Source organism: Neltuma alba, unplaced genomic scaffold (assembly GCF_004799145.2).
Source record: "Neltuma alba isolate B1F8T4 unplaced genomic scaffold, ASM479914v2 tig00010326_pilon, whole genome shotgun sequence".
Classification (NCBI taxonomy): Eukaryota; Viridiplantae; Streptophyta; class Magnoliopsida; order Fabales; family Fabaceae; genus Neltuma; species Neltuma alba.
In genome coordinates this window covers 16,042-88,130 of record NW_021635237.1, presented here as the reverse complement: position 1 = coordinate 88,130, position 72,089 = coordinate 16,042, and the positions used below count along the sequence as shown (strand labels likewise).

Here is a 72,089-nt window from a genome sequence, read left to right as displayed (position 1 = left end):
CTATACAATTTTTCATGTAGAATCCAAATATCAAATCAGATTTTACAAAATCACATTCCTTCTCCTTCAATTCACTTTGGCCGAAGAGGGTAGTATAATTTTCAAAATTTTTATTTTTGATTACAATGATTTTAAACACTTTCCCTTAGTGTTTCCCTACAAAAAAACATATTTTAAACTTATTAGAATCATCAAATCATATTGAAATAAACTCCCACTCCAAGAAACCATAGTGGCTGAATAGGGCTATATAAACCCTAACTTTGATTTATTCCAAAATTCCAGTCAAACACTCTTTAAACATGTTAATTCAAGCTTATATTCAAGGCTTCTATCCTTCCCTAACCCATAATCAATTCAGCCCAAATGGACAGCATAACAACCTTAGGTTACAACTTGAATTTCTAACCATGACAAGCTTTAAACTCAACCAAAATCAAGCTTAAAATTACCTCAATTAATCCTTGATCAAAGCTTGATATTTCTTCTGCCAATTGCACAATTCAGGACTCTCTCTTAAGGCCAAGTTTTTAGTTTAGTAGCACCTCCCCTAAACTCTCTAATTTTTGATTGAATTATTCAGAATAAAGGGGTATTTATAGAAATTTTTTAGTATTTTAGGGGGTATTTATAAAGAAAATTTCTGACCTCTCTCTCCTCACCTGTGGTACTAAATCTGGCCACCTAAGGGGCCATACAGCCTTCATCAAATGCTGCAAATTTTTTGATCTTGCCAAGTGTCTTGTTTTATGATTTTTCCATTGATATTTTAACTTATTTTGGGCTTAAGACTCCTTACTTGTTGGGCCACCATATTTATAGGCCCTATTGGCCCAATATAAAGCCTAAATATGATTTAAAAAAGGAAGAAAAAGTGGGGCCTACTCATGATATCAATTTTTGACTAAAACTCACTATTTTTGTTACTATTTTCAAAATATCTCTGGGCCTCCAAAAATTTATTTCTCTCCATCAAAAAATCCTTTCTAATATAGGAAAGCATTATAAAAAATTTGGAAATTTATCTCCACCTCTAATTATTTATTTTGAATTTTCTCCGAAATAGGACTTTGTTGAAAAGATTTCGGTAATAAATATTCTATAATTAATCCTTTTACCTCTAGGGCCTGGTAACAATTTTATGAAGTCATATAAATCCTTAAATAATTTTTTTTTATTTTTTTCAAAATTATTGAGGCCTCTATATATTTAAAATAATTATTTCAAGCTAATTTTGTACTGCTATTTCCAAAAAATCTCTGTTTACAGAAAATTCTGTAATAATTTATTTCTATGCCATTTCCACCTCTAAGGCCTCAAATAAGGTTTCAAAACCTCTAAGTTACTTTTTTACCATTTTCAAGGAATTTTTTGAAATTTTTCTCTAATTTTTCCATTTTGCTCTTCCTAGACCGATAATTTCAAAAATATCAATTCAGACAAGAGTCAGAGCTTAACTCAAAAGTGTTGCCCCTTTGATCTACTTTACTTCATATTCTCAAGGTTAAATTTGGCAGAATGTGACACATTGCTATTGAGATTTTTATGAAATCTCATTCCTTTATGTTCAAATATTCACCAACTAGGAGTTGGACTAAGTAAGGACAAAGGGAAGGAGATTATCTTGAGAGATAATTAAGCTTAATGCTTCTTTGTGAATAGTTTGTAATTTAATATGAATTATGTTGGATTAATGTATTTATAACCAAATTTGATATGCATATGATTATATCATCAAGAAATCATGTTTTAGTATGGTTTATGTGATTGGAATGGTCATATAGAAAGAAAAGGAAAGAATAATCAAGAATTGAATAAAAAGGGGATAAAAGTTGACTTTTTAAAGATAAAGGTTTGCCATATGAAATTCTGTGCAAATGGATGAGAATTTGGCTGGAATTTGCACACTTATAGATCATATTTTTAGCTTTAAAACAAGTAGTAATTCATTAAATTTTGATTCTTGTACAAAGAGTTATACCCTTTCAAAGTTGGGCATAAATTCTGAAAAATTAAAAATGACCACGTGAACAGTGCTACTTTGCATAAAATTTGGGACTGAATGGTAAAGTCTAGACACTAGTGAGTATTGTTCCTGTAAAGATCATTTAAGAGTTTTAGATAGAACTTAGAACCACCTCATTTTAATTTTTCTAGAATTAGTTATAAATTTTCAAAGTTGGGTCCTTGTTAGGGTTACAATAAATAGTAAATCGAATTTATGAAATTTTTAAAGTTTAAATTTTTCCAACTTAAGGCTATAAGAAATGGTTCCAATTGAGATAAAATGTAATCTAAAAGTAAAGTGTGGCATTTTTTATACTAGAGCACAAGTTCTGGCAAGTGTGTAGCATGTTTTGATTGTGTTAAAGTTGTTATAAACAAAAGTTTTAAGTTGTTGTTTAATGATTGTTGTGTTAGTATTGCATTGTGTTGCACTATATAATGATGTACTATACTATGTACCTGGTATTATATTTGTTTGTTGATTTGCTGCGTTACGAGAAAAGTGCAAAAAATGAAAGTCTGGCATGTTGTGAGGGTGATCTCTCCATGAAAACCATTAACCAGAGGATGCCTAGGAAGCCATACCCAGAGTGGTATCAACCGCTAGTAGAGGATCTTGATGATCTTGCTCCTCTATCAGGGTATTACCAACTACTTTGTGAGATTAAGGATATACACTCAAAAGTGAACTCCCTTCAGATTATAGAGTTACAGGAGGACAAGGCTATATCCAGTACACGACCAGTGCCAAGTACATAGCTGACACTAGATTCGCAGCTAGTACCTAGACCAAGAAATTATGATGATGAGGTAGGCCCTAGTAGAATGCTGCCTCTAAAAAAGCGATCACTATTAGTGCCTGAAGAATTTAATTCAATTGATGATCTAATTAAGGAATTGAAGCATCTGTGTAGGCACATCAAGAGGAATAAAAATCAGTATGCTACAGTCTACCTTGATTTCTTTCATCAAGTCAGGCCATTGTACATGGCAGTCAACAAGGAAAGCCAAACCTTGGATGAAGACATATGAGCCGCATCATTGTTATCCACTCTTCCAAATACATGGATCTGGGAAGAATCCATACTGTCCATCTGTGACAGTGTAGACAAATATACTTTTGAGTGAATGCTGGATGTCTTGGAAGACTTTATTATTTCTACTTTTCCTTTTCCAGGATAGTTTTAAATAGTTGTATTAACTATGACTGGTTGTGACTGGTTGAACTATATATGTGCTATTTTATATGTATATAAAGGTTATATAAAAGTGAAAGGTTATATCATGATGATGTTCTTTTTGTAGTTAAGAAGAAATAACAAGTATGGTGAGGACAAGACATAATGCATAAGCAAGGGAAGAACATAATAGGCCCTATGTTGACCCCATTCAAATAATAATAGATCGATTAAAGAAACAACAGAAAACGATGCAAGAGTTACAAGCAACCCAAGCTCGTCAGAAACAAGAAAGGGATATTACAATAGTAGCAACAGTAACAGCAGCCATAACATATTTACAACAACCTGGACAAAGAGTAGCCGAGATAGCCCAACTAGCCTAACCCCAACCACAAGAGCCAGTGGTAGAGCAAGCAAGGCTTGCAGGGAAAATAGATAATTTGCAACAGTGGATTACATGATTTTGCAAGCATAATCCACCAACCTTTGAAGGAACATTAGATGTGCAGATAGCTGAGGAATGGATTACTCGACTAGAGAAAATCCTTAGAGTAATGGATTGCTCATTTGAGACCAAAGCGCAGATGGCAATCTACAAGTTAGAAGGAGAAGCTAATAGGTGGTAGAAGAACTCGGAGATGGTCCTCCAAGTTGATGAGACATTGATCACTTAGGAATTATTCAAGGAGCAATTCTTCTAGAAGTATTTCCTGAGATCAGTAAGGGATGACAAGAAAGTTGAATTCCTTACTGCAAAGCAAGCGTAAGATTAATCTTTTGATGAGTATTTGACGAGATACATTAAGTTATCTTGATACCCTACCTATCTGCAACATATGAATGATGAATGGTGGTTCACCGAGAAAATGATTAGGGGCCTAAAACTAGAGCTAAGAAAAAGGTAGCCCCAAGGCAGATTGAAAATTTCAATAAAGCAGTGGAAGCTTGTCGAATCACTGAGAGTAGTTAGAATCATTATGGCTGTACTAGGATGATACTGAGGGCTAACAAACCTCAGGCAAGGGCAATGATTGAGGGAGATTCCTATAGTAATAGGAAGAAGAGAAAATTCATTTTTTAATAAATAGCCCAAGAGAGGCATGCGTTGAGGAGGATCGGACACTTTTATATAAGCCCTGATTTGTGAAACTTATAGCAGAAATCACTGAGACTGGCCATACAGCAACAGATTAGAACTTCTGCTTTTGTTGTGGAAAACCCAAACATTTTGTGAGGGAGTGTTCACAAAATATCAACAGGTCCCGGCCATAGGCTCAAAGCGAGTGTTCGCCCTGACACAGGAGGAGGCTTATAAGTCGCTCGAAATGATTTGAGATATGATTAATATAAATAATTGCACAGGGTGCAATATTTAATTCGAGCACAAGCCATTCATTTATATCACATGATTATGCTAGGAAATTGGGCTTATTGTTGATACAATGCCATGTGATTGATGAGTTTTTGCTCCTATTGGTACCAGAATAGTAACCTCTAGTGTGTTTGAATTATATTGTCTAGTGTGCATGTTACTGTACTATTCTTGATCTGATACGTATGTCATTCCATGATATTGATTTGATAATTAGCCTAAATTGGTTTATATTTAATAGTGTTCTCCTTGACTGCAATAATAAAACTTTAATCCTTACTCCCAAGGGAATGTCCCTTACCCAGAAGTAAAATTGAATTTTATTAGTAAGGCCAACCACTGAAGGGAATTGAAAGACGACGCGCAGCGGAAAAACAACTCAAATTTAAGACTTTCAACCTTGAACGATGCAACCTTTCATACAACCATATTACGTCCCTTTTGTCACACGACATTTTGGTCATGGATGAGGCATGGAGAACGTCATCCTCCTATTCATGACCGTTACTTTCTCGATCCTGAGTAGTTTGAGTATAGAAACGGAACTACCTTTCCATTATAGTATGGCCATACATTTCTCAGACTCACTCATCGAGGGGCCCAGTAATGTCTCTCTACGAATGTGAGGGACAAATTCCATCTTGACCATTCACATTCCTCCGCATGAAAAACCACTAAGCCTGAACATAGTCTTTATGATCACTCAGTCAAAAGTGACTTTTGACTAGGTCAAAGCTAAGCATTTCTCATGTAGGAATCCATGATGATCTTAGGTCAAAGGGCATAGTGACGTGGTTTGTATATGAGAGAAGCTTATGACTTAACCCATGCAGCTCTCTCATAGCGGGTCAGTCCAACACCTTGTACTCTTACATGTGCCTATGACTTTAATTTATATCTCTATATATCTTTAAAGTCATACTGGTCTTATTTCATCTTTGCTCCCACATAGATGACCGACCAGGGACATTTAGGATAAATCATGAGTTATCCAAGGATAGTCATCACAGTAAACATGCAAATAATATGATAACTTAATTAATAAATTCATAAATTAACAATGTTCAAAACAGAATGATTGGCCCCTAGGGCACAATTTCCAATAACCACTACTACAAAAAACAACATAATTGATAGTTATTTTGGCTTATATTTGATAGTTAAAAACCGTCAAGTATGCATGCGTCATATATTTAGATGGATACTATTTGACAGTTATTAATTGTCAAATATTTTGGGTAATATTTGATAGTTCTGAAGTTAAAACTATCAAGTATTAATTACCAAGTTTACAATTACTGGCCCTAATTACTTGGTGGTTACTCACACAACCGTCAGGTATTCTTATAATACGTGACATTTACTCCAAAAACCGTCAAGTATACTTGATGTTTACTGGAGTAACCGTCAGTATACTTGATGGTTTTTGGAGTAATAGTCAAGTATTATAAGAATACTTAACAGTTTTAGACTAATAACCGTTAAGTATTTTAGATTTTTTTTAATACGTGTGATAAAACCCAATATTTACATGGTTTTCTTAAGTGTTTCCTGATGTTTTGCAACACTTTTGATTACATTAATCCATGCATTGCATTCTGCTGGCTAAGGGTAAAAGGGGGTCATTTTTCTCATCCAAACTGAAATTGCCTTGATCTTTAATCAGTTTAATCTTTACAAAGCTCTTTACTGCTGTTTTCAGGCATTTGGAGGAAGATTTAAGACCCAAGATAGAGAATTAATGAAGCCACAAATTCATAAGAGTCAAGACGCAAGACTGGGGTGTTTCTGTGTCCCCAGGTCACGACTTGGACTTTTAAGGTCACGATCTAGATGCTCTTTAAGTGAAGATGCGCGTTTTAGAGCTAGGCTAAGACTAATTATACCTCTATGTTCTCAAGTCGTGCTATGGCTTCATGAGGTGGCAACTTGACTTTCTGAGGTCACGACCTGAATGTGTTTAGTAAAGTTGTGCATCTTAGAATAGGTTATTCTACAATCAGAGTTAAGGGAAGCAGCCACCATAAACCAGGGAGCCTCTATTCTGTAGATTTGTAAGGATAGAAGCCTCAACCATTTTCTCTCAAGTCTCCATTGATCCCACACCTTAAACCTCTATTTTTCCTCACTTCTTCACTATTTTCTGCGATTCTGAACCAATTAAATCACTTCTACCACCTTCTTCTCCATTTTTCCAACCCTGTTTTAGTATTTCTCATGGCTGAACACACCTGGAGCGATTGTGACATGTTTGAAGACATGAGAGGCTAAACCATTAGCATCTTGGTGATGGAGGATGAAGCTTGAGTTCAAGGACTTGATAAGGGAGTTTCTTAGTCTAAATTTGAGCTTAAACTTGTATTAAACATTTCTATATTAGAAATTTCTGCACTTATGTAAGACTTGATTTATGATTTGTAAATATTGTGTTTAGACTACTGCAATGTAATTGGATTGGATGTTGTTTAACATTGAATTATCTAAATGAATATATCAATTTTGAATCATTGTGGTCATTTGATTGTCAGGGATATCTAATAATTTATTTGTTTACTTGGTATTCTGTGGTTGTTAATTGGCAATTTGAGGGCATTTGTATCATCCATCCATTTACACTCTAAGAAGCTCTTAATGAAATTTTAATATGTGTTAATTAACTTTAATTAAAGTGAGTTTTCATTAATTAAAACTTCGGACCCAAGTGATTGCTTAGGGTTTTTCATCAGACTTTGAGATTTCTAAACTCCCATATCAATTTAAGAGCAAGGATAGCTAACTCTTCATCATTAAGAGTCTATTTCATTATACTTTCCCCCTTAATCCAAATCATTCCTTTATTTATTTAAAATACCAAAAAGATCTACTGCTTTGTATTCTATCTATTTTTGCACCGTTGTTTTATAATTTAAATCTCATTTTGCTTACCCCAAATTAACATGTTTTTTTTATAATCAATCTAGACTAGGATTACCAACAAAATGCTCCTCAAGAAGAATGACTAGTTACATCTTATACTGCATAATCTGGTGCAATCACTTTCTTGACGACCTGGAAGGCAATAATCCAGTCCGATCAACGGGTACTACTTTTCCAACAACCCCCCTGCATTATGAAATTTCATACAAAACAGCATTATTCGATAAACAGAACTAGGCCAGCATTCAAACCAATATACAACGATCAATAATTCAGTCATATAAATGTAATTAACCATGTACCAGACAAAAATTTACATTATATACATCATATTAACAAACCAAATGTCATATAATATGTTATCTTAAGCCAAATCAAAATTGTGGACAAATACAAAAGGTAAAAGCAAAAAACCAACCAAAACCAAAATTGACCAATTGCTAAAAACCACAACAAAATTGGTCAATACCAAAACTAATAGCATAATATTGAAACCAAAATAGTCTTGTACTTCCCTATCTATTTTGTGCCCACTGATAGTACAAAGCCATTACCAACTTTTCAACAATTCCTTCCATCTGAGAGGATGAATAGACTTTGCAATATGTGTTGGCAAAATACTGTATGCAAGAGCAAATTGAAGTTAGATATAAATGTAAAGCTACACTAAGTATAATTCTAAAATATATAAATTGAACTTTAACAAATGCATATTACCTTCACAGAGATTGTGTCGGAATTATGCATAATTATCTCCTTCATGAATTTCATCATGTAATACCCATAATCGAAGCTTTTGTTTGGCTAACGTGGGCATTATAAAGGATGGGAAAGGAAATTATATTAGTCAATCATATAAATAAACCATATTTAGTGGAATAGTAAGTAATGGTAATGAATACATTCACTTTCTTCCACGAGAAGGCTTCGTCGAATTGGCTATTTTTGACCAAGGACAGGGTAAGACTTGATCTATGCAGTATAGCCACAAAGCCCTAAGAAAACAATAAAACTGAATATTAATTATTGTCAAAAATTATATTAAAGCAAGAAATTAAATTAATATGAATAATAGATGTAAATGTTACTTATTAAACAATGAAACCATAAACAGTCGATCGGTCAGATCCCTATGAAGAGAATCGAGATACCAAATCCTTGGCTTTGTGGGAATGACCACAATCAGCATACAATATCCCCCTTAAGTATAAGAAAGATAATTAGAACACTTACAAAATATTTGAAAATAAAAGAATTGAAGGAAGTTTAGTATACTACCCTTGAAAGTAAGACGCCAAAAACAAAGTCTCCCTCATCTTTGCTACCCTAGAAATAAAGATATTTGCCAAATCTCTGGATAGGTCTTTCTTCTTCATTTCAGGGTTGTGGCAAGCAAAAGTATGGGGGCTGATAATCTTGAACTTGTCATCAAGGCCACTAGGGATTATAAAATTCTTCTATAGATACCTAAATCAACCAAAAAAAAAAGATCAATAGAATAAATGTTCAAGTAGTTAAGTATTTAATTAAAGTTTTAAGAAATACCTGATATAAAAGTTACAGGCATTCGTGCTGGCCATTCCATGCGTTAGAATTTCCTTTAATATGTTATTTGTGACATAGTCAGATGAGGGTCTACCATAGATCTCTGGCTTAAAATCTAGGGGAATCATTAAGGAATTTCTATATTTTAATTTGGCCCTAATTGCATACTCCTCAAGACATATTTGGAATCTTGATGATATCGCTTGAACAGGCTTAGAGGGCTATTTTTTGGCGATGATAATAAGTGATTGCCTAATAAGCTTTTATTCCTCTTAGATTGATAAACACACAGTTACTAATTAAAATAGAGTTTATTTTAAATCAACTGAAGGTTTTAACCTATACATACATACCTTTGTAAGCTGTCCTAAGCAACAAAGCTACCCACAGCTTGAGCCACTATCTCTGCATCTTGGGTAGGCATAGGAAGGGCATAATTAAGATCAATGGCAGTGTTCAAGTGGCCATCACATGATTAGCAGAGAGAGGCATATTATGAATCATGGTCTCCCCCGATAAATTGAACATGCATCCTGTTACAACTGTGTGACGTTTAAGGTTATCTCCCATACACTGAACATCCACTTTACCCTGAATAAACATATGATCAAGTTAGTGTGATATGAAAATAATTCAATGTAATCATATAATCACAAGAAGCATTACACCTCAGGTAGTAAGGGGACTGTGCAGCTATCTTTCCCACTTGGGCTAAAATTCAGAGCTAGCTATAGTACTTAATATTAATCAATTGATCAATCAGGAGTACCTGAGCTTTAACTTGCTCATTTAACCAATGTGTTTCTTCTTGTATCTCTATAAACTCTACAGAAGAAGGCATGTATGATGAAGAGGGCTTTTATCTAAACTCAAAGTAATACTTCTTGGTGACTTTATAACCAACGCCTCTGAGAAGACCAAGATGGTCAAGAGTCCCCAACGCCATCCTTAATATATTTTGCTCATCTGCAGAATATGTCCCTTGCAAAATTTCTTGGGACAAACTCTCTTGTGCAACAAACATTTTTAGTATTGATACTTTAAGATATTTATTAAGAACGCGAGGATTATTTAATTTAGAATAAAACTCACCATCCTGTCCACAACCTGCTTGATGCAAGGATTATCAATTTGGCCATCTTTATTTTGCCTGGCTAATGCCACAGCATCTAACAAGATACAATGATATCTGATCCCTCCTTCTCAATCACCTCTTGTTCGAGCCTTGCATAACCCAAGCGCCTTTTTCGATAGGGATATTCATTCTTCTTTACCCTTTTCTTATTTTGGGCGATTAATTCCTGTAAAGCCAAGTAGATTCCAGTTAAATAGTACATAGATTAAACAAAATGGACTATCTAATTTAGAATTATGCATAAATCTTACTTGAAATTTACTATCGCAACGTGATGTAACAAAAGCAGCCCAATCCTCTGGTTTGACCAATTTCTGTATCAAGCTCGAAACCTCAAACTCATCAACTGTGGAAGGATCCTTCAAGTACTTAGTTGTCACAAAATATTAGAAAGAGCGTAGTGCCCTCCTAGTCTTCCTGAAAACAAACTTCTTCTTGCTCTCATCAATATCAAATCCAGACTACAAAACACATAAAATAACACATTAGTGTGAGGTAGCTTGTAAGAAAATGAAAGTTGAATTATTATAATATCTTACTGATACATCTGTCCAAATAGCATCCCACACTGAGCAATCAAACTTCCTCCAATCTACACAGTGATGGGCATGGTGCTTTGTGCCACTGCCCCAATATAGCTAATAAGCTTATTTGACCATACAGCTTGTCCTTTCTTATTCCATTGTACATAAAATTTCTTTTCTTTTGTCCTTGCTTTCACCGCTTCTTGCATGACATAAAGCCCCCTATGTATGCATATTGCCTCTTCCTATAGCTATCTTTCCTGGTCGAAGGCATCCCTGGGCTGAGATCTATTATCAATACTAGATCCATTATCGTTTATCATCTGTAATGAAATTAAATTAGATAAAATGAATCAGAACCCATTAAATGAAAATAAAGTCATTAATGACAAAACTAACTTGAACAAAATTAAAACAAATAAAAATTAACTCAAACAATAATAAAGAGAATTTACATGTTTAACTAGATCTTTTCCTTTTTCTACTCTTAGCTTTTTGTATATTCTTTTTTGTTTGAATTGTTTCAATCTTCTTGTGAAGAACTTCCCTCTTTTTGAAATCCATATTCCGTCATTGTGATCACGCCTGAAAAACATAGATTCATTTTCATTTAAAAGAGATTCAAGTGATGTCCCTTAAAATAGATCATCTTCAATTGCATTGTCTTCATACCCCATCTCCCGTTTATTTTATTGGTCAACAAAACAATAGACCATCCTTTAGTAGTCGAATCTAGGACATAGAGAACTTGTCTAGCCTAAGAAGCCAAAATGAAAGGCTCTTCTTTCTATCCTTCCTTATTCAAATTCAATTATATGAACCCTAAGTCATCAATCCTCAATGCATTACTATTGTCCACCCATTTGCAACCGAATACTGGAACTCTAAATTCAATGCAAGCTAACTTCGAAATATCCTTAATCACTACAAAGTATGACATACTTGCATAGATAGGATTTTTATTTTTGGCACTTAATATATACATGGTATTAGCTACAAGAGTTGCTCCAATCATCTTACTCTTTAATATAGAAAGTGAACCCATTGATGAGGCAGTTTGTGAAAGAAATCACATATTTACTCAATCCATCTGCCAAAAACTTTAATTTCTTAAAAACTGAATTAGGATCAACATTATACTTACCATGCACGTGCTCTTTCAACCATACTGTAAATTATTTATTGTGTGTTTTGGCATACCAACTTTCAAGTTTATTAGGATTATCCCTCTTAAGCTCATCAATATGCTTGTTTGTTCATATATTCCTCAATCTCTTCAGAGTTGTGTCATACATGTAGGTGTGTTTGCTCCCACTGTTGGTTTAAAATAGTTACAACTTTCCTTCTCATAATCCCTTCTCCATCTGTCCTTCCCTTACGATGAGACACTAGAACCCCAATATTAGTTGCATTTTTTAAGTATTGGGTGCAAAATTCAGTAGCCTCTTCACAAATATGTTATTCTAAGGTACAACCACTTGGTCGACTCTGATTTTTCATGTACCCTTTCAATATTTTCATGTAATGCTCAACTGGGTACATCCATCTTAAATACGCTAAGCCACATAGTTGGATCCCTCTAACTAAGTGGACAGTTAAGTGGACCATGATGTCAAAAAAGGCTGGAGAAAAATACATTTCAAGTTCATATAACGTGACTATGATTCAGGTTTGCAATCTTAGCAATTTATTGGGATTAATCACTTTACTGCAAAGAGATTTAAAGAAGAAACATAACTTCATGATCATAACTCACACCTTATCAGGTAAAATAGCTCGTATTTCCACTGAAATAAAGTTTTCCATCAAGACATAGCAATAATGAGATTTTAAACCTTTTAACTTTAAATCCTTCATTGAAACAAGTTTACTAATGTTAGAAGAGTAGCCTTCCAACACTTTTACTACAGTAAGAAGCTCACAAAAGCTAATTTTCTCTTTTTTAGATAGCATGTGAGCTGTCGAATGAAGAAATGTACGAGTTCCCTTATTCTCTAGTGCCAATTCCTCCATTATCCCCATCTCAACCATGTCTAGACTCGCATTTATGCCATCTTTAGTCTTTCCTGGAATGTAGAGTAATGTGCCAAATAGAGTTTCACATATGTTTTTCTCAATATGCATAACATCAAGAAAATGCCTCACGTTCAAGGTCATCCAATACAGCAACATAAAGAAAATAGACCTCTCCTTCTACCCACTTGTCTCAACATGCCTCGCAAAAGGTCTTCCAAATTCATAATCTATATCTTTTACCTTTTGAAATACATCCTCTCTAGTCAACAGCATAGGTGCCTTACCTTCTTCTAAATTCTCATTAAAATATGTTTTAAATCACTCAGAAGGATGATCATGATGCAACCATCTACGATGCCCCAGATATGAATTTTTCATACCATGCTTCAACCTTATGGAATCTGTGCTCTCTTCACAAATGACACAACCAAGTTGTCCTTTAATACTATACCTTGAGAGATTACCATATGTAGGGGAGTCATTAATTGTGCCAAATAACATGGCTCTCAACTTGAATGTTTTTTTCCTTATACGCATCATATACATCGGCCCCACTCTTCCATAATAGTTTCAAGTCTTCAATTAATGGAGCTAGATATATATCTATATCATTTTCTGGTTGCTTGGGCCCAGAGATTATCATAGACATCATAGAATACTTGTGCTTCATGCATAGCCATGGAAGAAGGTTATACATAAACAAAATCACTAGCCATGTGCTGTTGGTGCTGCTTTATAACCCACATAGGTTCATCCTGTCGGTGGCTAATGCAAGGCGTAGATTTCTATCTTCTTCCGCAAATTTAGAATACTCAATATCAAACTTCTTCCATGCTTAAGAATCAGTAAGATGCCAAAGCATGTCATCTTTAATCCTTTCATCCACATGCCACCTTAAATTTCTCGCATCTTCTATATTACTATACAAATGTCTGAATCTTGACACAATAGGAAAATACCATAATGCCTTCTTCAAGCTTTTCCCATTCTCTTAGTAGTATGACGCATTACATTTAGGATACTCGGTTATTGACTTATATTCCTTCCTAAACAAAATGCATTCATTGGGGCAAGCGTATATCTTCTCATAACTACGGTTGATAGAGCGCAACACTTGCTTTGCATCATATGTTTTGCTTAGAAGCTTGTTTTCTTTCGTTAGCATTTGTTTAACAAGCAAAAGCAATTATGTGAAGCTTGTGTCACTCCACCCATTTTTTGCCTTCAAATTATACAATTTTAAAACTGCAAACAATTTTGTGAAGTCAGTACAACTTTCATATAGAGCTGTCTTAGTATCACACTTTAATCTGTCAAACATTTCTACACAATCCTCAAGTTCTCATTCAATCGCATTAGCCATATCCTCAAGATGGTCAGCTTTATATGTACTTGTGTCAAAATTAGATGATCCACAGCTTTCACTATGCCCTTAACTACTATTACTCGCATCTCTTGTTTCTTCGTACTTTGTCCAGTACTTATAACTTTTATTGATTCCATTAATAATTAAGTGGCTCTCACAAAGGGATGGTGAAACTCACTTTAGAAGGCAATACTTAAGACAAGGGCAAATAATCCTATTGCGATCATCAGCATGCTCTACCATAAATTTAGTAAAATCTTCTATCCTATCCCAATGGTCCTTTGATAGACGATTTGCATACGTCTATTTATTGTCTATGGTCCCCAACTAAGATGAATCATTTAGAGGAAAATGTGATCAATGACTCAAAGATATTGTGACAATTAGACAAAAACAGGAAGTCAATGCATGAGGCACTATTGATCACATTTAGCCCTCTTTAATTCTACTTGTTAACAACTAGTAATTCTAGTTATTAATAGCTAGTAATTCAACAAAAATTCACTTTGACTTCAGTTTGAAAAATATTCTACTACTACTAATGTGCTACTCTACTTGAAAAAAATTTGACAGCATAACAGCTTATAACTTTAGGCTTTATGCCCTTTATTTGACTTCAAATAAAGTATTAAGCAGCGAACCAGTAGTAAGGCAATTTCAATAACAACATCCAAATTAATTAACATTCAATAATTTAGAAAAACATAAAATATAGGGCCCTCAAGTCAATTTCAATTACAAAAGCAAAGAATTTATGGCAAAAACAAAAATTGAAAAGAGCATGGAACACTAAAACTGATCCAAACACACACAAAAAAAATTCTCCTCTACTAAATAGAGAAATGATAATAGAGCAAAAATAATTGCTCATCCCATCATCTAATTTCCACTAAAATCATTTGGAAGGAACCACAAAATTAGATTAGGGATTTAACAAAAGAACACGACCCACTTGAAGCTATAAAATCTAGAGAATATGCCACGACGATGATGATGATGGAGGATGACTACACAGTGAGACGACATGACAATGACGAAGGAGGACCACAAAGAGCGACGATGAAGGAGGACGAACCACAAAAACCAAAAGGAAAGACTGAAAATGAGGTCAGGATGGCAGATTAGAGGACTGTGAGGTCTAGGCAGAGCTTGGGAACCAGAAGGCCACATGAAATTTTCAAAACAAGGTCAAGTAAAATGAATAGATTTAGGGGTTTTAAAAGATAGTACTTGGTGGTTTTTCAATATAATTGTCAAGTATTCTTGGCAAATAATTGATAGTTATAATAAATAACTGTCAAGTATTAGTAAACTTGATGGTTTTCAAAAGAACCGTCAAATATTTCTTAATAATACTTTATGGTTCCTTTTGGAATCGTCAAGTTTTCTCAAAGAAAAATTGACGGTTCCTTTTAAAACCATCAATTTTTCTTCTAGCAAATTTCGCCTTGCCTTATTTGATAGTTTTTGTTATAACCATCAAGTATTTGTAATTCTATTATAGTGGGCAGAGAAATGTTTGAGGCAGGACTGTCAAAGGTACATGGTATTCTTCTCGATAGGCAAAGATAGAAGGGGAGTAGAAATTACAATGGAATTGATGCCTAGGACAAAGTTAATTTCAGAGACCCCTCATCGCATGACTCCTAATAAATTAATTGAGAGTATTGTAGGCCCGGCAAGAGTAGGAGTCTATACACTAGTTGGGAAGCAGAGAGACAACTTAAGCCTCGAGAAATCAATGTGACCTTGATAGAGGCAAGGTAACAGGATAAGATATTTGAGGTTTCCTCAAATCCCTAAATAGAGGTACAAATCCCTAATGGATGGTAAACTAAGAGAGACAAGGATTAGATGATATTGAATGAAGAATTAATGATAAGCTAAGTATCTGACCTAGGTACAACACAGTAAGGAGGTAAAGGAAGTTAAAAAGAATAGTGTCACACAAGATCTCTCTTAAGGATAGAGTCAAATGAAAATAGATGAGAATGTGATGGTTGATATTGACACTAGGAATTGACATATAGAAAGAGATGGATGAGTTCTCAATGATGCTTAGGTACTTGAAAATATTGGGAACTAAATAATGCTCTTTTATGTCCCTAAGGCATATAAGAGCTTACAACCACAGCACTCAGGGCAGTATGAAGTTCAAAAGACAAAATTCCCATTAATGGATGCCACTGTCTACATGATTAAATAATTTTAGCAAAGAGGCTCCCTTTGATAGGGATATGACATCTAAGGAAGGTACCCTGATAAAGGTTGAATACAAGGAAAGTCTAGGCCATGAAGTAGCTCTCTGAGATTAGATGTGATCCTCTACCACAGAATTAATGTTGCTCTTACAAAAGCAAGTTAATCTCGATAGAAATTATAGATAAGTACCCCAAATGGAGTTGATAGTGATACATCCTCCATAATTGGTACTGGAAATGGTGGGCAGACAATTGTTCTAGTATGAGTAATATGTTCTCCCACGAGGACAAAGCCTCTTACGAGGATAACGGGAAGCAGCCGTGATAAGGTGCAGAGTAAATCTTACCCTAAGGAGAGCAAAGCTGGCCAAGAGTAATATGAAAGTTTTATGAGGCAGATAATCCTCGAACCTAACAGGGTACCATATTATAGTGAAGGATAATGAAAATAGGATGATATAAGTTCTCTCTTGATGCTATTCTAAATTGATAAGAGGTGGCAAGGAATGCAGAGTCCTAAGGTAAGACAAATTACTATTAATATGATGATAACTAAATAAGCTCTAGAAATGAGCCGGTGCCTAGAGATTAAAGTGGCACAATGAAGGGACAGTGGCTTAAGGTAGCTAAACTCAAAAGCTAAGGAAATGTGAAAGAGCTAAGAATTTCGAAGTTGATAGAAAGAATTGAGTAAGGCCTAAGAAAACAACACTGGCATCTGTGATCAGTCTTAGGGAATGATCAATTAAGTTACTAACTGGGTAGAGGTGACTTATTGTATTACTCAATCCTGTGGTCTAGAGTCTCCCAGGGAAGTGGAATATGATTTGAGCAAAGGAAAATTCTAGGGTCATAGTGGATCCTGAAGAGGCTTACAGTAGAGTGCAGTAGCTCTCGAGGTTATAGTAAACCAAGCCTAAGGGAAATGGTTAGGCCATAAGAGAAAGAATATAGTATCTCTGTGGGAAGATAACGACTAGGGATGAGTTTATGATATGGAAGCCTAAACCCTTGAATTTTTTTTATTGAACCGAGCTCAATTCTGTTCTAGTCAATAAAGGAAAGTTAAGAAAATAAGAACTGAGGGAATCACAAGTTATAAGTACCAAATGGTATGTATTCAAGTAAGCCAAATGTGAAATAAGAATGTGAAAGAAAGGAGACATGCCCTTAAAGTCAAAATGATAATGGCAAGATATGTCGAAAATAACAGATAAATGCAATGTTAGAGGAACTTGAAATGTTATAGTATAGTAAAATACCATGAAGACGGGTATACCGTCATAGCATTATCATGAATAAATGGGCCTAAAGTATGGGAAAGATGCAAGCAACAAGGATAAAATATGTAAAAGCAAAGGCCAAGCTCGTATAAAAGATAAAAAGTGCCAATCACTACTATATTGGATTGAATTAAGTAAAAGAAAAGTCTACAGTCCAGAGATAGGGGGTCAAATCTCAGAACAAATGGAATGGTTTGATAGAGATTGTTAACGGCACAAAGTAGGTGAAAAAGCTACATGGACATAAAAAGAAAATTGTTGGAGTTTTTGGTTGGATATATTAACCACAGGAATGGATTAAACTCTTAAGGTAAAGAAGTTAATACTGAAGACCCTTCTAAATTCTGTCAACAGCTAGGCCGAGAGCTTATGAGTTGGCCCTACCCTCTAATCTTAGTCAGATACATGACATCTTTTAATTTTCTTAATTGAAGAAATATCAGCTAGATCCATCTCATATTTTGGAATATGAAGATGTCGCACTGCAAGACAACATGATGTTCGAAGTAAAACCGTTAAAGATCGTGGATCGACAAATTAAGCAGCTACGAAATAAGACCATTTCAATGGTCAAGGTGACCTGGAAAGGTTTGACACAAGTGGAAGCAATGTGGGAGAAGGAAGATGACATGAAGAGTAGTTACGCAGAGCTCTTTATCTAAGGTATATTTTAAATTTCGAGGACGAAATTTATATAAGGAGGGAAATGTCACATCCTGTAAAATTTAACCTTGATAAAGGGAATGAAAAACTAAGTCAAGGGACATTCAGTAAAGTAGACTGGCTGATGAAACCATGCATGACATAAAATCCAGATAGGGTCTGAACTGATATTTTTGAAACTATCGATCTAAGAATGGCAAAAAGGAAAAATTTCAAAAAATTCCTAAAAAATAAAAAATAGTAAATTAAATGTTTTAGAACCCTATTTGAGGCTCTGGATGTGAAAATAGTATAAAAATAGCTTATTACAGAATTTCCTGAAAACAGAGAATTTTCAAAAAAAAATAGTGGAAATTGAGCAAAAATAATTTTAAAGTAGAGACCTCAATAATCTCTAAAAAAATATGAAAAAATTATTTAAGGATTTATTTGAGTTTATAAAATTGTTCCAAGCCTTAGAAGTGCAGGAATTAATATTAGAATATTTATTACCAAAACATTATCAATAAAGCCTGATTTCAGAGAAAATTCAAAATAAATAGTTAGAGGTTGAGATAAATTACAAATTTTTTAGGGGGCTTTCCTATATTAAAAGGGATTTTTTGATAGAGAAAAATGAAATTTTTGGAGCCCCAGAATTATTTTTGAAAATAGTAACCAAAATAGTGAGTTTTAGTTAGAAATTAATGTTTGTGATTGGACCACACTTCCTCCTCTTTTCTAATCAGTTTTGGGCTTCATTTTTGGCCAAGGGAGCCCAAAAATTTTGTGCAGCCCATGCCTCCTTTTGTCAAAGAGTTTAAGCCTAATTTAAGCCTAAAATTCAAAAGAAAAATCAAGAAGAAGGGACATTTAGCTTGATCTAAAATTTGAGGCTATGAAAAGGGACACATGGCCCCTTAGGTGGCAGGAGATCATTTTGGAGCGGGAACGGTCAGATTTTGAACTCTATAAATACCCCCTAGAAGATACATAATTTGGCTATAATTGAGAAAATAAGGGAAAATTTTGTCCAGCTAAAAATTCAACTTTAAACAGCACCTAAAACCTTCCAAATCAAGGGAAAATTATCAAGCTTCAAGTAAAGATCCATTAAGGTATGTCTAAGCTTGATTTTACTTAGATTTAAGGGTTATTTTGATTGAAATTTCATGACAAATCCTAAATTTTTATGCTGTCCATTTTTGGTCAGTTCAAGAATGGTTTAGGGAAGGATAGAAACCATGAATATGAGCGTGGAATTGCATGTTTAATTGATATCTGGATTTAGTTTTGGAAGAAAACAAAGTTAGCATTTTTAAACGCCCTATTCTGTCGCTATAGAATCTAAATGTCATAGATTGTGTCAATGTGATTTGATGATTCCAATAGTTTAAAAGGTATTTTTTTTTGTATCAAAACACCAAGGAAAAGTGTTTAAAATCATTGGAATCAAAAATAAAAATTTTGGAACCTAAAGTCACCTTATTCTGCCAACTCAATATGAAGGGGAAGAAGTGTGATTTTGTTAAATATGATTTGATAATTGGATTCTACATGAAAAATTGTATAGGAATGGCCTAAGAGATTGGTTGAAACAAAGATGAAATAAGCATGTCAAAAATCAAGGAAAAAGGGTTTAATTGAGTTTAATGTTGAGCATTAGTGTTTATGCCTAGATTATTAGTAATTTAGAATGTATTTATGCTTAATTGATAGACATTTTGGAAGAAATCAAAGAGTAGCACAAATTTTCCAAAGAGGCTAAATTGAATAGTTAGTCAAGAGGTAGTATTGAACTTATAATTTGAATGCTTTCTTGCTTGTTTAAACGTATATGTATTATTTGATTTATATTGCCATGATGTAATTGAGCAAATTATGTGATTATGTATGGAATTCTATGTTCAATATGCCTTGGCAATATGTTATGAGGAATGGTATAATGGCCTGTTGATTGCTCTTTTTCTTTAGCAAATGATATGCACATGAAATGTTACATGATAATGTTATTTTATGATAACATAGCATATTTTTACATAGCTTAATTAGCATGATTAAACTCTTTTAAACATTATATTTACTTTTTATCAGGCTTAACTGATATGGTTTAGGAATTTTATGTAAGACTCCTCTTGGTAAATACAAATTTAGAAATCTTAATTGTGCCTTTCTAATGTTTAATTAATCTTGATTTCATATTTGACTAAATCAAGCTCCTACATATTCCATTCGAATCACTAGTCTACATTGGGGCACCATAAAGCATCTCCATAAAAGATCTACATTCACCTACCATGCTACCTAAAACCATAATAGCTTTACTACTTTTGATTTTCTTCATATCTCTTTGCAGTAGATCGTCCTCTTCCATCATCCCCTAACCCCTCTCATCGACCCTTGGAAAATTCTCCACTGAAAGCAAGGAGCAGCTCATGACATTCGCACTGTTACAAAGACATCTAGATCATATTAGACTCAATTATGCACAATTATGCTTACAATAATCCATAACAACCAACAAAATGATATGAAATAATATATAATAAATAGGTTTGATCACTTAACCTATCAATTTGAGTTTTTTTTTTTAATTTTCAAATTCCATCATATATTATAGGTGATGAAGTTAAAGTTGGTGATGAGATAGTAGAGATAACACATCTACCAATTCCTGCATAAATATATAACCAATATAGTAAGTTTTGATTGAAAATTGATAATTTGTGATTAGGTCACACTTCCCCTTCCTTTCTAATCAATTTTAAGCTCATTTTGGACTAAGAAAGCCCATAAAATTTATACAGCCCATAGTCCCTTATGTCAAGAAAGTTCAAGCCCAATTAAGCCCCAAATAAGAAAGACAAATCAAGAGAAAATAGACACTTGGCATGACCTGAAAATTAAGAGTTATGAAGAGGAACACATATCCCTTTAGGTGGCAGAAAATAAGGCCATTTGGAGGGGCAAATGGTCAGCTTGGGAGGTCTATAAAAACCCCCTAAATAAGTTAAATTCAGCAAAATATTGGAGAAAAGAAGGGGAAATTCTGTTCAACCAAAAACTCACCTTAAAACAGCACCTAAAACCTTCCAAAGCAAAGGAATATCATCAAGCTTTAAGTAAAGATCTATTAAGGTATGTCTAAGTTTGATTTTGGTTAGATTTAAGGGTTGTTTTGGTTGAAATTTCATGACAAAATTCTAAGTCTACATGCTGCCCAATTTTGGTCACTATGAGGAGCCATTAGGGAAGGATAGAAACTATAAATATGAGCTCGAAATAGTATGTTTGATTGATGTTTGGATTGAATCCTAAGTTGGGATATTAAAAGGGCCTATTCAACCACTTCAAGTTCTTGAGGTTAGAGATTGTTTCAATATGATTTGATGATTCCAATGAGTTTAAAAAGTGTTTTTATGTAGGGAAACACTAAGAAAAAATGATCAAAATCATTGGAATCAAAAATGAAAATTTAGGACTCTTAAACGCTACTATTCGGCCAAATCAAGTTAAAGGGGAAGGAGTGTGATTTTGTTAAATATGATTTGATATTTATATTCGACATGAAAAATTGTGTAGGGATGGCCTGAGAGATTGATTGAAACAAAAAGGAAACAATAATGTTAAAAATCAAGGAAAAAGGGGATTCTATGAGTTTATTGTTGAGTAATGGTGTTTATGCTTGGATTATTGGTAATATAGAATATGTTTATGCTTGGATTGATAGGATTGTGAAAGGAATCAAAGAGCAGCACCAAATCCATAAAGAGGCCGAATTATGTACTTAAGTAAGAGGTAGCATTGAACTCATAATTTGATTGCTTTCTTGATTGTTTAAATATGTATGCATTGTTTGATTTATATTGCCATGATTTGATTGAGCAAATTATGTGATAACATGTGGAATTCTATGTCAAATATGCCTTGGTAATATGTAATGTAGAATGGTTTAATGGCTTGATTTGTGGCTCTCTTTCCATGGCTATGAAATGCATATAAAATGTTGCATGATAATTCTAATTTCATGAAAACATGTCACATTTTTACATAGCATGATTGGGATGATAATTGTGATTCATTGCTACTGAGATTTTCTATGAAATCTCATTCCTTTATGTTCAAATTTACCAATTAAGGGTTGGATCAAGCAAGGAAAATGTCAAGGAGATTGTCTTAGGAGATAATTGATTGTTATGCCTCTTGAAACAATATTTTGTAATTATGGATGAATTATTGTGAATTATTGTAATGATGATCAAGGATTTCATGCATGTGAACATTTGATCAAGGAATTATGTTTAAACATGTGATATGTGATTGAAATGGTCCTATGGGGTTTAAAGAGGAGAAAAATCAAGAAAATACATAAAAATGGATAAAATAACTATAAAAATGCTTCATTTTCCTACCGTCGAAATTCTAGTCAAATGAATGATAGTTCAGCTAAAACTTCACAAGATTATAGATCATATTTTTACCTTTAAAACAAGTGATATTTCATCAAATTTGGAGTTTTGTACAAAAAGTTATGCCTATCCAAAATTAGGCATAAATTCTAAAAAATTAGAAAATTATCATATGAACAGTACCACTTTGCGTTAATTCTGAGATTGATTGATAAATACTGGGTACCACTGAATTTTTTTCTCTAAAGAAAATATTAAGAGCTTTAAATAAAACTTAGAATCATCTCATTTTGATTTTTCTAGAATTAGTTATGATTTTTCAAAGTTTAGCCTTGGTTAGGGTTACATGAATAGTAACCTGAATTTAATAAATTTTAAAGTTCCAATTTTTCTAGCCTAATGTTATAAGAAATAGTTCCAAACAGTTCTAATTAGAATAAAATGTGGTCTAAAAGTAAGGTGTAACACATCTTGCTCATGATTTTTGGCTATGAAATTCTACTTGAAACTGGCTAGAAACATAGTCAAATAAAAGCTCTTACATACCTTGATTAATCCTTGATTTTCACTTGACAATTCCCTGCCTTCTCCTATGTGTTCTTCCTCTCTCTCAAGATGAATTTTTTTGTAGCAAAAACTTCCTCTTTAAGTTACCAAAATGATGAAAATTGAAGGCTTAGGATGGGGTATATATAGGCAAGGTTTTGGCCTCCCTTGAGCTCCATGTGTCCCACAAAAATCTGAGTTGAAAAGGTCATGTGTCCACTTTCATAAGCTACTAAAAATGTATGGCATGAAACATCCTTCCTTTAACCCCTTAGATTATGCATTTGGAAGCGTTACAATTCAAGCAATTCATGAACCAAGCCCATAGATTGAAAATTTACAATTAGTTCTCGGGTTACTGTTCACCAATTAAAGTCCAGATTTTTTGTTCAACTTCAAAAAATCATAACTAATTATATAAAAATCATATTAAGGTGCTTCAAATTCTACTCAAAGCTCTTTCAATTATCTATACGAAAAAAAATATGAAACTGGACTTATCCTTGCCCAATTCATATAGTTTATTCCTTAAACTTTACTATTTATTTAGTCAAAACTGTACATTCGAGTTTCTTTGCCCTAACTTTGACCAAGCATAACTCTTAGCTCACACATCCATTTTAGGTGATCTACCACTTGTTTTAAAGATCAGGATGTTTAATTTAATGATACCAAATTTCATAGCTTAACTCATACATGTGATAGGTCAAACTAGAGCTGGAAACTGACTGCTCCAGACCTACGTTTTATCCATTAAACAATTCTTACTTTAATTCTTTTTATTGTTTTGGCACGCATAGCTTGGCTTTATTCTTTCTCATTCATTATCATATATTTCTATTCATGCCATAAATATTCTAAACAAATACATTGCATTATTGGCATTCATATACATAATTTACACATTAGGAGAATCATACATTAACCAATAGTTTCATTCATTGACATGAATAATTCTCCACTTTCTTCTTCTTCCTTCTCATGCTCTCCTTCATGCAATCATTGTCCATCATACTTGACCTAAATGGTTAGTTAGGGAGGGGTGAGATTCAGGAGAATCTTAGTAGTAAACAATAACCACCCAAACATACATGGCAAGCTTGGCATTTATAATATACTTACAACTTAACACCTTTATAACATAATAACATGTTTGGAAATCATCATGCATTTATCATAGAACAAATAGGCCTATGGCATATTTCAAACACATTCACAATCACAACACATAAGTTCATAAAATCATATAACATAGAAACATGACATACATGCAAGCAAATACTAAGCACATAAGAGTAAGGTCAAGTTTGCTACCTTGTGTCTTTAAACTTTCTCTTTACTTCCTCTTGCTCCCTTTTGCTACCAACTATTAAGGTTGCTTGCTCAACCTTTGGCATTCATCTTCCTTAATATCTCATGATCCTAAATGCATCAACATATTATTTTCATTTATTTATTAGAGCTATGGTAATCAACAACATCAAGACTTTGTTTTTTCTGAACTATATTAACTTCTAACATTTGGGCTTGATTCACAATCTTTCTAAAATTAATTCCACATGCTATTCCCATGAAATTTTGCATGTAGAATCCATTTCCAAGCTCAAAAAAATCAAAATTAAATTCCTTTCCTATGAACCAGCTTTGACCGAATAGTATGCCTTTAGGGTCTAAAATTTCCATTTTCAATTCCAATGCTTCCAAACTTGTTTTCTCCCCTTTACCCCACACAATTTTTCATTTTAAAAATATTGGAAGATTAAAATCATCCTAGGCACAAGAACCAGATTTGGCTGAATTACTACTCAAGTTGCACAATCATGAAGTTTAATTAATTTTAACATAAAACCACTTGATTTTTGTTCTTCTCAAGCTTTTAAACATTATTCTAACATCAATTTTATCTTCCCCTATCCTTAACAATTTTGTGCAGCATGCCCCCTAAGGTTTCAAGCTCCCAAAATTCATTAAAATCCATAACCAAGCTTAATAACAACAAGAGTAATGAAAACTACATCAAAAACATACCTTGTTTCAGAGCTTCATCTTGCATGGGGTCACTTGGCCTTTCTCCCTCCTTCTTCCTCTCTCTAGAATCTATTTTACAAGATTTTCCTCATAGTTCCATGAGCTTACACGAAAATGAGGGATGGGGAGGGGGTATTTATAGAAAATAAGACTGAATCTGAGTCATTGATCTTAAAAATATGTGGCTTGATCCGGACCGTCCATTTTCTCTTTTTATCTTATGATGACATGTGTCCTATGACATCATACTTACATCATCTTGATGACATCATGCTTGCATCATCAAGCCACATGCCTTTAATGCAACCGTACACGTGTCTTACACCCGACCATACACGTGTCTTGCATCTAACCATATACGTAATACATTCTTTTCTCATCTAACCGTACACTTGTCTCTTCTATATTCCTTCATCATTTTGACAATAAAATAGGGAGGAAATTAATATAAAATTTGTGCAAAATACAACCCTTAGGCATTCCTCCATCTATCTTGTCATTTTGCACCGTATAAGGTGCTTTTTGGGGTCCTGACTTTTTCAACGACCACTGGGACATGTTATGGCTTCATTTTCTCACCTCAAATAAATCCATGTGACATTATATAACATGCCCAAAGAGAGAGTGATGCTCTTCCCTTGTTCTTCTATTAAAATAATTAATAATATTTATTTCGAAGTGATCTTGACCAAATTCTTTCTACCGATCCACAACTCTGAGAATCTATCTCCGAGTACCAATACTATTTATTCATCACGGGGAATTCTACTAATTTTTCTCAAGTCAAAAGTCAACCTCTAGATAGTTGATTTTGGGGACGGAATTATTTTTAAAACCAGTGATAATTCCTTAAGTATTTTTTCTCATTTTCTTCCAACTATTTAAGACCTCCCTATACTTTAAATAATTTATTTTTGAAAATATTCCAAATCAGTCAAAATCCTAAGAATTCTACAATTAGCCTCATACAGGCCTCTAAACCTTATTCCCATTTTTTTGGAATTTTTCTGAAATGTTAAGGCCTTAACTTACCATTTCCCATTTTTGGGGATTGTTTTGGGATTTTCAGGCATAATTTCTATTTTTACCCTTACTAGCCCAAAACTTTGTAAAATTACGATTTTCTCCCTTGTTTGGCTTAACCTTAAAATTCACCTCCTTGAGGCATCCAACATAACTTTTGGTCCACATTTATCTCTATTTCTTATTCCTAGGCCCTGAGACTTCTTCCGAGTATCTAACTTCCTTTTTTTTCAGTCCTAGAAAACTTTCCTTTTGTGATTTAGTTCCTAGGAATCCTGCTGTCCTTCTAAGAAATCTCTAGGACCTCTGTCAAAAATGGTCTGGTAGCCTACCTATTTCAGGCTAATTTCGGTACTTCTAGGCTTAAAATTTGGGATGTGACAAGGCAGGCCACGTGTTTTTGGTTAATCATGTAATTAGCTGACCATGTGATCAATTTCATTATTTTATTCCTAAATCACATGGCCTACTTTGGCCATAAAATTTTTGGGCTTTTCTAGCTTAAATTCATGCCTAACAGGCTAAAGAAAGAAGGAAGAAATGTAACCTTTTAATTCCCAACATTTCTCAATCCGATTTCATCGTATTGTTTTAAATTCCAATCTAATTTCCAATAATAATTATAGACCCCCAAAAAATTTATTTCTACCCATTAAAAATCTTCTATTAATATAGGAAGGTCCTCTTAATTTTTCTAGAATTTATTTCACTCTCTAACTACTTGTATTGAATTATCTCTGAAATCGGGTTTTACCGATAAGATTTTGACAATAATTATTCTAAAATTAATCCTTTCACTTTCAGAGGTTGGAAATAATTTTATAATCTCACATAAACCCTCAAATACTTTTCTCATTTTTTTTTCTAGAATTATTGTGGCCTCTATATATTAAAATCATTATTTCCTGCCAATTTTTCACTGTCTAACAGGAAAAATCCTAATTTATAGAAAATTTTGTAATAAATCATTTTCATACTATTTTCATCTCCAAGGCCTCAAATATGATTCTAAACTCTCTATTTTATTTTTCTATCATTTTCTAGGAATTTTCTGAAATTTTTATCTAACTTTCCCATTTTGCCCTTCTTGGACTGATATTTCAAAAATGCCAGTTTGGTCAAGGGTCATATCTCAATTCAAAAATTATTCCGACTCTGAATCTACTTTACTGCTTGGCCCTTTGTCTAATTTATTATTGTCACATCTTGCAAAATTTAACCCTAGTAATGAGTATGAAAAATTAAGTTGAGGGCCAATAGGGAAAGTATAATAGCTAAAGAAGCCACGCATGACATAAAATTCAAAAAGGGTTTAGACTGATATTTTTAAAATTATTAGTCTAGGAAGGGCAAAATAAAAAATTTTGAGAAAAATTCCAAAAAATTTCTCAAAAAAATGAAAAAAAGGTAAATTTGAGGTTTTTGGTATTTAAGACTCTAAAAGTGAAAATAGTATGAAAATATTTTATTACAGAATTTCCTGAAAACAGAAGTTTTTCAAGAAAATAGTAAAAAAATTAGATAAAAATAATTATCTTAAATATGTAGAGGCCTTAATAATTTTGAAAAAATATGGAATAATTATTTAAGGATTTATTTATGTTTATAAAATTATTTTCAAGCCTTAAAAGCACAGGAATTAATTTTAAAATATTTTAAACCAAAATCTTATCAATAAAGCTCAATTTCGAAGAAAATTCAAAATAAATAGTTAGAGGTTAAGATAAATTCTAAAATTTTTCAGGAGACTTTCCTATATTAAAAGGGAGTTTTTGATAGAGAGAAATGAATTTTTAGAGGCCCAGAACTATTTTTAAAAATAGTAACCAAAATAGTGAGTTTTGATTAGAAATTGATATTTATGATTGGGCCACACTTCTTCTTCTTTTTAAATCAGTGTTGGATTTTATATTGGGCCAAGAGCGTCCAGAAATTTCGTGCAGCCCATGCTCCTTTTTGCCAAAGAGTTTATGCCCAATTCAAGCCCAGAATTCAAAAGAAAAATCAAGAAAAAGGACACTTAGCTTAATTTGAAAACTTGGGGCATATGATGAGGGACACATGGCCCCTTAGGTAGCAGAAAATAGCACCACAATGGAGGGGAGAGGGTCAGATTTTGAGCTCTATAAATACCCCCTAATTGCTCTTAATTCGGCCAAAATAGAAAAATTAGGGGAAATTCTGCCAAATTGAAAGCTCATCACTAAATAACACTCAAAAACCTCCAAATTCAAGAAAAACCATCAAGCTTCAAGTTAGGATCTATTAAGGTATGTCTAAACTTGATTTTGGCTAGATTTAAGGGTTGTTTTGATTGAAATTTCATGACAAATCCTTAAGTGTTGTGTTGCCCATTTTCGTTCATGATAAAGAAGCATTAGGGAAGGATAGAAACCATGAATATGAGCTTGGAATTACATGTTTAATTGAATTTTGGAAGGAAACCAAAGTTAGAGTTATACACACCCTATTTGGCCATAATGAGATTTTGGGGTTAGATATTTTTTTCAATGTGATTTGATGATTCCAATGAGTTTAAAAGGTGTTTTTATGTGGGGAAACACTAATAAAAAGTGTTTAAAATCATTAGAATAAAAAAAAGAAAATTTTGGAACCTTAACCCTACCTATTCGGCCAAATCAAATTGAAGGGGAAGAAATGTGATTTTGATAAATCTAATTTGATATTTTGATTCTATATAAAAAAATTATGTAGGAATAGCCCAAGAGATTGATTGAAATAAAGAGAAAATAATTATGTCAAAAATCAAGAAAAAAGGGGGTTTAATTGAGTTTAATGTCAAGTATTGGTGTTTATGTTTGGATTATTGGTAATTTGGAATGTATTTATGCTTAGATTGATAGGCATTTGTAAGAAATCAAAGAGGAGCAAAATCATACCAAAGAGGCCGAATTGAATAAGTAATCAAGAGGTAGCATTGAATTCATAATTTGAAGGTTTTCTTGCTTGTTTAAATGTGTATGTGTTATTTGATTTATGTTGACATGATGTGATTGAGCAAAATATGATTATGTATGGAATTTTATGTTGAATATGCCTTGGCAATATGTTATTAGGAATGATATAATAGCTTGATTGATTTCTCTTTTTCCATGGCAAATGATATGCACACGAAATGTTGCATAATGATGTTGATTTTATGTTCTCATGTCACATTTTTACATGGCATGAATTGCATAATAATTATGATTCATTGCTACTGAGATTTCTATGAAATCTCATTTCTTTATGTTTAAACATTCACCAACAAGGGGTTGGACCAAGCAAAGACAAAGAAAAGGAGATCATTTTGGGAAATAATTGATTGTTATGCCTCTTTAAAATAATGTTTGTAATTATTATGGATTATTGTGAATTATATTGAATATTTGTATTAATGACCAAAAGTGATATGTATGTGAATAGTTGATCCAGAAATCATGTTTCAGCATGGTATATGTGATTGAAATGGTTATATGGATTGAAAAGGAAGAATAACCAAGAATGGCATTTAAAGGGGTTAAAAATTAACTTTTTAAGGGTAAAGTTTGACCAATAAGATTATGTGAAATCGATTGAGAATTTGGCTAAAATTTGGCAAGCTTATAGATCATGTTTTTAGCTTTAAAACAAGTGGTATATCATTAAATTTGCAATTTTGTATAAAAAGTTATACCCTTTTAAAGTTGGGCATAAATCTGAAAAATTGAAAAATGACCAGATAAATAATAGTATTTTATGTGAATTCTAGGATTAATTGGTGATTTCTGGATGTCAATGAGTATTTTTTTCTTAAAGATCATGTTAAGAGCTTCAAGTAGAACTTAAAACCACTTCATTTTAATTTTGCTAGAATTAGTTACGAGTTTTCAAAATTTGGCCTTTATTAGGGTTATAATGAATAGTAATCCAAATTTAAGAAATTTTAAAGTTCAAAATTGTCTAACTTAAGGCAATAAGAAATTATTTCAAATGGTTCCAATTGAGATAAAATGTGATCTAAAAGTAAGGTGTGATAATTATTCCCACTCTCAGGGTTAAAATTAGTGGGATGTGACATATGTCTTTTGGACTTAAAATTGTCATAATTGGTAATTAATTATTCATAATTAATTTCTAGGATAATTGGTACTTTATTTAGATTGATTTTTATTGCAAGACACACGAAAAATGAAACCAAGATCAAAGACCAAAGAACACAACACAAATGGAGGAAGGAGTGGGTCTGTCCAATACGCGGTGCCCGACATGTTCTTAAAACTACGCATTTTACTTGCATGATCCGACTCCAAGCGACACCCACTTGCAACTCAACCCAAAACTGACCAGAATACCCTAGGACTGATGTATTTTCGAACCCTATCATCATTCAATCATTGACTCCTCTTCCATTCATTTTTCCCTCTTTTCCTTCACTCTCCATCATAGTTTCCACCATTCCAACTGTTCTTCAATTTTTCTACATTTTCTCCATGAAAGGTGCTTGGTTTCAATTGGGTGCAACTGTTTCCATAGCTAGACGTGGCTAAGATCTCTTTTCCTTGAAAATGGATGAAGATGGCATGAATCTAAGAGCTTCAAAAGATAATGCTTTGTTTTATCCAATGTTGAGCTATATAGCTATGATTCCTAGGTTTAGGAATTGTTTATGTATAGGTGAACTTGTGGGATTTGGTTAAATTCCTCTGTTTAGATTAATCTCTATAATTATGGATTGTTTTTCTTTATAGAATTTATGAGTTTTTATATTATATATGTTCTTTAGTTGGTTTCATTACTTGTCTTGCTTTCTTGTTGGTTGTGAGTGGTTTGATATTAATAAAATTCAAGTTAAGAACTAATTGCATTAATCATTCCATAATTGCACATTAGGAAAGCTTCATAATGTTTCGTAAAATGAGGTTTCACTAAGTAAAACATTGGACCTAAGGATTACCTTAGGGTTTTGATTTTGCAAATCTAATGAATTTGCACTCAAATACCATTTTGACAAGGCTTGCCATCGATTTCATTTTCAAGGGTTTCATCAATTGTTTTCAACTTATTTTATATCCATTCCATCTTATTTTTCCAAAAATCCAAAATATATATTTAACTTAAACTTGATTTCAATTAATAGTTTTAATGAAAAACCCAAACCTTTCTCTAGTCAATTTACATTTTTATGGCATTTACTTAACTTAGGATCAATAATTAAGGTTCCAACATGTGAGGCGACCCAAACTTGTACCTATAGTACAATTCCTGATTTTAATTTTGAATTTGGCCCTAAAGCATAAGTGAGCAATGATTTCAGTTAGCTTAGTTTTTACAAAAGACCTTAATTCTCAAGACATGTGTCTCCTGCTGAGAATATTTTAGTTTTGGCCAAAGTCCTACTAAGATTATTGAATCATTGTGTTTCGCCCTAGAAACCCCCTAGACTAATGTTTTTGTTTTTGTTTCTTTTTTTCCACCTTGAAACTTCTTTAGCCTTAAAAAAGACAAAGGAGAAAAAAAAAATGGTAGTGATGTGGCGACTGTCCTTTGAAACTTTTATCGGTTGGGTTCATTTTATAGGGTGTTTGGATAAAACTAAACTATGGTTTGGAAAATAGCTTCTGGAAAAAGGTTATTTTTGAGAATAGATTTTGAAAGAATATACAACAACAACAACAAGCCTTATCCCACTAGGTGGGGTCGGCTACATGAATCACATGACGCCATCGTGCTCTGTCAACAACCTAGTCCTTAGAAATGTTGTTAATTAGGAGGTCTCGTTCAATGACCTCATTAAGCGTTCTTCTTGGTCTTCCTCTGTTCCTTTTTATGGGACTCCATCTTGTCTGATCCACCCTCCTCACCGAGACCTCCAATGGCCTTCTCTGCATATGTCCAAACCATCTTAAGCGATTTTCAACCATTTTCTCTTGGATAGGTGCCACACCGACTCTTACTCTGATATTTTCATTTCGAATCCTATCTTTTTTTGTATGACCGCACATCCATCTCAACATCCTCATTTCTGCTACCCCAACTTTGTGCTCTTGTTTTCCCATTATTGCCCAACATTCACTACCATACAACATAGCCAGTCTTATAGCAATCCGATAAAATTTTCCTTTAAGTTTCTCAGGTACCTTCTTATCACAAATAACTCTGGTAGCTTTCCTCCACTTTAACCAGCCAGTTTGTATTCTATGAGAAACGTCTCCATCAATTTCCCTATCCTCCTATATAATGCATCCTAGGTATTTAAACTTTGATACTTGAGGAATGATTTGCTCCCCCATCTTCACCTCCAAATCCCCATTGCCTTGCCTCCTCCCAAAATCACAATGCATATATTCTGTTTTGTTCTTGCTCAAGCGGAAACCTTTCGACTCTAACGTCCTTCTCCATAACTCTAATCTAGTGTTAATCTCTTTTTTTGATTCCGCCATGAGAACTATATCATCTGCGAAAAGCATGGACTTAGGTATTCTTTCTTGAATAGGTTCAATTAGAACATCCAGAACAATGTTGAACAAGTACGGACTCAAAGAGGATCCTTGATGTAGGCCAATCTGAATAGGGAAGTCCTTTGTCTCACCTCCAGGCATCCTTACACTGGTAGTTATCCCCTCATAATTATCTTGTATGGCTTTGATATAAGCAACCCGTACATCTTTTTTTCCAAAGCCTTCCACATTACTTCTCTTGGCACACGATCGTAAGCCTTTTCCAGGTCAATAAAGACCATATGTAAATCCCTTCTTTTACTTCTATATCTTTCCATTAACCCTCTTAGTAAATAGATTGCTTCTGAAGTGGATCTCCCTGGCATAAATTCAAATTGGTTTTCTGAAATAGAAGTCTCCAGCCTTAACCTATATTCCATCACTTTTTCCCACAACTTCATTGTATGACTCATAAGTTTTATCCTCTGTAGCTTGCACAGTTTTGAATGTCTCCTTTATTCTTGTAAATAGGAACTAAAATGCTTCTCCTCCACTCATCCGGCATATTCTTAGAGCGTAAAATTTCATTAAAAAGCTTGGTTAGCCACACCTCACCCTCATCTCCCAGACATTTCCAAACTTCAATAGGGATACCATCAGGCCCAACGGCTTTTCCATTGTCCATTTTCTTGAGAGCAGCCTTAACCTCTCCGATACGGATCCTGCGGTAGAAAGACAAATTCTGATCATCTTCGTTAATTAGCAAGTCCTGTAAGTCCTGAGTCGCATAATTGCTTCCCTTATTAAATAACTTGTAAAAATAAGCCTCCCATCTGTCCTTAATATCACCATCAGTAACTAACACTTTACCATCTTCATCCTTTATACACTTTACTTGGTCCAAATCTCTCTTTTTCCTCTCCTTTTGCTTCGCAATCTTGTAAATATTTCTTTCTCCTGTCTTTGTTCCTAACTCCTAATAAAACCTTTCATAAGCTTTAGTACGTGCTTCGCTCACTGCTTTCTTCGTCTCTTTTTTAGCCAACTGATACTTTTCCCAGTTTTCTACACTATTGCACGAGTGTGTGGCCTTAAAACAATCTTTTTTCTGTTTGACTTTCTCTTGCACACTCTTATCCCACCACCAAGTCTCCTTATCTCTTTGACCAGGACCTTTGGATTCTCCTAAAATTTCTTTACCTACCAAACGAACCCTTGTAGCTATCTCTTCCCACATCATGTCTGCATTTCCCTGCGACTCCCAAATCCCTTCCTCCACAAGAATCCTTTTGAATAACTCTCGTTTCTCACCCTTTAACTGCCACCACCTAACCTTGGGTTTTACCACTTGATGGTACTTTTGCCTGGTACTCTTAAAACGTACATCAAGAATAAGCACTCTATGTTGGGCAATCACCCCATCTCCTAGAATCACTTTGCAATTAGTACACAATCTTCTGTCTGGATTCTTAACAGAACAGAAATTAATCTATGATTTTGAGACACCACTTTTGTACGTGATTAAATGCTCCTCTCGCTTCTTAAAACAAGTGTTGACAACTTAAGATTATATGCAAGAGAAAAGTCGAGAATAGATTGTCCTCCCCTATTAAGCTCCCCAAAACCAAAACCACCATGGGCCCTGCTAAATTGTCCTACTTCCTTACCGACATGTCCATTAAGGTTCCCACTGATAAAATTTTTTTCTTCGAGTGGTATGCTTTGAACCAACCCCTCCATATGTTCCCAGAACTTATTTTTAAGATGTGTCTTTGCCCCAACCTGAGGTGCATAGGTACTAATGATATTGATAGTATCTTTTCCAACAATTACTCTTAACGATATTATTCTATCCTCAAACCTTTTAACCTCTACCACGTTTTTTTCCATGTTCCATCAACGATGATACCAACCCCATTCCTTGCACTCACCTTTCCTGTATACCAAAGTTTATACTCTCCAAGTTCCTTGGCAGCTTCTCCAGTCCATTTGGTTTCTTGGAGGCACAAGATATTAATCCTTCTGTCCCTCATAACTCTTGCTACTTCCATAGATTTCTCATTCAGCGTCCCAATATTCCAAGTGCCAAATCTAATCTCAGTCTCATGAACTAACTTCTTTAATCACCTCCGTCCAAGAGAGTGCAGTAGCCCTCGCTCATTTAACACTACATCCGAGTGACGATGCAACAGCTCTAACTCATTTCTCACTGTACTCGAGCCATACAATGCGTCACTTCTGGGCAACGACCTAGCATTAGCATAATTACTTCGTTGATCCATGTTCATGAGATTCGAAGGGTTTTTATGTTGGCTGTCGAGAGCCTAACACAACCTTCCTCCTTTATCCGGACTTGGGACTGGCTATACAATATAGGGGGAGTTAATGCTAGGTACTTTTTATAAAAAAGTACTTCTGATAAAGTGGGAGTGTTTGGATAGTTGTTATTCAAAGTATTTTTATATGTGCAAATTACTAAAAAAGACATAAGTTAATATGATAATTACAAAAAAAAATATTTTTAATATATTTTTATTTGAAGTAATAAATTTGTTAATAATATTTTTTTCCAAAATAATAAATAATATAAAAATGTAATTAATAAATAATTAATATGTGTATATCTATTTATGAAATATAAGATTAAATATGTTTTTAGAAAAATGACTCTTTTTTTTGCCAATAGAAAGATATTATTTTGCCTTGAAGATTTTAAACATGAAATTCCATAACATTTTTTCACAACTAGTTTTTTTAACAACATGCTATCTTCGATTTTTAATATAAAAGCTATTTTGATATTCAATTTGGTCATAAATATAAAATTCTAATTCATTTTATTTTTTATATTTATCCATTTTTTTCAAAGTAGTTCTTATAGTAGTTGTACATGTTAAATATTTCAAATGGTACTTCTAGCTCATACACATGATTAGAAAGAGTATATTAGGGAAGACAGCGTCTACTTATTACAAATAATTAATTTAACTAATTTTTTAATTTACTCAAATTAATTAATTAGCTCTTATATTAAACACTAGAGGTAGTATTACAATGTCAAAAAGGGATCACATTTTCAAAACGTAACATTTTTTTGGCTTTTCATGAAACCATGATTTAGATGGGTTAAATCATAATTTTAGAACTAAACTATAGTTTCATAAAAATGTGAGGTGTTTGGCAACTCTTTGGTCAAAACCATGGTTTGGCAAATATGTCGTTTATTGAAATTATTTTCCTCAAAACACTGTAAATCATGTAGAAATTAAAAGCCCAACCCAAAGTCCAAACGCTGGAGTCTCATCCGTTTGCTTCTTCAGTTCCTGCTCGTGTTGATGGCTTCCCTCTTCCCCTGTCCCACTCTCTCTTCTCATTCTCCCTCATGTAAAATTGACTTCGTGTTTTCTCCGTTACCAGAAGCACGGACTTCATATCCTAAATTCAATGGGAGCAGTTCTTTGGCCGGTCAGAATTTCGGCACCTGCAGATTCTCTGCTTTTAGAAATAGTAATTCTCCGAGCTTTGTTCCAATGGCTTCGGCCAACAGAGAGCCCATGGTTCCCCCTTACCGCGTTTTGATAACTGGCTCAAGCAAAGGTCAGCTCGGCACTAAATTTCTTTTTCTTTTCGATTCTTGATATTGTTTGAGTTCATTCTTTGTTTATTACAGATGGAAATGCCATATTTATATTAAGGGTGAAACCTCAATGTTATTGTTGAGCGCTCCCCAAAAATTGCGCTTTACAGTATGACTCATTAGCTTTAGAAGGATAGAATTAGCACAAAATTTCTGCCTTTAAAAAATGAATGTGGTGCAGATAAATCTGACGTATTACCTTTTGATGTTTAATAGAAGTGATAGATAAAATGTAAAAGTGATAATTGATGCATGAAAACAAAAAGTTAGAAACTAAAAATAACGTACAATGCAATTATCGAATTGATGGGAAAAGAATGTAAGGCAACTAAAAGATAAGTGGAACTGTGGAAGAGTAAAAGTCGGAAGAAGAGATAAAGTATAATGCAACTGGAGAGATAATCTAGTAAAACTAATTAGAAATAAAAGATAAACAAGAATGTGATTACAGACGAAATTGAAGCTAAAATTACGTGCAAAAAAATGAAGAGAACTACAAAAGTACCATTTTGGTTCAATTTCTATGCGTATCACCTACTTTATAATTCTATTTTTCTCCTTCTCCCTATTTTTTAACTTTGTTTTTTATATTTATTGGACTAAAGATTTTAAAATGGATACATATGATCAAGATCGTGGAAGAATTGTCATACAACAAGAGAAACCTAATAAAGGACCGTTTTCCATTATGGCATGGTATATGATTTTTTTTTTTTATTATTTATATAGGATACAAACATACTATTAATTAAAGATATGCCAATTTATTTTATCAACAAGAATAATGGATGGTGAACATTATGCAGACATAATCAACCAACATGGTAATTGGATTTCACAAGCAATTTTCATGTTAATTTATTTTTTGAGTAAAACCAAGTTGATAAAGTGAAGATGTCATTGGTAGCTGATAGTGCCAAAAATGTTGGGCAAAAAGCCACAAAGTGCGCTGTTGGAGGAGGGTTGAAAGCTGCTAGCTTTTCGACTCTCAATGATTTCAATTGAGGTGTCTGCCCTATTTGGCTTTAGGCCTATGACATTTGCTTCAGCAACATAAAATAACACTCGCAGTATCACCACAGCCAAATTACATGAAAATTGCTAGATTGTAATCTACTGTAGTGCTACAGTCCACATTGTGAGGCAAAAAAGATGTAGATGAACTATTTTATTTATTATGTACTATATTAACCCCCCCCCCAAAAAAAAGCCCAATTTCTGTCTATTTTTTATTTAAATATTGTATCTGTCGTTTGATTCAGGAATAGGCTATGCATTGGCAAAAGAGTTTCTAGGAGCTGGTGACTATGTCATAATTTGCTCAAGATCAAGTATGGACTACTTCTTTACTCTTTGATGCATCTGACAGTTGTATGTTTGCTTTATGATTTTGAATGTCAATATTATTCAACCTTGTAATACGCTGAACTTCATGTCCGCTTTGAATTATTTGAGTTGTTGATCACAATGGATTCATTAAGGTGACCTTTTTCTATTAGAAAAGTTTTTCATTTCCAATCCTTTCATCCGCAAAAGTTGAGGAAGCTCTTGGGCTTATTCAGACTCTGTCTTGAAATGGGTTGCTTATACAGTTGACATTTTTGGATTTGGTGTGCGTGCACATGTGTTTTGAAATCATGGCTATACTCAGATATTCTTATCACCGTTTTGTTTTTCTTTTGAAACTTACATATCTGCTTACACATAATATGATGTTTATATTGAGAAATTTTCTTCCAAAAGATGTGTAGTTTTTTCCCTTATTGTTCTTTTTACTTCTTTTTATTATTAAGAGAGTAAACTAATTATTATATTGCATCTTCTTTGAATTATATTTTCAGTCAAATAATTATTTATGGGCTTTTGTTAGTTAGAGCTTGTTGCATTGTGATATGACCTGAAAAATTTTTTTTTTTTCCCCTTACGACTTATTATTGTCCATAATTTAAGATTATTGTTAATCTAATTTCTTCCGTCTTTCTTTCTCAGTCTCTTGGTTTTTTATTTACAGATGAAAGGGTAGAATCCGCTGTCCAGAGCTTGAGAGAAGAATATGGGAAGCAGTATGTGTGGGTACCTCCTCTTCAACTTTTATGTCAGTGTTAACAAATCTGTGATAAATATAATGTCATTCAAGTGTTTCTGATGATGACTATTTTGTTCTCCCAGGGCACGAAATGTGATGTGAGGGAGGCAGAGGATGTGAAGAATTTAGTTGCATTTGCCCAAGAAAAACTGAAATACATTGATATATGGGTATGCAATATCAGAACTATTTTTTTCTTTTTGATTATTTACATTTACACGTTATAGCTGGGAAAAAAATTTGATACAACGAATTTTAATTGCTTTTAATCATTAGAGTCACTTGAGTTGTCTCAGCAACTATGTGAATTTCTGTGCATTAAAATTATGATTTCTCAAGAGATAGAACTTTAAATGATGTTTTGATTATACCTCATTTTATTTAACTATAATGCCATTAACATGACAGGTTCTGTTGGGTAATCATTATTATTTTTAGCTTCTGGGTTCTTTCTCTACCAAAATTGGGCAACATTATTAGTGCAAGTATCTTTATGATTTGACGAGATTTATGTCTGCTTTCATGGTAGTCTCCACTGCGTTAATACTTACTCAGGAGGGGGGAAAAATAGACCTGGCTGTTTATTGAATATAATTTTAAGCATGTGAACTACCTGGCAATTCATCAGGTGTTTATATTCCTAGTTATCCTATTAGTTTGTTAGTTACTGAAAGAATCAGGATTGAAGAGTGCTCCAATTTTGTTATGTTATTTGAATAATGTGGCTAAAGATTGAGAAGGTTTGAGAAAGAAAAGATGTTGGGCCCAACATTGAATTGGGCCATGTCTATATGAGAGGGAAAAGAAAATGTATGCACAAAGTAAATGGCAAAGTCTATATGAGGAGGAATCTATGGAAGTCATGACATACTGGGGGGTGGGGGGATCTGCATTTCTGTCTATTGATTAAAGGGAAAGAGATGGGTACATATAGGGAGCATCACAACAGCTATCAATAAAGGATGACTCCCAAAGTTAGAAACAGGATAAACAAAGCAGTAAATACATATGAACCAATAACCAGTAAATACACTGGAACTAATAACAAATTAATAAAGACTGAACTACTAATAACCACTGAATTTAAGACTAATTTAAGCATAAGTATGGGCTAAAGCCCAATACTCATCTAACAGATATTAACAGAGGGAACAGAAGGACGGAATAATTGATTTTGTCCATATGGGCATGATTCGGGAGAGAGGATGTGAGCTTCCTCAGATGGGTTATGTCAAGTTTGAAACAACTTAAACGTTTCTATTTATTCTATGATATTTATTCTCGTTTGATTAATCTATTCTTCAAAAGATCTATCAGACTATCATGGAGTGAATGATTTGATCAATTCATATTCGATTCTTTCTTCAACTTGGAATCGATTCACATCTTTTATTTGTCATATAAATATTAAAAAATAGAGATTTTGGGTCTGTCTGGTCTAATCAATTGAAATAGTATTTCAGATGGGTTAGAACAACTTAAATATTTGTTTGCTCAAAAAAAAAAAAAAAGATGGGTTATGTCAAGCAAAATATTAGTATTAATAAAGGAAATAAATTAGTGATTCAAAACAATATAAATGCGGTCAATACTAAATAGCCTAAACAGATATAAGGACGGAAAAGGGAAAATAACTTTTGAAATCATAGGTTAGTATCCAACTATGATTTTCATTAATTCCAAGGAGATAATCCCTGATTTTATGTACAGAATTCCCACATTTACTTCCTCTTAGTAGCACCCCTTGAACCTTGGACCTTGTTCAAGTCCTTATTGTACTTAATTGGGACCTCTACACACACACACACACACACTCACACATTCTTGTGTCTTTGTTTGCTTATGCCTTTGGTCACCTAATATGAAGTGGTTTTAGAGATTTCTATGGTCCTCTTGAATCATTTACTTGGTTAATTTTCTGCAGGCACTTGTTTAGGGCATTATCAACTTGATAATGCTGCATGTTTCCTTTGTTTGCAGTTGCTGCCTCTAAGACCTGGCATCATTATGCCCAACTCATCACTTCAAATATTTATGTCATATGTTTCTTGTAATAGCTATAATGATTTATAGTTGGCTTCTCTTTCTGCCTTACATACTGAATGTGTTTTAGGATAATGCAGATTAATAATGCAGGGTCAAATGCATATAGCTACAAGCCTCTTGCGGAGGCATCTGATGAAGATCTTATGTGAGCTCTGATAGACCTTGCACCTTATCATCTGCCCTAAAATTGTTAATCTTTGAACATAATTATTCTGTTAATGCAGTGAGGTAGTTGCAACAAATACACTTGGTTTGATGATATGTTGTCGAGAGGTAAATACATTCTTATCTAAGTAGTACTGTGAAAAATCAGGTGATATGTTATGCACAATGTTTTACTTTTTGCTTAGGCAATAAAGATGATGGCGAACCAGCCGGGAGGAGGTCATATTTTCAATATTGATGGGGCAGGTTCAGATGGAAGACCAACTCCCAGGTGCTTTGAATTTGCTTATGTATTTGCTGTGTTGATTGGGAACAATATCTTTATCACTTTCGTTCTCTGCTAATGTCTTCTAGGACTGAGTCAAATTAGTCATAATTTCTGATTTGTGTTTATTGCTCACCTACTCAACAAGACTATGAGTAGTTATATGGCGAGCAACATCACCAAAGCCTTCCAGCAAATCTGTTGTCAATTCCATTTATGTTCATGGTGGAACCAAACTAATCGCGTCGTTGACTATTTGATAAGCCATGTGGGCACAATGGCTTGTCTTCATTTGGAGAAGATTTATCTATGTTAGTTTAGTATTTATTTCTACCACTGTCAGAAAGTTTTAGCTGTAGTATATTGGGTGATGGCAATTGAGAGGTAGCTTATTGATGATGAAACTCAGTAATCCTTTTCTGTCAAAGAAACCCCAATCTTTCATAACACCTATGTAGCCCCTAGTTTCTATGTTTATCCAACATACTTTGGTGATCATTCTTTACATCTCCCACTTTCCTTAGGTTTGCCGCATATGGAGCTACAAAGCGGAGTGTGGTGCATTTAACAAAATCGTTACAGGTGGATGCATGTATTACTACTTATGCTCTTTTGCCGTTTTCTCTTCTATTCACATCCAGGCCAGACATGATCTTATGTTAGCTTTTTAATGCAGTGTTGCTTTATGTTCTTAAAATATGGTTGTTTTATTTGTAATTTACTCAGGCTGCTCCTTTTTATGTACTTTTTATATCCTTTGAGATACATTCTAATGACAGAAATTGATACCACCATTGACCTGGATAATTTATAAAGAATGTAGACATTTCAATTCATATATTGGAACGAGAAGAAATCATTCCATCAACAATGCCTTTTAAAATATTTCTTTAGAGTTCTTAGCCATCGAAATGGTATTATTTGCTGCACATACTTACCTTTTGATATTGATCGTAGTTTTGTGTTCTATGATTGGTTCTTTCTAGAGTCATCCTCTTTTCCGATAGGGCTGCGTTGATAAGAACCATAATTGTAACAATGTCTTTGTATATGTAACAAAAATTAAGTTATGTATTACAGGCAGAATTACAGATGCAGGATGTAAAAAATGTTGTGGTGCATAATCTTTCGGTATGTTCTACTTTATTTTTTTGAAAAATTCTATGATATGCAATGGTTGTAGCAAATAAACATATTCAAGTCTCTTAATGCTGTAGTTTTTGCAATTATGCAGGAAATTTTATTATATTTGTGGGCGGGGCAACAGGGTAGGATAGGAATGGAAATGATTTTGGGGCTAGATACTGGCAATTGCATCACTGTTTCAATTGAATACACCTTCTATGTTATTGTAGTTACCTACGAATGTAATAGACTCGATAGTCTTACATGCACACATGAGGATTGTTGTGATGGGCCGAAAAGCCCATTTAGCTTTATGTTTTAATTTTAGTTTCTTCATTATCTTGTTAATCTCCAGCTCCTAAGATCCCGGTAAATATCCGTAGGAATTATCATGATGTTATCTCCCATTATCCGATTTGATTTCTTGTATTCGATCGCCCAAAACCTAGGATCAGTTCCTATAAATGCACACAAGATTTCGATGAATAAAGCAAGTTTTCTGGATTAAAATCTTACATGGTATCAGAGCAACGGTACCCACTATGATCAGGTTCGGCTACGGGTTTGATCTGCCAAGCCAAGGCGGCTCTTACTCATCGGCGCTAAATTCCTCGATGACGGTGAATCCAGCGACGAGTCACCCAGTGCCACCCGAAACCCAGTCCTTGGCGATAACCATCCATCGCCTTAATGGCCAAAACTATCTACAGTGGGCGAACGGTGTTCGTTTGTATGTCACCGGAAAGGGAATACTGGACTACCTGACCGGCAAAAGAACCAGGCCACCAACGTCCGATGAGAAGAGATACGCCGAATGGGAAGCAGAGAACTCAATGGTCCAATGCTGGCTTGTGAACTCCATGACAGCGGAAATAAGCGCAAGCTTCTCGTTATTTCAGTCCGCCAAAGAAGTCTGGGATGCGGCTCGAGACATGTTCGCATCCATGAACAACCGGGCAGCAATTCTTGAGATAGAAACGAATCTCGACAACCTCAAGCTCTGTAATTTCACTGTTACGGAATATTGGACTAATCTCCTGGTCCTATGGCAGCAGCTGGATTCGTATGAGGGCTATGAATGGTCATGCCCTACCGATGCTAATCTGTACGCTAAGATAAAGGAAGAAAAAAGAATTTCTAAATTCCTACTTGGCCTAAATTCCTCCTTTGATGCTGCTCGTGGTCGAATTATGAGCCAAGAACCACTCCCAAGTATTCGGGAAGTATTCTTTATGATAAAACAGGAGGAGACTAGGCAAAAACTCTCCTCTCCAAAACTGCCAAGCCCGAGTGATGGGGAATCAGGAGCATTCTTCTCTAAAGGAGGGCCTCATGGAGACAACAAGAATAAGAAGAATGGCAGATGGTGTGATCATTGTCAAAAGGCAGGCCACACGAAAGATATTTGCTGGAAACTCCATGGTAAACCACCAAATACAAAAGGGAGAGGAAAACAAGAAAACAAAGCCTACATGACCAACAGAGAGTCCAAAACAGAATTCGATGAGAAATTGAGCAGAGAAGAGGTTGAATTTCTTAGAAAATTACTGGATAAACATGACACCCGAGATGCTTTGGTTTCTACGGGTGATATAGCCTACACAGGTAATGCTGTTTTAGCACTTAAAAATTCTGTTCATAACAAGGATATGTGGATTGTTGATTCGGGGGCTACCGATCATATGACCGGTAATATTCATTTAATCCATAACCTACAACCGTGCCAAGTGCCTATGTTCATTAAGGTGGCTGATGGAAAATTCATTAAAGTTCATGGGATTGGGGAAACTTGTCTCTTTAATTGCCTTGTCCTTGAAAAAGTATTATATGCCCCTGATTTAATGTGTAGCCTCGTCTCTGTTAGCAAAACTACTCTCACACAACGTTGCCATGTTAATTTCTCTGCTATGATCTGTGTATTTCAGGACTTGGAGTCGGGGAAGATGATTGGCAAAGCTGAGATGCTAGAGGGGTTGTACTGTGTTCAAAAAGGGGCACCGGAAAAGGAAAGAGCTCTCCAAACCACCACAAAAAACCTTCCAGTTAAAATTTCCAGTAAAGAACTATTTTTATGGCACTATAGGTTAGGCCATCCAAATTTTCAATACATGTTCAGATTGTTTCCTAATTTAATAAATAAAAGTTCTAGTTCTATTTCCTGTGAAATTTGTCAACTGTCAAAACATACAAGAAGTAGTTATTCTCCGCATTTACATGAATATTCTCAGCCTTTCTCTCTCATACACAGTGACCTATGGGGACCTTCGCGAGTTCCAAATTTGACCTAAACAAAATGGTTCGTCACATTTATGGACGATCACACACGAGTCACTTGGGTGTTTTTACTCAAAGAAAAATCTGATCTTACACAAACCTTTCAAAATTTTCATAAAATGATACAAAACCAATTTCATGCCCCCTTGAAAATCCTACGGAGTGATAATGGCACAGAATACACCAATTCTGCCCTTCAAACATACCTTAAGGAACATGGGATTATTCACCAAACCAGTTGTGTACACTCCCCACAGCAAAATGGGACAGCTGAAAGAAAAAATAGACACCTCCTAGAGGTCACTAGGGCCATTATGCTCACCACAAATGTGCCTAAATTCTACTGGGGAGAAGCCATTCTTACTGCTGCCCACCTGATTAACCGACTACCTTCCCGTACCTTGGATTTCAAAACCCCAATCCAAACTCTCTCTGAAACCTATCCCACACCTCATCTGTTCCATTCCATCCCTCAGAAAATTTTTGGCTGTGTTGCATATGTTCATCATACTGAAAGCGGAAAATTAGAGCCTAGAGCCCACAAATGTATCTTCCTCGGGTATTCTAACTCAAAAAAGGGGTATAAGTGCTACTCTCCAACCCTAAAAAAATTCTATGTTACCATGGACGTTACCTTTGCTGAGCATAAACCATACTACCCTAAAACACCCATTCAGGGGGAGAGAGAACAGGAATGGGAGTTTTCTGAATTATTTTTTGAACCAGCACCTGAACCCGAACCCAGCAACCAACCTGTTGTACCTGAACCCACCAACCAACCTATTGTCATTTTAGATAATCCTATCCTTTCGCCTATACCTGAATCCAACACAGAAATGGAAATGGAAACTGAACAGACCAATGAGGAGGAAAGAGTGCAGCAAAATGAAGAACTTGTGCATATCGACACCTCTAGTACTGAGCAATGCCAACATTCAACCCCGGCTTCAAATCCTGATGATCTTGGGTGGCCCATTGCTTTGAGAAAAGGGGTAAGGAAGTGCACTAAGCATCCTATCAGTCATTTTGTGTCTTATAATAAACTGTCTCCTACTTTACAAAGCTTTGCTACTAGATTGGATGATGAACAGCTACCAACCAGCTTTGATAATGCTATCTGTGATCCCCATTGGAAGAGGGCTATTGAGGAAGAGCTGAATGCGTTACGTAAGAACCAAACATGGCAGATTACTAAGCTCCCAAGTGGCAAGAAAATTGTGGGATGTAAATGGGTCTTTACAAAGAAATACAATCCGGATGGCTCAATTAACAAATACAAGGCCCGGCTAGTGGCAAAAGGGTACTCTCAGACCTACGGCATAGACTACCAAGAAACATTTGCTCCCGTTGCGAAACTGAACACTATTCGAATACTCTTGTCTTTAGCTGCTAACCTGGACTGGCCTCTCCACCAACTTGATGTAAAGAATGCCTTTCTAAATGGGGATCTAGAGGAGGAAGTTTATATAGAGATCCCTCAAGGACTAGTAGAGAAGGGAAAGCCAGGAATGGCATGCAGGCTTCACAAGTCACTTTATGGCTTAAAACAATCACCTAGAGCTTGGTTTGAGAGATTTACTAAAGCAGTAAAAGGCGTTGGATTCTCTCAGTGTCAGGCAGATCATACACTATTTGTCAAACATTCAAGGGGCAAGATGGCCATCTTAATTGTGTATGTTGATGACATCATCCTAACAGGTGATGACACAACAGAAATAACGAAGCTGAAGAAGTCTCTAGAACGGGAATTTGAAGTAAAAGACCTAGGAGGATTAAGATACTTCCTAGGTATGGAGATAGCTCGATCAAAGAAAGGCATAGTAGTCTCTTAAAGAAAGTATACATTGGATCTGCTGAAAGAAACTGGTATATTAGGTGCAAAACCAGCAGACACTCCAATGGAACAAACAAAAAGGCTGAACAATAAGGAAGAGGAAGAAGAAGAAAAAATCATTGATGACAAGGAAACAGGAAGAAAACCTAAACAAAAGAAAATACCAGTACCTGTAGATGCAGAAAGGTATAAGCGTTTAGTAGGTAAACTACTATATCTCTCTCATACTCGTCCAGATATCACTTATGCAGTTGGGGTGGTAAGTCGCTTTACAAGTGAACCTTTAGAAGAACATATGAATGCCGTGTATAGGATATTACACTATCTTAAGATGACACCAGGTTGAGGCCTATTTTTTGCCAAGGGAGAATCAAGAGAAATCATTGTGTATACAGATGCAGACCATGGAGGCTTCCTACCTGATAGAAGGTCAACCTCAGGGTACTGCACTATGGTTTGGGGAAACCTTGTGACATGGAGAAGCAAGAAGCAAACAGTAGTGTCCAGGAGCATTGCAGAAGCAGAATTAAGAGCAATAGCCCATGGTGTGTGTGAGGGCCTCTGGATAATACGCATCCTAAAGGAACTAAGACTTGCACCGACTAGCCCTATGTGATTGAAAAGTGATAGTCTATCAGCCATTGGAATGGTAAGAAATCCCATTCATCATGAGAGGACGAAGCATGTAGATATTGACAAGCACTTTATTAAAGAAAAAGAAGAATCCGGAATCATTGAGATTTCTCATGTGCCTTCACATTGCCAAGTGGGAGATCTCTTTACAAAAGCCTTGCCTAGACGCCTGTTTGAGGAATTCAAAAGCAAGTTGGGAATGATCGACATCTATTCGTCAACTTGAGGGGGAGTGTTGTGATGGGCCGAGAAGCCCATTTAGCTTTGTGTTTTAGTTTTAGTTTCTTCATTATCTTGTTAATCTCCAGTTCCTAAGATCCCGGTAAATATCCGTAGGAATTATCATGATGTTATCTCCCATTATCCGATTTGATTTCTTGTATTCGATTGCCCAAAACCTAGGATCAGTTCCTATAAAATGTACACAAGATTTCGATGAATAAAGCAAGCTTTCTGGATTAAAATCTTACAAGGATTAATGAGTCATACTCCATTCCATTATTGTTCATTGCTACTGAATAAACTCTTCACATTCTACAACCTCTTTTGGAGTTGTTGCATTGGACAGTGATGGAACTCAGCTCTAATATGTATTTGTATTAAGCTGAGATGAACCTCAATCCAACACAAGTCTTAAGGCTTAAGCTCAGTGGGGTTACAGATAAACTGTCGCAAAAATGAAGGAAAAATAGAAAACAAAACACAAGGCCTTACTCTTGCATTTGAGAGGCTAGAACTCTCTGCTAACAATTCCTTGCTTTCCCCTCTCTGCCATCCCATTCTTTCAGCTTGGATTTTTCTTTCTCTGATACATGTGGAGGTTTTAGACCACTCCAGGCCCATTATTACCTTCCCACAACAAGTTTCACCTTGTCCTGAAGACGTAAATTGAGGGTTGAGTGCTGTTCTCCTCATACTGCTCTGAAGTACTCTTTCCTGCTGACATCTTGTTACATTGAATCAGCCTGTCAGTTTGTGCATTGTTCATTTTTCTGGTTTTAAAAACCTGATCTGCCTGTACCTTCAGTTTCATTTTATCAGATGATGCAGTGGTGAATGTTAGAACCAGCCTGTAAAGTCCGTAAACTCTTTGCAGTGTCCTTTGACTAGAGATTGATAACACATATGCTTTCACTCTCTAATTTCATCTTTCTCAGTCCCATGATCCATATAAGGTTGAGAGTATCGTATCTGGCCCATAGCTCTGCAGATGTAATGCTGCTATGCCCAATGTTCCTGCTGATTCCAGCAATCCAGTCTCAATTTGCATCTCTAATGAGTCCCCCAGCTCCATTAGCTTTTGCATTGGATTCCTAGCTCACTGCTGTTGAACTTAACCCAACCCTCTTGTGGGCACTCCCATTGAGTAGCCTGCTCAATTCTTCTGATGTTTGGGTCTTCCAGGTGCTGCTGAAATTCCTAAGCTTTAAGTAGTAAAGTCCACCTCAGCGAGAACTTCATGCAATTTCACGTGCTATTTTTAGATGCAGTCTAGCTATATTTCACTTAATCACATTCTATATAATAATATATATTCCCTAATATCTATACATACATGAATGTTCACAGTATCATACATGACATGCTTTACATACAGATATAGATCACAGACAGTATAACACAAGATTATTCTATATTCTTATCATCCCCTCTCAAGCCGGAGGGTGTTTGACAAATTCCTAGCTTATCTCATAAAAGCCAAACCTTTTGTGAGACAAAGCTTATGTTAAATATTCTGTTGTCTGATCAATGGAAGGGATATTGGACAGGCATCCGTTTAGCTAATACTTCTCAAATGCAGTGGACTTCCAATTCAATGTGTTATTCCTGTCAGATGAACCAGAGCAGCTTCTAAGGCAAAGGCCACTTTGGCTTTCATACCATCTAACTAGTGTATTACTTGTAGCTAAACTAATCTCAATCAAGAGCAATTGTGTTATGAGAGAAAGAAGATAGAAAGAGAGAGGTCTGAGGAGAACCTAAGTTCCATTTACAAAACTCCTTATCAACTTAGCCTGCATTTGAAGTTTCCTAGCTGAGTTGGTTGTTGACTGCTTAACAACTCTGTTTCACATTTTACTCATCTCTCTCCTTACTTTCAAGTGCCCCTTGATCTCAAGAATTTGTAGCTACAAAGTATGGTACATCCTTTGGGGATCAAGAAACCTAGGTTGCTTCTTCAGGTTGTAATCCCTCCTATGGAACCAATACTTCAGTGATGGCTGTCTACCTTTTTGGCAACATCATTCAGTGGAATATCTGCTTGGTTAAGCTCTTTCACATAATTGTGGCTGATATGCTTATGGATGTCTCCTCACTGGAGTAAGATCTGGGCATGGTTTCTGCAAATGGACATGGAAGTCGTTGTGGATTTTATTTTCACTTAGTGAATCCGCATCATAATCAACAACTCCTATCCTTTGAATAAATTCTGTGAGGCCCGGAAAAACTTGTAGCAACCTTTAGTAAAGTTCTGGATGCTACTGTAACCTATGTATATGACTGCAACCTGAAGAATACCCAGTCTTCCACCTTAAACTCCCTCTTTGAACGCCTCTTTTCAGCTTGCCGTTTCATCCCATTTGCTCCTCTGTGCATATGATGTTTGATAATACCTACTATGATGTAGGAAGTAGAGGAAAGCAGGAAAAGAGATGGAGAAATAGAGAGATTGAAGAAAAGGTAGGAAAACAAATATTCAAAATTATTACTTAATTAGGCACAATACTTCAAATGAATAATGTTAGGGCTGTTTATAGAGCTCTAATCTAATACTAGTTATTCCAAACTACTGTAATCTTAAAATATAGGATCAACTTTATTCAAATTTGAAATAAGTTAATAACTAAAAGTCTAAATAAGACGGGATGATAGGATAAATCCCAATCCAAACTAAATTAATGTTAATGAGACAACGGACAATTTAGATTACTATGAAGAGATTTCTGAAGGTGATTTATGCATTAGCACTACTAAATATTTGAAAAGAACAAAATTCAACATCACAGGTGCTAGGATCGGACTGCGATGAGTCCATAAAACTTATTTTGATAACCTCAACATAAGTAACCATGAAATATCTCGATCCTCCTGTGTTACCTTGCATGCCTTGTGTCGTGTGTGATTATTTTCCCCCAAATAAGGCTTGCTGCAATCACTCGTCCAATGTGAAGTACATTCCACCCTTTAGAATCCACCCCAACACTTCAACTCGGTGGAATTTGGGAATTTCATCTGCGTAAAATGAATATGAAGGCAGTTGTCGACCATTTTGATGGGTTGATCCCATGCTTTTGTTCCATTACTTGACATTCTGTTCATCTGAACCTCTTGTCCTCATCAGCTCCCACATATTACAATGATGCTTCTTCTTCCTAAATAAAATAGACTAGTATCATTCAATGAATAGAATAGTCAAAGAAGGTTTACACAGTCTCTCAACCAACTGCACAGCCCTTCCAGGCTGATATTGAATTTTAAATCTACACCCCATAAACTTTGAGATCTTCTGATATGGGTCAATAACTCTCTGTTCCAACATATATTTCAGGGTTCTCTGGTCTGTCTTTTGATAAATGGCTGAAAGACATAATGCAGCCACCTCTTCCTGCCAAAATTATTTCCATTAATTCCCTCTTATATGCCGAGCTTTGCTGGTTTTTTCATGTAAGTGCTGGCTGAAATAAACAGTTGCTTTCAGTTTCTGCATACCACTACCCTGATGCATCAGCCTCTATTTCAAAAGGCAAGTTGAAATCTAGCATTGTCAACACTAGGAGTGTTGTCATGGCCATCTTTAATTCCTTAAATGCCCTTTGAGGCTTCTCATCCCAATTGAAAGCATGTTTGTTCAGCAGTTAGATTAATCTGCAATCTTCTCATACATGAGTAGGACAAGGCTTTAAACCGGTTATGAGTCCATCAAGTTTGTTCCACTTAATGATTGAATTGACCAGAGCAGACCACAACAGGTAGTTTATTTTGCGCGGCATGACAAACAGATAATGGATTTCCCTTATTGAAAGGGCTGGCCATTGCCAATGAGGCACAATTGACTTTTTTGGTGGTGGGTGGTGAATTTGTAAATGAAGTAGCCATGCCATCAGTCATGTGAGCCTGATATCAAGTTTGGAAAGTGTTAATAGTAATGAAGGCTGGGATAACTTCTTTACCCATGCCTCTTCTATATAAAATGTCGGTTTTAGTGTAACCAGTAGAGGAGTGCCAAAGGGGTTTAGCTATATGGCACTTAAATCACTTGTGTAATAGAAAATATTTCCTGAAATAGCATGATACATTACATGCACATATGGATCACACACAACATTACACAGGATTATTCTATCATCTTAACATCAGTGCCTTAGTGGTGAAGAAACTTCAACCAACTTGCATGTATCTTCAATCATTATTCCTTGACATGTCAGACTAAAGCATACTGCTATGATTAAGGCCCTGTTTGAAATCATGTTTAAAATCACTTATAAGCATGTTTCATGTAAGTCGAAACAAAACTCTTCAATTATGATTCAAAAGCTACTTATAAGTCATTCCAAACAGGCCCTAAATTTCCGATGAAACATGGAATTCATGATATAGGAAAATGGTATGACTTATCTTGCATTTTTACTTTCATATTTTACTGGTGTATATACCTCATTATTGATATAATGTTGTCAAATACTTGGAAAAGCTTACTAAATTTATGATGAAATGTGAAACTAATGATAGATGAAAATGGTACGACTCATTGCATTTTGCTTTCATGTTTTGCTTCTATATGCACCTGACTAATGGTGTTATAATGTTTCCCCCTTGCATCTTCCTTCATCTTAAATATGAAACTGCTGCAAAATTTTGACATTCTATGTTGACAATTTAAATATGTGGTCATGACTTATCTTTCCTTTTTGGTTTTGCAGCCAGGGATGGTCACCACTGATCTTCTCATGTCTGGTGCTACAACTAAGCAGGTAAAGAAATTCATGTTACTTCCCACAAACGTGGGAAAAAGAAACTCAGATCATCTCAAGAGTTTCTTTTGTGCACTTTGGACTGAATTACTTTGGTTTCTGCAGGCCAAGTTTTTCATTAATATATTGGCTGAACCAGCTGAAGTGGTAAGATTTTTTCGCATTTGGTAAAAGATGAGATCACTTCAATGTATAATAAACTAAACTAAAGAGTGATAGAAATTTGTGCGAAGTTAACATAATGATCAGAAATCATTGAAGATATATTCCACGAATGGAGAAGAAAATTCTTACTATTGTAATTATCTAAGGACTGGGCTGTTGATAGAACACGATGACGTCGTGTGATTCATGTAGCCAACTCCACCTAGTGGGATAAGGCTTGTTGTTGTTGTTATAATTAGATAGATGTCATCCTATCATGTTACCTGATATTATTGAGTCATAACTGAGCATTGTCGAGCCTGATTGGGGGTAACTTTCTTCGCATGATTTTTTTCTCATCTACAAATTTTGAACTCTCGATTTTGCTTAAAGAGAATCAAGTCATTTTCGCTCAATTCAATCATCATTGATTTCTATCATGTTCTGTTTATTAGTTGAGATTTTATAAATTCAATTATTTGTTAAATCATACTATTTTATTTGGATTTTCTTAGTATTTTTCACTTTCTAATGCCTCGTTTGTTGGGTATTTGATTGCTTCTCTTAAGTGGCTTGGATATGGATTATTTTATGAAGCACTGATACTTTAAGAAAAGGAAAATGATACGTATTGTATAAAAAGGAAAAAAGTACATATTGGACACTCGAATAAGATGTGTCATTTCGAATTGCACTTGGATGTTATCTATTTTGTCCCTTGTCGATGTTGATATATTCAGGTCAGTATATGTGCTTAGGAATTACAACCGATTTAAACTACTATTAACAAATTTTGCTCTCCTAATATTCTAGCTCTGTAGTTATTGAGTTTTTTATTCCCATGTTACATGATGGTTTGCAGGTTGCAGAATTCCTGGTTCCAAACATTAGATCTACCATTGGCAATGGATCAATGAAGCCAACGTACATTAAATTCCTCACTGGGGTTAAAGCGTATTCTCAGATATTTTCAGTTAAGAACAATCCTATTCTTTGACACGCTCATTTTTTCACTTGCGTGGTTCACTATTTAGTATATTGATACACTAGAGGTTATTGTTTGACGAGCTCTTTTTCCCATGGGGTTTATTTTTCTAGTCATTATGTGTTATGAAAATCTCAAAAGTAAATATAATGTTTAAAAGAGTTTAATCTTCTGAGGGATGAAGCTCTCATTGAAAGTTAGTATTTATTAATCTGGATTGCCTCAAAACATTGAGATAATCGTCATTGGGGACAGTCAACTCATATCTTCTCACTTAGGCGTGTTTGAAAGCTGTGTTTCCCAATGCGCGATGAATTCCGTCACTAATCATTTGGATCCTTTTCATTAGGGTTTTCTTTGAGTTTCAAGTGAGATTATTGATTCGGATAGTTTAGATTTCAAGTTTTTCTTATAACAATTTAACTTCTTTTTGAAATAAAGAAAAATACAAATCAAATGTCTTATAACTGCAAGTTAAAAGAAGAAAAGATTAAAAAGATTATTTAAAAATCTGAATAGTATATTTTTCTCTCTCTTGAAAATCTGGTGAATTTCTTGATAGAAAGGAGCAAAATGTGAGATACAAACTTTCTATCTGCTGCTTAACATTGCAATTTTATCTTGTTCAGAGCATTATTTCCTTTTTCCATTATCTAAAAGGCTTCTCTTTTGTTACCCTGCAGCGACTTGCATTTGGGGCAAGAAGGAACCGATACTTCCCTGAAGATTGATTAGCACATAAGCAGGTTTCATGTTCAATAATTTGTATTTAGTTCTCCATTCAATAAAACTTTGGTTTCTATTTTCTCTCTTTTCGGCTGGATGTAAAATTTACGAATTTGTGGAAGAGATGGATGATAGAGTTACAAACCCCACTCTTTCCTATTTGTGTGAAAGCTGCATGGTCTTGTGATTTACGTATACAGGTCTTCACCTTCGATCTCCATTTTTTTCCTGTTGGGGTACTGAGACAATTTAAATATATAAAATTAAAACAATTTGATCTAACGTTTTAAATCATAAGAAAATTAGGTGGAAAAAGGTTATGATTATATCTAATGATCAAAGTTACTGCTAGATTTAATTAATATTATTAAACCAAAGAAATTATTATAAATAATTATATGATAATTTTTTTAAGAATTAGTAATATCTTTCTTAAAATAAAATGATATAATATAACAACAAAGACAAGTCTTATTCCACTCGGTAGGGTTGACTGCATAAATTACACAATACTATTGTACTCTATCAACGGTCAAGTTTTTAGATATGTTGATTAGGAGGTTTTATTTAATGACCTTATTAAGCATTCTTCTTGGTCTTGCCTTTTTTTTGTAGGACTCTAAATTGTCTGTTCTACATTGTTTACTAGTGCTTCCAGTGGTCTTCTCTATACATGCTCAAATCATCTCAAGTGATGTTTCACTATTTTCTCTTTGCTATGCCCTACACCCATTCTTATTCTGATATTTTCATATCGAATTTTTTTTTGTATGATTACATATCCATCTTAATATCCTCATTTCTATTATCCTAACTTTATATTCCTATTTTGCTTTATTATCCAACATTCATTATCATACAACATAGTTGGTTTTATAGAAGTCGGATAATTTTTTTTCTTAAGCTTCTCAGGTACTTTCTATTCACAAATAATTCTAATAGCTTTCCTCTACTTTAACCAACCAGCTTGTATTTTATGATAAATGTCTCCATCAATTTTACTATTCTCTTGTATAATGAATCCTAGATATTTGAACTTTGACACTTGAGGAATGATTTAATCTCCCATCTTCACCTCTAAATCACCATAGTTTTACCTCCCTTAAAATTTCAATGCATATATTCTGTTTTGCTTCTATTCAAGCAAAAACCTTTTAACTCTAAGGTCCTTCTCCATGACCCAAATCTAGAATTAATCTCTTTTCTTGATTTAGCCATGAGAACTATGTCATCTACAAAAAGCATGCTCTTCGAGATTTTTTTTTCTTGAATAAGCTTAGTTCTAGAACAATATTAAACAAGTAAAGACTCAATGAATATTCCTTATGTAAGCCAATCTTAATAGGAAAGTCTTTTGTCTCACCTCTAGGCATTTTTACACTAGTAGTTATTCCCTCATACATGACTTTGATATATGCAACATACATCTTTCTTTTTCAAAATCTTTCAAAGTACTTCTCTTAGCATATGATCATAAACTTTTTCTAAGTCAATAAAAAACATATATAAATCATTTCCTTTATTTTCATGTCTTTCAATTAACTCCTTTAGTAAATAAATCACTTCCGTTGTGGCTAGTAAATTTTATCTCTCTATTGCTTGTACAATTTTAAATATCTTGGTTATTATTGTAAATAGGAATTAAAGTATTTTTCCTCCATTCATTTGGCATATTTTTAGATTGTAAAATTTTATTAAAAAGTTTGGTTAGTCACAAGCCACCCTTCTCATCTAAACATTTTTAAACTTCAATAGGAATACCGTTAGATCTAACGGCTTTATCATTGTCAATAAGAGCTACTTTAACCTCTTTGATACAAATCTTACAGTAAAAAACCAAATTCCCATTCTCTTTGCTAATTAGCAAGTCTTCCAAGTTCCGAGTCAAATATTTGTTTACCTCATTAAACAGCTTGTAAAAGTAAACCTCCCATCTATCTTTAATATCTCTATCAGTAACTAAAACTTTACCTTCTTCGTCTTTTATACACCTTATTTGGTCCAAATATCTCCTTTTCCTTTTCCTTTGCCTCACAATTTTGGAAATATTTTTTCCCCACCTTTATTCCTAACTCATTATAAAACTTCTCATATGTTTTAGAACGTGCTTCGCTCACTGTTTTATTTGTCTCTTTTGTAGCTAGTCAATACTCTTACTAGTTTTTCACATTATTGCACAAATGTATGGCTTTAAAACAATATCTCTTCTATCTAACTTTCTCCTATACATTCTTACTCCATTATCAAGTCTCCTCATCTCTTTAACCATGATCTTTGGATTCTACCAAAGTTGTTTTAGCAACTATGTGTACCCTCATAGCAATCTCCTCCCATATAATGGTAGCATTTTCCTACAACTCCCAGATCCTTTTTGGAGAAAAACTCTAGCATTTTCCTGCAACTCCCAGATCCTTTTTAGAGAAAAACTCTCGCTTCTTTCGCTTTAACTACCACTACCTGATACTTTTGTTTGATACTCTTAAAATGTACATCAAGGATAAGTACCCTATGTTGGGTAGTCATCCTATCTTTAGGAATCACTTTATAATTAGTACAAAGTCTTCCATCTAGATACTTGACAAAAAAGAAATCATTCTATGATCTTGAAGTTCCACTCTTTCTGTTCAGGTGTAGGTAGTCCGTATCTTCACAGACATATCTATTTCACCGAGCCTCTCTCCGAGACAGTCCCCAGATCATTACGCCTTTTGTGTGGGTCAGAACTTACCCGATTAGGAATTTCGTTATCTTAGGACCGTTATAGTTACAACCGCTGTTCACCTGGGCTTCAGTCGACGACTCCCCTACCATCAGGTACATGATTAAATGCTCCTCTCACTTTTTAAAATAAGTATTGACAATCTTGAGATTGTATACAAAAGAAAAAGTCAAGAATAGATTGTTCTCCATGTTAGAATTACGATTTTGATGATAACAAGTTAAGGAATCTTTGTTGATTGATCACCTGATCGATCAAGGGATTATCGATAATCTGATAGATAATATTTTTGTACAAACAAGTAACTAAACAGAAACATTGATCGATAACTTGATAGATAATGTGTTCATCGATCAATTGATCGATCACTGTTAACTCAGTTATGTATAAAAGTTTGCAGAAGATTATCGATCAATTAATCGATAGTCAAAAGATCGGACAAACTGTCAGACAAAGGGACACAAGTCTGATAAGCATTTATTGATCACATGATTGATAAATAGATCATCGATGAGGAGACAGATAAATGGTAAAGTGCTCTACTCACTTTGTATTTTGTCTTAATCAACATTTATCGATCATTTTATCGATCAGTGATTTTTTGATAATATAATCCAACATTGCTTTATAACCCACTCAATATGCAGGTTGTTTTCCTTGTGATTAATAATCCAATTATTGATCACCTGTTTACCGATAATATGATCGATCACCCGTTTACATGTATGTTTTGTTTTTCACATAATGTGATCGATAAATCAGTTCCTTGTCTTTACAAGACTGAGTTTCTTTGTTCTATTTTATCGATCACTTGATTGATCATTCTTTAATTGATCATTTATTCGATAATTTATATACTCTGTGTTTTCACTGAATATACTTTTTTTTATCATTTATCGATAAGTTTATCTATCATCTATTTATCGATAAAGTGTTCGATCATTATTCCTTAAAAATCTATTTCCATATCACTCTGTTTATCGATAGCCTAATCGATCAACAAGTGTTCGATCATGGACTGATTTCAGTAAAACTTCAATCAGTTGCGATGATTCTTAAAATATGTTGTCTATTTCATTCGAGCTTTTCTCAGCCTTCATATTTGTTTTAATTCTCTATTTAAAGAATTTCAGAATCAAAAGAGACCTTGAGCTTCCTTTTCTCTGCATATCTTTATAAAGTCACCATTTCTTTTTATGGATCACTTAATCGATAAATCAATGATCCATCACTTGATCGATAAACATAGTTACCTGTGTCAAAAGTTTTTACTTTGAATAATCGATAACTTGGTCGATCAACCAGTCATTGATCATTATTTCGATCAAGGATGTCCAGTTATCGTACAAAACATTTAGCAACTGAATGATTCTACTTTTAAACTATGAATATTCATCTTATCATTTGTTCGATCTGATCTAAGTCTTACTCTACAAAGAGAAACTTATTGAATTAAAATTGCAAATTACGAAGAAGAACTCAACGGCTCTCTAACGGTTGCTTAGTAGTCAGTAACTTACCATGTCAGAAGCATTAATGGCGAGAACCGTTGCAACTGGGAAAACATGCAACTGAGCTCTCAACGGCTAAAAGCTCTTCCGTCTAACGGTTATCAAACTACCTCAACTATAAAAGGCACAAAGAAGCATTAAATGAACAGATTGAATACACGAGCTACCCTCTGCTAATTATTGATTGTTACATTCAATACTCTGTTCTAGCTTATACCAAGCTTCAGTGTTTCTCATTTAATTACTCTGTGAGAGAGTCTGTATCTATCATCACAAATCACGTTCTGTGTGAAACTCAAGAGTGTGGACTCTTAAGAGGGATTGTAATCTTAAGGTAGTAAGAGGGAGTGATTGAGCGAACCAATTGCTATACTGTGGCTCTTGGAACATAGTGGAATACTCAGAGATATTCTAAGGACTGGACGTAGGTCAAGTGGTTGAAACCGAACCAGTATAAATTCTATGTCCTCTTTCTTCAGTGAAATCTCTCTAACTCACACTCTCTGTTTCTATTAGCTTATTGTTTTAAATTTGCAAGATGTTTATACCTCACCTAATTCACCCCCTCTTAGGTGAACTTGCCACTAACACTCCATTATTAAGCTCTCCAAAACAAAACCATCATAAGCCCCAGTAAATTGTCTTGCTTTCTTATCGATATGTCTATTAAGGTCCTCACCAATAAAATTCTTTTCTTCAAATGGTATGCCTTCAACCAACCCTGTCACACCTTACTTTTAGACCTCATTTTATCTCAATTGGAACCATTTGGAATCATTTCTTATGGTCTTAAGTTAAAAAAATTGAAACTTAAAAATCTCATAAATCAGGTTACTATTCATTGTAACCCTAATTAAAGTCAAATTTTGAAAAATCATAACTAATTCTAAAAAAATCAAAATAAAGTGGTTCCAAGTTCTATTTGAAGCTCTAAATATGATCTTTAAATAAAAAATACTCACTGGTATCTAGACTTGACCAATCAGTTTCAGAATTCATGCAAAGTAGTACTGTTTATATTATTATTTTTAATTTTCCATAATTTATGCCTAACTTTAGATGGTCATAAATTTTTGCACAAAACTTTAAATTTGATGAAATATCATTTATTTTAAAGCTAAGAATATAATCTATAAACCTGCCAATAGGGGTGGAAATAGGCTAGGCGGCCTGTCAGGGGCTTGTAAATGGCTGGGCCTGGCCTATTTAGATATTAGACCAGACTCAGGCCTCTCAGGCGGCCTGAGCCTGTTATCTTTTTTTGTTTTGAGGTTAAAATTGTAAATTGATAGGAGGAAATCTGCTACTCTGATTAGTTAATTGAGAAAACTACATCTACATAAACTTGTTATTTAGAGCCTATTGCATGCTTCATTTCATTTCCATTCTCTATAATAAAAATAATTGATGTATGTATAATAACACATATTTGAACAGAGAAAGAAAACATAGGTGCATTAAAAAACAAAAATAAAAGCACATAATCAAAAAAAATAAAAAAAATAAAAGCATAATTCATTTATTTGATCCATGCTTTTCATATTAATCTTATATAGAATATATATATATATATATATATATAGAATTGACCTATTATGTTTTAGACCTATATATGTGTGCTCAATCTAATTCTTATTATAATAGTTGCTTAATTAATTTAAATAAATAAATAAATTATAATAACTGTAACATTTTTTTTTTAAAACAACCATGTGTAATAACAAGATCAAATATCATTTTGTTAGTAAGTTAATTTGAATAAATGATAAATTAAAATATAAAAGGGATTAAGGATGTTTCATATTTTAAACTAGATCTAGTCATCAACCAATTTTTATACTAGAGATGGGATGAAGTGATATTTTTATATCAGAGTGAAATTATGTTTTCTAATAATTTTTTATATTAGATTTTTTTTTTGGTTTAAGGGGACATGTTTTACAAATTGTGTTAATTTGATAATTTCATATTTTTTGTTTTTATTTTAGATCAATTAGGCTGAATTATTATAATTTTGAATTGATTTATATGTGTTTAAAATTTGTTAAAAAAATATGCCTCTTAACAGGCCATAGGCCAGGCCAGGCCTAATTACAGGCCAGGCTCAGGTTGATTAAAAGGCCTTTCACAGGCCATAAGCCAGGCTCAGGCCAACAGGCCTCACCACAAGCCAGGCTTGTTAAGGGTGAGGCCTGACTTGACGTGGCCTGTTTCCACCCCTACCTGCCAAGTTTCAACTCAAAAATGAACCAATTGCACAGAATTTTGTTGGTGCCAAATTGAGGTATTGTTAGGATTATTTCATCCCTTTTTCATGCAATTGTTTTGGTTTTTCTCCTCTTTTAACCTCGTTGGACTATTCCATGCACATATTACATATTTAAACATGATTCCTTGGCCAAATATTCACACACATATTATTTTGATCATTAACACAATATTTCAACATAATTCACAATAATTCATAACAATTCATAATAATTACAAAATATAATTCCAAGAGGCATTAAACTTAATTATCTCCCAAGATGATCTGCTTTCCTTTGTCCTTGCTTGATCTAACCCCTAATTGGTGAATATTTGAACATAAAGGAATGAGATTTCGTAAAAATCTTAGTAGCAATGAATCATAATTATCATGCTAATCATGTTATGTAAAAATGTGACATGCTATCATGAAACTAGCATAAACATATACGAGCATTTACAAGCTTTCATTGTCATGGAAAGAGAGTCACATCTCATGCCATTAATCATTCCACATAACATAATTTCAAGACGTATTTAACATAGAATTCCACATATAATCACATGCTTTGCTCAATCACATCATGGCAACATAAATCAAATAACACATACACATTTAAACAAGTAAGAAAGTATTTAAATTATGAGTTCAATGCTACCTCTTGATTAGTTATACAATTTGGCCTCCTTAGAAAATTTGTGCTCTTCTTTGATTTTTTGCACAATGCCTATCAATCCAAGCATAAACACATTTCAAAGCATAAATACTAATATTCAACATTAAGTTCAATTAAACCCCTTTTTTCCTAATTTTTGACATAATTATTTTCTCTTTGTTTCAATTAATCTCTTAGGTCATTCTTATACAATTTTTCATGTAGAATCCAAATATCAAATCAGATTTAACAAATCATACTCTTTTCCCTTCAAACTGATTTGGTCGAATGGGTAGGTTTAGGGTCCAAAATTTTCATTTTTGATTTCAATGATTTTAAACACTTTTTCTTAGTGTTTCACTGCACAAAAACACTTTTTAAATTCATTAGAATAATCAAATTACATTGAAACAATCTCTATCCTCAAAATTTCATAGTGGCTGAATAGGGTGTTTAAACCTAAACCCTAACTTTGGTTTTTTTCCCAAATTCAATCCAAACATCAATTAAACATGCTATTTCAAGCTCATGTTCATGGTTTCTATCCTTCCTTAAACCATTCTTGAACTAGGATTGCACAAAGACTGGACTAGACCAGGTTCGGTACCAGTCTCAAGTCTGATCTAAAAAATGATTGGGTTGGACTCTTTGGTCCATAGTCCAGTTTAGTCTGGTAAGACCCAGGACCAAAACTAGGTTGGACTTGGTCCATCGGGTTACTGGACCAGTCCAGATTGATTCTACTTTTAAAGAAAAAAATTTAATACACATTTACTCTGCTCTTTCTTTAAAAAAAAAAAAAAACCATTGTGACATATTTACTTTGCCCATTTTATTGTAAATATTTTGATATTGAGCCTTTTCAGTAAAGCTTTCCACTAGATAAATATTAACTTATGAAGTATAATATGACAATCTAGACAATAATGTGGACTGCACTCTGCATATAAGAAAATAAATATTAAACAAGATCATATTTAGGATCCTAGAAGAGACAACATGAAGAGAAAATTAAGGGGAAAAAATAAGGAACAAAAGATTTGAATAACCAAGCTTGTCTTTAAATTATCATTACTCAATATTCATTGAACCTACATATCAAAATATGTCTTGAACTTGTAGGAGTTAAAAGGTCCATTGCATGTACAAAAATCCAGGTGAGTCAAGCTATACACTAATCCTAATTAGCTGGACAAGCCATTCATACAAAGTCACCACTAAGCACTAATTATCATCAGCCAACTATATGGTAATTTTAACTAAGCAACCAAAAGATCAACTAGCACAATTAAACCAGTCAAAAAAATCCAGTCATGTAGTCAAAAAACAAACTACCACCATCAAACAACCAAAAGACTTTATAGTTTAAGTCCAAAATATTTGAAACTAAAATGCTGAAAGTCATGCATCCTGTAACATCCTGATTTTTGGACCTAGAAGTATCAGAAATAGCCTAAATGAGATAGGCTACCAGACCCCTTTTTAGTAGAGGTCCTAAAGATGAGAAAGAAAGTTAAAGCAGTTTTAGGGACTAAACTGCAAAGTGAATGTTTTAAGGGGCTAAAGGGTAATCAAAGTTAGAGGCTCCAGTAAAGTCTCAAAGGCCCAGAAAGAGAAAAGAGGCTAGATACAGACCAAAGGTTAAGTTAGAAGCCTCAAAGAGATTGTTTTATGAGGTTGAGCCTAAGCAGGGGTAAAACCGTAAATTCAGAAAGTTACGGCCATCAGGGGTAAAAATGGAAAGTACTTAGAAAATTCTAAGAAAATCCCAGAAAATGGGAAATAATATTCTAAGACTCTTTTGTGAAGAGAGATGATGAAAATACCCCTGAGGTAACTTAAAAGGAATTTACAAGTTTATGGCTTAATTTAAGATGTAGAGGTAGATTTGATTGTTTGAGTCATAAGGAAACCTCAGAAAATTATGGTAAAATGGGGATGTATGATCTAAGAGACTGTAGAAAATTATAAAATTAGTCTCATCCCTAGAAGACAAGCAAAATGGCTTTAAGAATACTTAAAAGCCAGTTGTGCCCAAAAAAGGCATTTTAAAGAATGATTTTTAAGTGGGGCTATAGGTTGAGTTATGACCTGAGGAAATTCACAGATTTTCTCTAGAATATGAGGAATTTTATGATATTTTTGGATGAATTTTTAGAGCTCTGGACTGAATAAAATGCTCCAGTCAAATATTAAATAATTTTGTCCCCTAAATAGGAGACAAAACCAAAGAAAATATCTAAAAGCCATCATGACGATGCTGAGTCAGCATGCTGAGTCATCAAGCGTAATCATGACACCGACGAGTCATCATGCTGAGTCATCAAGCGTAATCATGACACCTACGAGTCATCATGCTGAGTCACCAGAAGATATTTATGGACAGCATAAAAATCAGAACGCAGTATGGGAATATTTTAGACAGTCTTTTGTCTACCCATTATAGCGAAATCTCTACTGCATGACTCAGTAAGGTTAAGTAGCCTGTCAGTAGAGCTAATTATTTTCATCTATGCTCCTCTAAGGTGGCACCATATATGTACTTAATTAAGATGAGAAAATAGTGTCAGAACATGTCCTGGTGGTACAGGGTAAGTCAGGACCCGAAAAGTATCTGATATGGTGCAAGATTGGCTTGATAGGTGGAGAAATAATTAAGGAGATATTTTTGCACGAATTTCCATTTATTTTCTCCCTATTTTAATGCCATAAATGATGAAAGGACATAAAAGTGACAAGTGTACGGTTAGATGAGAAAAAGAAAATATTACGTGTACGGCTAGATGGAAGACACGTGTACGGTCGAATGCAAGGCACGTGTGCGGTCGGATTAAAGACACGTGGCTTGATGATGTAAGCATGATGTCATCATGATGAGGTAAGCATGATGTCATAGGACACTTGTCACCGTAAGATCAAAAGAGAAAATGGACGGTCCAGATCGAGCCACGTATTTTTAAGATCAACGGTCCAGATTCGGTCTGTTTTTCTATAAATACCCCCTCCCCTCCCTACCATTTCGTCCAAGCATAAGGAATCCATGGGGAAGCTCTTGCAAAATGGTTTCTAGAGAGAGAAAGAAGAGGGAGAAAGAAAGGCCAAGTGGTTCCAAGCCAGATCAAACTCTAAAACACGGTATGTGGTGGTTATAGCACCTGATTTTATGCCTATTTCGGATTAGTTACTGTGCGTATCTGATTCTGAAATTTTGCATGCTTAAAGTACACTCTGTGAGCTTTAAATCCATAGGTAGAACACTTCATTTGGATATGTGTACGATTTATGGTGATTTTTCAAAGTTAGGGTTTGAAATCTGGAAACAGTGTTGAACTTTTGGAAGAGTTTCGAGTTCCGTACAGTTCCGGTACTGTTCGGCGTAGAACTGGTTCCTGAAACTATTTTTCATTTAAAGTTAACTTAAGGATCTTTCAGTGAGACTTGGAAGCACTCAATTTGGAGTTTTCTAGAATTAATTATGAATTTTCAAAGTTGAGCAAAAATTCTGGAAATTCTGCGTGAACAGTACCCGCGAAGCAAAATTTCCAGATTTGGTATTCTTGAATCTAAGGCCATCTAAAGTGGTCCTAATTGACAAGAAATGGATCTTAAGGATGGGAAATGATAAGATTTATGTTAGAAAAGTTGGAAAGAAAACCCTAAGACTAAGAGAAAGGGTTGAGGTTCAAGAAAGCTAGTCTTGAACTTTATGTAATCTAGTGGTCCTAATGGTTTGTATGATCAATGTGACTATGTTTAGGACCTTTGGAACATCCAAGAGGATGTTTGGTGATGTTGACGGAATGTCCACATGGTTGGAAAGACAAGGAAACCAAAGGAAAAGCAAGGGGAAAGCCATGTTACAAGGTAGTGAACTTACCTATACTGTGTGCTTGATATGTATGCTTGCATGATGTGATTGTGTTGCCATGATGTGACTAAGCTATGATGAAATGTTTGCAAAGTTATGTTTGCAAGTTTATGTTATGTTTTGCCTTGGCAATATGTTATGGAAGCATGAAATGCTTTAGCTTACTTTCCATGGCATTCATGTGTTAATGTTATAACATGTCATGCATGTGCATTATGTCTTGCATGCTTATGGGTAGTGTTTGCTACTGAGATTCTCCCGAATCTCACCCCTCCCTAACCAACCATTTAGGTCAGTCAATGATGGGCAATAATGGCATGAGAAGCAAGGAGAAGTAAGCGGAGAATTATTCTTGTTAATGGATGAGACTGTTGATATATGTATAATTCTACTATTTTGTGAACTATGTTATGGATGCCAATGATACCATGTATTTAATTATAATATTTATGGCATAAATGAAAGTGTATGAGCATGAACGGGAAAGAGTAAGGCCATGTTATGTATGCCAAAGAAATAAAAAGAATTAAAGAGATGTTAAGGGATAAAACGTAAGTCCTGGAGCAGTGAATTTGTAGCTCCAGTTTGACCTATCAAACGAGTGAGTTAGGTCATAAGATTTGGCAAGCAAAGAGATCTGATGTTTCTATTTAAAATGACGGGTAGTTTGCCCGATTCCGATAACCGAGCAGAAAGTTATGCCTTTCCAAAGTTAGGCAAAAATACAGTAAAATCCGAAAATGACCAAATGAACAGTAACTTTTTCAAAGGAAATTGAGCTCGAATTTCAAGGCAATCAGTTCAGAAACTATTTTTCCTCAAAATTTTATCCAAAGAGCTTTCTGTAGAACTTGGAATCACTCAATTTCAATTTTTCTACAATTAGTTATGAATTTTCGAAGTTTGTCACATTTTAAGGTGACAATGAATAGTAACCCGTAAATGAAAATTTTCAAACTTGATTTTTCATCAATTGTAGCCTTCAAAAGTGATTCCAAATGCTTCCGCAAGGAAAGTTAATTGGTATAAACATAAGGTGTTACACATCCCTTCCAACATCAGTAACATTGGAATGATATGAAAAGTATATAAAACATAAGTATTCAATGACATTACAATACAACACATACTAAGAATGATTACAAACAACTGAAATTTATTTGAACATTTATATAAAATATAAATAATCAATAGCATCACAACACATACCAGTCCTTCACCACACCCTCTGTCTCTTGAAAGTTATCAAACTCTTGAATCATGGATGCAAATTTAGAAAGAGATTTCCCCGGGAGTAGCCAATTTTGGGCACAGATAGGTGCTTCAATCATTGTTGGTACTGGTGAACTCCTATAAGAGTCCACGATACGTCCTCCATTGCTAAAGGCTGATTCAAAGGCCACTGTAGATATTGGCATAGCCAAGACATCATGTGCCATCCTAAAAAGTATTTTATATTTATTAGAATTGGCTCTTCACCATGCTGATATATCAAAATCATCATCAACAAGGGTATCATCAGCTAAAGAAGATGAAAGATATCTATCTAATTCAGATTGTGGGTTTGAGGAGCTTTTTTCTTTTTGGGATGCTAACCATCTACGACCTGGATCTCTACTACCTTGGCCTTGTGGCATAGCTGATGTTGATGATCTTGGGGGTATAGAAGAAACATTGCTTGAAGTACTACTACTTGCTTGCCCCATAGAATACTCATCAAACATATGATACAAAACATCTCTAATCTTAATTTTCATGGCCATGCAAACTTCTACATTATGCAAAAGCTGATAAAAAATATGATATACATAAGCAAGCTTGTAGCGAGGATTCAAAATCACTACTACAATGAGAAAAGGATTCATGTTCTCTGTTTGACATCAATTTTTATTTATATTTACTTCTCATGCTAAGGGACATCTCCATAAGCAAAGGATCGGCATTCACAATGTTCTCTTCCAACAACTCATGAATTAGAGCAATTTGGTGGAAACAAGTGTTAGAAGTGACATTTAGTGAACTCAAAAACATCAAAGTTAGGTCATAAAACACCTTCAAGAATTTAAGAAACATTCTTGCCTTATTCCAATCACTAGCTTTAGGAGGGCCTTCATTCTTGGAACCTCTAGCAAAGTATGCCTTATAGTCATCATCTTCATCTTCCAACCGTTCAAAATCCTTTTGAAATTTCAAAGCAAATTTCAACATCAAATATGTTGAATTCCACCGAGTATTAACATCAAGACAAACAAGGCTGGTGGTGTCCACTTTCTCTAATTCAGCAATATTCTTGAACTTTTGGAGACTAGCTGGAGAAGAACGAACATATTTAATTGCATTAAGGATTGAATTAAAGCTATTCTTTAAGTCCTTTAACCCATCATTAACTACCAAGTTAAGTATATGTGCAGAATATCTAAAATGAAGGTAATCACCTCCACAAATAATGCCTTTCTAATTCTTAAGCTGCTTTTTCAAATATGACAAGGCAGTATCATTAGATGATGCATTGTCCATGGTTATGGTAAACACCTTCTCTATTCCCCACTCTAATAGGCACTTCTCAATGGTCTTCCCTATTGTATCACCCCTATGATTTTCAATCATGCAAAAATTCAATATCCTCTTATGGAACTTCCAATCAGGATCAATACAATGACAAGTCAAACACAAATAACTAAAGTTTTGAGTAGATGTCTAGCAATTAGTTGTTAAACAAAAACAATATGTAGACTTTTTCAACACCTCTTTCAATATCTTGATTTCTCCAAGGTATAGTTGCCAGCAATCTCTAGCAATTGTTGCCCGTGATGGAATCCAAAATCTTGGTTCTAGCTCTTTGACAAAAGTTCTAAACCCATGTTTCTCAACGATCCTAAATAGCATCTCATCACAAATAACAAATTTAGCCAATGCCCTTCTGCATTGTTTTTGATTAAAAATATCAGAGACTAAGCTCCCCTTTTGCCCACTTGGTGTCACATAGTTCAACATTGATTTGCTTTGTTATTGTGTCGACCCTGTTTGGGTTCTTGTGACATTTTGAAAAATGTCTTTTCAAGGATGTTGTGCCATGCTTGTTTGGGTCACAAGCATAAATTGCATGACAATATTTGCAAGCAACCTTAACTTCTCCATTTGTTTCTTCTAAAGGTAACTTGACAAAATGCTCCCAAACTTGTGATTTTGTGCTTTTCTTCTCAGGCTCTTTTCTCTTTCTACTCACATTGTCTCCACCTTTATCTTGTGTAATATTGGAAATAGGATCAATAGCGGTAGGAGGAGGAGGAGGGACTGGTTCATCAGGAGGGGGCATTTCAGTTTCACTAGTCCTCGTTAATTGTGTTTGTGTAGACAAGGATTGCCCAATAGTAGCTGAAGTTCATCCACCATTTCTAACATGAAAAATAAATAATCATGCATTAAACACTAAACATATTAGATAATACAATTGGAAGATAATAAAATATAATATATTACTATTAGCACATGGGGCTAAGACAATCAACACCGCATTGGTCATTAATTCCTATTTTCCTTACTTTGAATATTCTATTTCCTATACCAAAAAAAAATCATCAAAGAAAACCAAAATATGAAGTTAAAAGTTCATAAAAGCATGATCTTTAATTATTTGTGTTCTTGTCATTTCATTGATCTTGATTATGATTGTTATCATGATCTCTCCTTTTTTTAATCTACATCCGAGAATATAAAAGAGGTTTCTCACATTTATAGAATTACTTCTTTTCATTTTGTTCCAGTTTGCAAACCAAATGGTACATAAAGCAAAGTTAAAAGGTCACGGCAAAAGTAAAAATATATATCAGAATAGGAAGGTCAAAGTAAACTTTGATTGAATGAATGTTTGATAAATATATATACATTCAAAAAGAGCTTCTTTTTTAAAAAATTTTAACATATGTCGGAACCAACAAATGTAAAGATCAAAATTGTTATTTTTGATAGTTGAAATTATAAATGGATCTTGACCCTGTGAAATAACTCAAGTAACATACATGAAAAAGATGTACAGAAAATACCCAGTAGCAACATTTGAAATCCCCATTGTCCTAAAAATTACAGATCGCAATCTTTTATAAATATTAAATAAATTTGACCCAAAAGTGTTAGAAAGACAGCTTGCAGGAAAAAAACTGGGTTTGAAGATAAGAGGAGGAACCATAGAGCTTTACTACAAGTAAATTTCATAAACCAAACAGAAAAGATATTCAAAAGAGGTAAAGGAGAAGAAGTTATTTTAACTCTTGGAGTTTCGAACGAACCTTTTGAGGAGAAAGGGCTACTCTAATGTTGATGGAGACAAAGATGAAAGGCAAGTCGGCAACTATTGAAGTCTCAAAGGAAAAGGAGGAAAGAGTGGCAGAAAGGTTAGGGCACAAAAGTGAAACTTGAAAAGGGAAAAGACGAAAAGTGTCTTGGTTGACTGATTATTGGGTTGGGCTTGGGCTCATATTTTGTATTCTAATAAGTCACATATATTTTTGAACATGTAATAAAATTCCACCTAGATCGGGCTAGACTATATGATCTGATTCATCAGTCCTTATCCCAGTCTTACCTGGTAATTTGGTCTAACCCGATTGGTTTGGTCTCCTCTTCGGGTTGTTTTTTACAGACCGGGTCGGTCCGGGTTCATCCGGGTTAGACCGGGTTGACCGGGTCCCCGAGTTTTTTTGCATAGCCCTATCTTGAACTAACCAAAAAGGGCTTAGGTTTTGTCATGAGATTTCAACCAAAATAACACTTAAACCTAACCAAAATCAGGCTTAGACATACCTTAATGGATCCTTACTTGAAGTTTGATGATTTTCTTTTGATTTGAAAGGTTTTAGGTGTTATTTATGGGTGAGGTTTCAATTGGATAGAATTTTTTCTCTTTTTCCTATTTTTAGCTGAATTATGTGTAATTAGAAGGGTATCTATAGAACTCAAGATCTGACCATAATCCCTCTGAAATGGTGCCATTTTTTGTGACATAAGGGGACATGTGTCCCTCTTCATAAACCCCCAATTTTCAGCTCATGCCAAGTATCCTTTCCTCTTGATTTTTCTTTTGGATTTTGGGCTTAAATTGGGTTTAAACTCTCTTTTCATAACAGATCATGGCTGCACAAAATTTCTCAGCTCTCTTGGCTCAAAATGAAACAAAACTTATTACAAAAGAAGAGGAAGTGTGGCCCAATCACAATTATCAATTTCTAACCAAAACTCACTATTCCGGTTACTATTTCCAAAAATAGTTCTGGACCTTCAAAAATTTATTTCATTTCATCAAAAATCCTCTTTTGATATAGGAAAGCTCCCTGAAAATTTTTAGAATTTATCTCAACCTCTAACTATTTATTTTGAATTTTCTCCGAAATAGGGCTTTACCAATAAGATTTTGCTAATAAATATTTTAAAATTAATTCTTACAGTTTGAGGACCTGAAAATAATTTTATAAACTCAAATAAATCCTTAAAAAAAATTTCATAATTTTTTCAAAATTATTGAGGCCTCTACATATTTAAATTAATTATTTCTGCTCAATTTTCATTATTTCTCCCGAAAAACCTTTGTTTTTAGGAAATTTTGTAATAAGTTATTTTCATGCCATTTCCACCTTCACGACCTCAATTGTGGATCAAAAACCTCTAATTTACCTATTTACCATTTTTTTTGGAATGTTCTAGAATTTTTCTTAAAAATTTCCATTTTACCCCTCCTAAACTAATAATTTCAAAAATATCAGTCTGGATCTTGTCTGGATTTTATGTTATATTTGGCTTTGTTAGCCAGTTTACTTTTCATATTGGCCCTTGAGTTAATTTTTCATACCTATTGTCAAAGGTAAATTTTGCGAGATGTTACAAACTCCTCCATATCTTCTTAAAACTTATCTTTAAGATGTGCCTCTACCCCAACTTGATATGCCTGGACACTAATGATATTAATAATATCCCCTCTAACAATTAATCTTAAAGATATTATTCTATTCTCAAATCTTTTAACTTCCACCACATTCTTCTTCCATGCTCCATCAACAATGATACAAAAATCATTTCTTTGTACTCACTTTTTCTGTGTACCAAAGTTTATACCCTCCAAATTCCTTGAAAACTCCTCCAACCCATTTACTTTTTTGGAGGCACAAGATATTAATCCTTGTGTCCCTCATAACTCCTACTACCTGTATAGATTTCTCATTCAAAATCCCAATAAAGTGGGTTTTATCGATCATTCGATTCTAGTGCCAGCATCTAATGATCAAGTCTTCTCGACTTGGGAAAGATGTAATACAACGGCCCTGTCTTAGCTCACCCAAGCTTTATCACCTACAACTGCACAAAGCATTCTGTAGATATACAAATCTTGTAATGTATTGGAGGATCTATGTGACAGGTTCTCTCATAATGACATTTTTCGATTAGCTGATCTACAAGAGGAGATTCAGAATTTGAAGAAAGGTGACTTGTCTATGACTGATTATATGATTGATTATTTCACAAAGCTTAAAATACTTTGCGATGAGTTTCTCACTTTACGCCCTGTTATACCGTGTTCTTGCTCTCCCAAATGTTTTTGTGGTGCTGCCGATGCTTTCAATATACACATGGAACAAGAATGTGTGATCCGTTTCTTGAAAGGGTTAAGCGACAAATCATGTTAATTGATCCGCTGCCAATGCCAACAACTTACTCAAGTTCACTAAAAAAAATAATGGTCAAGTATATGACTCGAATATTAGACTCATTTGGCATAGCGAACTAAGGTTACAGAGATATTGTTCAAGTTGATGGCTACTCGAACAACTCGGAACATTTTGCACAGGTAACTTTGACACTTAAACATATAACATCTATTGTGAATAGATTCAAATGACTCATTCAGCTTTTATGCTTATTTGATAGGACTTTTGCTAAATAATCATTTCAGCTAATAATCATGTGAAAAACTTCAACCAATTTTAAAAATAATTGCTCCAAATAAGTTTTATATTATTTTTATTTTTAAATGCAGGTTTCAATCAACCAAAAAACAATTTTTTTTTCCTCCCCAAAACTTGTTTTAAAAAATAATTTTATAAAACTATGCTAAAAACATAAAAACAAGAAACAGAATAAAGAAAAACCTAATTTCTATTAATATTTGCAGGGAGGGGAATGGAGGGAGGGGAAGAAGAGATTTTAATAAGTTCAACTTTTAAAAAATAGAGAAATGAGGGTAAAAATTTTTAACAGTGATAACGTCTAAGAGTATGCTTTTGTAATTTTATTGTTATAGTCATTTGTTTTATAATTGTTATCCCATTTAATTTTATACTAATTGAACTCTTGTAAATTTGTCCTTTTCTGTTATCACTGAATTAATAGAAGAAACTCTTGCACCTATAATACTCACAGAGTCGCACAATCTCGTGTTTAAGCGAGAACTAGCATTGACTTCCTTGTGCATTCATATTTAATAATATGAAAAAAAAAAATGGCCTCAATAGAAAAATCAACAAATACAAAGCAGCTAAAAATATCTAACAGCAAGAACAGAGTATTCTTGCCTCGGCATCAACAGAATAATGTC

The 72,089-nt window shown here is 34.2% G+C and overlaps 2 protein-coding genes across 3 annotated transcripts; one reads left to right on the top strand and one right to left on the bottom strand.

Annotated features, from left to right (window-relative positions):
• Nucleotides 1-35,925: 35,925 nt before the first annotated feature.
• On the top strand, nucleotides 35,926-53,701 carry LOC114755738 (chlorophyll(ide) b reductase NOL, chloroplastic). Of its 2 annotated transcripts, XM_028944606.1 has the most exons (13): nucleotides 35,926-36,210; nucleotides 37,513-37,581; nucleotides 38,262-38,323; nucleotides 38,420-38,506; nucleotides 40,460-40,527; nucleotides 40,607-40,655; nucleotides 40,733-40,818; nucleotides 41,337-41,394; nucleotides 41,893-41,943; nucleotides 51,601-51,651; nucleotides 51,757-51,798; nucleotides 52,658-52,768; nucleotides 53,464-53,701. In XM_028944606.1, exons 1-13 carry the CDS (start codon nucleotides 35,949-35,951, stop codon nucleotides 53,509-53,511), a joined length of 1,044 nt encoding a protein of 347 aa, XP_028800439.1. In that variant the 5' UTR covers nucleotides 35,926-35,948; the 3' UTR covers nucleotides 53,512-53,701. The 2 variants fall into 2 exon arrangements, with proteins under 2 accessions (XP_028800439.1, XP_028800440.1); XM_028944607.1 differs by lacking the exon at nucleotides 41,893-41,943.
• A 12,281-nt stretch (nucleotides 53,702-65,982) lies between these two features.
• Nucleotides 65,983-67,823, bottom strand: LOC114755739 (zinc finger BED domain-containing protein RICESLEEPER 1-like). Its single transcript, XM_028944608.1, has 3 exons — nucleotides 67,632-67,823; nucleotides 66,409-66,877; nucleotides 65,983-66,278 (listed from the first exon to the last, which is right to left on the bottom strand). The coding sequence occupies exons 1-3, from the start codon at nucleotides 67,821-67,823 to the stop codon at nucleotides 65,983-65,985; spliced, it is 957 nt and encodes a 318-aa protein (XP_028800441.1).
• Between the last annotated feature and the right edge of the window lie 4,266 nt (nucleotides 67,824-72,089).

What these genes read in the sequence shown, in the direction of transcription:
- LOC114755738 (XM_028944606.1), top strand. Translation starts at nt 35,949, where the DNA reads ATGGCTTCCCTCTTCCCCTGTCCCACTCTCTCTTCTCATTCTCCCTCA. An exon ending in ATGGGAAGCAGTATGTGTGG is followed by an intron (nt 38,324 to 38,419) that starts GTACCTCCTCTT and finishes TTGTTCTCCCAG; the next exon opens with GGCACGAAATGTGATGTGAG. An exon ending in GCATCTGATGAAGATCTTAT is followed by an intron (nt 40,528 to 40,606) that starts GTGAGCTCTGAT and finishes CTGTTAATGCAG; the next exon opens with TGAGGTAGTTGCAACAAATA.
- LOC114755739 (XM_028944608.1), bottom strand. Translation starts at nt 67,823, where the DNA reads ATGCCCCCTCCTGATGAACCAGTCCCTCCTCCTCCTCCTACCGCTATT. An exon ending in AAACAAATGGAGAAGTTAAG is followed by an intron (nt 66,878 to 67,631) that starts GTTGCTTGCAAA and finishes GATGGGTTAAAG; the next exon opens with GACTTAAAGAATAGCTTTAA. An exon ending in GATGTCCCTTAGCATGAGAA is followed by an intron (nt 66,279 to 66,408) that starts GTAAATATAAAT and finishes TGCATAATGTAG; the next exon opens with AAGTTTGCATGGCCATGAAA.